Source organism: Rhamphochromis longiceps, linkage group LG6 (assembly GCF_057381845.1).
Source record: "Rhamphochromis longiceps isolate RC_006_pf linkage group LG6, R_longiceps_female_GT1.1, whole genome shotgun sequence".
NCBI classification, from domain to species: domain Eukaryota; kingdom Metazoa; phylum Chordata; class Actinopteri; order Cichliformes; family Cichlidae; genus Rhamphochromis; species Rhamphochromis longiceps.
In genome coordinates this window covers 24089529-24161617 of record NC_140562.1, presented here as the reverse complement: position 1 = coordinate 24161617, position 72089 = coordinate 24089529, and the positions used below count along the sequence as shown (strand labels likewise).

Genomic DNA, 72089 nt, shown 5'->3' with positions numbered 1-72089 from the left:
CCTTTCCATTACATAGAAAACAAAATAGGGGTCAAGAACAGTCACAGCTGCTTATGCATTTCTCCTTCAAACAATAGAATACAATTATTTTGAGCTCTTTCTAAAAAAACCTTTTTAAGAATAGATGACAGACAGTCATGGCCCCTGCTCTGACAGGTGAGCGAACCAATGGGAAGATCCAATCTCATTAGGTTGGGACTGACAAACAACTTCTGTCAAAATGTTAGTCAAATTGTCACACAGGCATGCAGGTTAAACTGTAGCCTGACACAGCCGCACCATCTACCAGGGCTTAGGGCATTAATCTCCTTTATGACATTCCCCAGTCCCAGACTGGTCCGGGTTTATTGCACGGTACATGGCAGGTAGGTATGACCAAGGAAAGTCTATCTGCCACCCTATGTTTGCAATATATCATGTCATATTATATCTTATATCAAGCTTCCAATTCAGTTTTACACTTAAACATTAATTTCCAATCAAATGTGTCGAGTACAGTTAGCAGCTACATAGCTGTACATCTCATTACAAGATGATAAACACCAGCAGGCGCAACAGTGATTTATAAGGTAATTAATATTGTTACAACCAAGCACATAGTGTGAAGTACACGAGGTCAATCTCATAAGAACTAACGCCTCACAGTATAACCCTTTTTCAATATTAACATCCCAGCTACTGTCTAGTGTGCATCACATTCACATCGGGTGCTTCTGTAACTCTCAGTTTGTGTTCAGACAACATTCAATGCTGACGCAGGAAATTGGATATGATGGTCAGGATAGAAAGCCAAGTTGAGAGATCATTTTTCTTTCTTAACAAAACAGCAAGCCAAAACATTTATTGCAAGGTCATGCTTTTATTAGTTATATCTGCTATCCTTCTATTTTGTTTGCCTTCCTCACAGCCAGTGCATTAGTGGAGGGAATTCAGAATGAGGAAGTACTATTTGCCGTGTACAATACAGCCCTTGTGCTAAATGGACCACAGGGATATTTTCACTTGGTGGCTTGGCTGGCTGGTTGTGTAATTGCAGGATGGATATACGCCATGCTCTTACTGCATTTGACTATGTGCCATGGTTTATCCCTAAGAGTTTTTTGTTGTTGTTGTTGTTTTGGGAGGTTTTTTGGTGCACTTCTGCTCCTGTTGTCATGCAAATGATTTATTTTAGAAAATTGGAACAATTTCCTTTTAAAGCTGTATTTAAAAGGTTACAGAAGACAGAGTGAGAGAGAGGAGTGTAACTGCACCGAGTAAGATGTAGTTTATGACAGGAAGTCAGACTGGCAGTTGTAAGAATGGCACTGCAATCTAAGCTGGAAGATTTGTGATCACTCCGTGGTAAGTGTTTAGTGAAGGCGCTTGCCAATAGCTTGCAGAAATAACATTGCCAAATTCTTATTCATAGAGATGTGTAAGGATTTATATGACAAATGTGTTTCACTTGTTTAGCCGGATTGGAATCAGAGGAAGTGAGCAGGTCTCTATATCAAAGCTAACCCTCCCTTTTTTTCTGGAGGCACATTGTTGTGATTCCATTTCAGAAAAAGTGAAATATAAGGAAAACGGATGTTACAAGTGTTTTCCTTCTAGTTTGCTTAGTGGAGTTATTTGTTTTTAAGTATAGAATTGTCTAAAAGTCTTGAGCCACCTCACAAAGTGAATCAGGCAGGTTGTGTCTACACATAACTTCATGCCTAATGGCACAAGCCACAAATGTAGATACCAACTACTCACCAAGACACAGCAGCTGAAAGCAATCATATTAAAGTTGGACTCATTAGCAAAACTGGGTATGAGCAATAGCGCTTTTAAGAGGAATGTTTATTTGTTTGTTAAGCCACATTACACCGACCTGTGAATGACAGAAACTTAAACTAGTGTGTCTACATATAATAGACAACTTCAAAAAGAACCGGTTGTTTAGACACTTTGCTAACATGATTTGTCCTCGTTTCTTTAGATGAATATATTTTTAAAATCCCAGAGAGAACAGAGTTTGAGGGGGCATAAAATAATATTTTTTCACCAACAAGGTGATTCCCAAAGAGCAAACTTGACCTGTCTCAGCACAGCCTGCAGTGTGTGCTTAAAAAAAATCAGGAAACTGGAGAACTGAAGTTCAAAAGAATAAGAAGAAGGCTTAAAAAGATGAACACTATCTGGTAGACACATCCTTAAGAAATGGGGAAATAAAATCAGCAAAAACTTGAGATGCATCTGGACCTTCAGCTGATCCGTCTCTGTTGAAGCCTCATCAAAAATGGTCTGAGTGGAAGAGTGGCTGTTAAGAAGCATTTCTTAAGAGAGAGAAACAGGGAGAAAAGGCTGAGGTGTACCAAATTACGCAAAAACTAAACTAAAAATCAGCGACGAGTAATAATTCTCTGTATGACTTCATCAGTCTCTCACGTCATGCTGGAGGAATTACGCTGAAGGCTTTGGTTTATACACAATTCTCTTAAGGACCCGCTTCAACATTTTCTTGGAACATTATGTTACTGATAGCAGAAAGATCTAATTTTGTATCCACGCCATTCTAGGAGGTCCAGGTCCCTGTTCTGGAAGGATCTGGCTCGAATATAAGAATGAATTAATGAAGTAGGTCTTTATGTAAAAGCCAATGCAGAGAAGCAATCTTTGATCCGAAATCATAACAACCTGCATTTCTACTGTTCTCATAAACAATGCTCTTGTGTCTCCTGAGGAAAAATTGAGGCCTTTGAACAGAATGTGTCAGGAAGCACGTGTGCCTTTGTGCGTGTCTGTTCCAAATATCAAGAAGTGCCCCTCAGGTTAATATGGAGATGAGATCAAAGCTGACCGAGAGCCATTCAAACACAGAGGCCACTGACAATGGACCGCTTTCAGCGCCTGTCCTGAGGCTGGAACTCAGCTGACATTTAAAAGGAAGGACCTGGATTACGTTTTCCTCTCCCTTTTCATAGCTCTGCAAGAAGTCCACTTGGAAGACACAGCTGTCCGATCAACTCTCACTTGCTTTTCTGCCGGGACGCTTTACATTTGTTGCCCCTGCATCACGTGACTCCTTGGGTTCTGGAGATTTCATCATATCCCTCAGAATTATATCACAGTGTGTGTGAAGTGTACAAATAAATGTTTTAGCATGATGGACAGCCTGTGCCCACAAAAGTGTACATACATTGTATGTGCACTTCTTGGCTTCAGATCAAGCTGAAAGTGATTTCAGACATTCACAAGAAAACCTGCTCCATTCACGTCAAAGAGAAAGGTGGAGGTGGGTCAGGATGACCTCAGCCTACCCCTGCTCCTATTGAGAGCTGAGAACCGATGTGGTGAACAGACGAGAGCTGAGTAGAAGGAGCCAAGTAGGAGTAGAGAAGTGGAGAGAAATGGGAGCACGAGGTGGGGAGGGTGTATGTGTGGCTGGTGTGAGGGTGAAAATTGATTTATTGCGGCGCTGATGAGGAGCGGCGTGCCAGGAGACAGTGGGTGCTCTCCAAGCCCTTGCTGCGGCAACATAAAACGAAACGGGGGCCCTCCCATCCGTTATAATTGCTGCGGAGATCTCAGCAAAGGCTTGAGGTCTGTGTGTAAAAATTTATGCAACCCTGACTGCTGGTACCCAGCTTGTTATTTATAATATCCATGTCTAGATGCCGCAAGTAGAGATATAAGGCACGCTGTTTCCGCTCTGCACTATTGGCAGCTTCAACCTACAATGTAGACACTAGCCCCGCCCACTCATAGATCAAAGAATACTGTAAACATAAACACAAACACACAAACATTCATGCGGGAAACGCATCGGTTGCTGCATTGAGCCGTCCTGGAGCAAAAAATAAAAAATAAAAAATTCTAGTTCTAAATATGTGAAAGAAAAATAAACAGCCCCGATCTGGTTAGCTGCTTAAAACCGAAAAAAACAAACAAAAAAAAACCCCACACACACATGAGATTTTGTAATGGCATTCATAGGGATTTGGTACTGGTTCAGTGTAAAAGGCATGACTATTTGAGTTCAAGTCAATTACCAAGCTATAAATCATTGTACCTCATGGCTGTTGTGGGAATAATTCTTTAAAATGAGGGCTGGCAGCCGCTGTTCAAGTGCAGACACGCACACTGGGAAAAGAAAGGCGGAGGAATAACATGACGTTTTGACCTTTTCATTGAAACGTTTAGCACTCGTTCTCCCCACACATTTTATTTCAATCAAATGAAATATCCCACAGTTTTAAAGAGGTTTAACTATTCATTTGTGGCTCATTTCTACAAGACATAGTTGCTAATCTTAGGATAAACACACATTAGTGCCCATGCTTGGTAAATACACAAATAACATAAAACGATCCGACAGCGCTTGGCTAATGGTGACTGTCTGCACCACACATGTTTAAGTACCATATAAACAACCTGCAGTTTCGCACAGGGAATTTTTATGGTGCCTGAAGCTTTGACAACAGAGGAATTTACTTGAGCACCTGAAAGAGCTTTGGAGCATGCTGCAGTGGTTTAAAGCGGACACAGCATGAGGGCGGGGGATGCGGGAGGGGAGTTAGCCAATACTGCTGACAAAGGTGCTGGTAAGCTTGTTTGTCTCTCTTCTGTATATGTGTGCTTGCGTGTGTGTGAGATCTGCCTACACATGTGGACGTCTAACTGGAACTGACTAATACAGACTGTGAATTCAGCACTGTGAGAGGCTGTTTTTTTTCTTTCTTCACATTCAAATGCCACTTCCTGTAATCACGGGTAAATCTTCCATCAAAATGTCTCAAACAAATCAAAGCAAACTCATTAATAATCTATGTTGGTGTTATCACTGCGCCATCACTAATGACATTTTGGATGACAATTACAAATGGCACACTGCGATGAAAAGCACAGAAGAAAGCCGACTGATCCGAGGTGAGTTTAAGAGAGGTCAGCAGTCGATCCCTTGCCTCTTCAGACGCCTCACTCCAGCAGTGCGAGCAAGAATCTTAAAATATTCATCACAGCTCTTTAAAATTGAAATGATTGGCTCATTAAAGGATGGCGTTCAGCACAAAAGAATCAGAAACTATTGTTGCCTTGTTTTATACATCATGGGCAAAGCAGAAACATGTGATGGGCATTTATTAGTGAGATAAAGAGCAAGATTGTTAGCAAGTGAAAACTGATGTAAATGGTGAACAGTCCAAAATATGAAAACTAGAGATGGCACGATACCACTTTTTTATGTCCGATACTGATATCATAAATTTGGATATCTGCCGATACCGATATGAATCCGATATAGTGTTTTTTAATCAATAAAAATGTTTTTTTAATATCTTGCTGCTTTTTGTATAAGTTCATACTCAAGTTAAACAAAAAATCAAACAAACACTAAAGCTATTCTGTTATACCTGTATGTAAAAAATACACTGCACCCAAAATATTTCATAGTTCAGCAACACTGATCAATCTAATAAACTTAAACCTACTCCATCCTCCCTATTCTGGTATTTCAAAGAGTACTTAGCAGAAATATTAAGCAACCTAACTAATAGGGTTCTAAAACTCCCAGCAAAAAAATAAAAAATTAGGGAACCACCTCCCACCCTCCACCTCATGATGCTTAATCGACGTAATCAACTTTAATTTGATGCAGTGTGGAAAAAAATGCACAGAACTCAATTATTTTTCAAGAATAATTAAATAGATTCAACATCTTTCTTCAACAGAATTGCAGACTGCACAGACTAGGGTATATTAGACTTAATAGTTACTATATACAGTAATGGACTTCTATACATTTTTCATCAGATTAAAACTTTGGGTGTAAGATTCGGATAATTATTTATTAAAAGCTAGACATTTTAAATGAGAATAAGAAAGAAAAGTATGTCTTTGTGCCCCCTTTTCCCTGTTCATGCCCTATCGTCCCCCCTGGCTAAACTTTGCTAGATCCGCCCCTGCACATTTACCAGCCGTCAGCTGTGTAGAAAAGGATCCTGGTGTAAAAAGTAATCTTAAATAAATTCTAACAACAGCTTATCAAGGTTAAACGTGCTGCTGTTGTTCAGCCGCTGGTTTCCTCTTTCTGGCGTGAAGTGGGCCAAAAAGAAACAAGAGAGACGGACTCCCGACAGAAAAGCCGATCAGCTGATCATTAAGCAGTTTCATAATTGAAGTAGCAACAGGAGAGGGAGGGAGAGAGAAGAGGCAGTCGCTCCATTTATCGGTTGTTAAGCTTAATGTGGGAATGCTTTACAAACATTCAGAGATGGACTTACACACTTGCTTTACTTCTCTCGGGGATAACTTCGTCGGAGATGAAATGCCGGTTTGGTAGCAAAGCTCCAAATGCTCAACCAGACCACTGACAGGTGCCACAGCCGCTCTATCACGTGACGCATACTGCTCCAACGTGCTAAGGTTATGAGCCGAGTTACTGCGTGTTGCAAATTTTGTGAGGTGCTTTTTTGATATTTAACGGATCGGATTACATTTTCTATTTCTCTCCGATATCCGATCCAGTAATTTAGGTCAGTATTGGACTGATACCGATACTGATACGTAATATCGGATCGGTCCATCTCTAATGAAAACACAAACTTTGTTTTATAATATGATAAGGATATATTTGTTTGTTTACACAGTTTTGGACATGTGTCTACAAAACTGTGGTTGTTTACAAGAAAACTTCAAAGGGAACCTGTAATTTCTCAAGTCAAAATAACACCAATGCTACCTTTTTTTGGGGGGGGTTCAAATAACCTATCAAGATTTTATCGTCTTATATGACAGTAAACGAAATATTTTTGGTGGTTTGTACTGTTTTTAAAAGAAGCAATTTGAAAACCTTAACTTGTGCTTTTAGGAATTGTGATGTACAATTTTCATATTTGTCATCACCTTTTGGAGATAATTGATGCTGCTCTACAGTTGTTATATATTTCATTGGTTTGTCTCGCAGAGTAGGCTTTACCTTTCTGAAGAATACAAGACAAGATTTCAAAGGGTTTTGAAAAACAGCACGGACCTGCAGGACAAAATAAGTGGAGTGAGACTTCAGCAAGCCTGGCAAACATCACATGCATTATGATTACCCACATCAAGCCCTTCTCTAAATTCCTAATGCATTCTTTACCTGCTCATCAGCTAACATGAAATTAATTTCCAGACCAAGATGAAGAAAACAAACAGACAAATAGGAAACAAAAGCAAAGCACACAGGTGGAGAACGCACAAATTAAAAGAAAGGCAACTGAGGCTGCACAGATTTCTGCTGCAGAGCAATTCAAGAGCTGCCTGTGATGGCTGAGACTCAGAGGAACAGCAGACCCAGGAGGCCTGCAGCAGCACACAGTGATGGAAATGTAAAATGAGGTGAAGAGCTATGTCAATGAGATCTTATGGAAAACAAGCAGAAGCTTTTTCGTGGGATGGGGGGTCCATGCTTCATTAGGGCAGATTTAACCTCTACTTAACCTCTGCTGACAGAAACCACAAACCAGATGAGATGCATGAAGATTGTAACATTTCTTAAGTCTCAAGGCATCCATCTAACACAAGAGTCAGAAGTTTTGGTTGTAGCAGGCAAAGCAAGAGTGTCTGAGGCTCAAACTGGTAATTAACCTCAAAGCTTGCGAAAAACAGGACAAAAATCCTGCCAGGCTTTAATCTGCTTGTCTGTGGTCGGTAAATAAGAAGCCCTGGGTATACTACTTTATTGAAACACTCTCACAGGTTGGCCTGCCAGGTAGTGGGGCATTAATATTGGCTCCAGCGAGAAGCTGTCAGGATTTATTAGTCAGTATCACTGGTACTCAGCCAGCAGGTGTCAGCTCTGGCAGAGAAAGAGAGAGCGAGATATATTCACAGATAGTAAGAAAGAGAGAGAGAGAAAGCCAGCCGCCATCACACAGAGATAGGCAAAAAGACTAGAAAACAGAAAGCTGGCTTTTCTCTGCCCCTCTCTCCTTATTCTGCAGCAACATTTTAAAACTGTGTGTACAACTCCAAATCAGCAACATACTCTGCATTTCAACAAGTCACATGTTCATCATAATTTTGCTCCAGTCTTGGTTACATGCCTGCGTGCATGTAATGTATGCATGCTTAAGTTATGATAAACTTGAAGGAAAAGCCATTAGGATGAGCTTATTTGGTTATGCTAAGAGAGTTAATATTTAATTTGCACAGCAATACTGAGAAGCTGTCAATGTGTGTCTTAAAAGACGAATATGAAAGCTACATTGGGAGTATGTACATGTGCTCTGTGATTTATGTTTTGGCCTTCAAAAGTTCCGTTAGCTGTTTATCGTTTAGCTCTTCTTTGGACTGCCTTAACATCGCCAAGCACTCCAGAAGGGGTGCATTTTCCTCTGTTGCTAAGCAACAGGCACAGCCTAACTACCCTGCCAAAGAATACACAGCCAAGCAGTTAATGAGGATACAAAGGACTCGACGTGAATTGCTTGACGGTGCAACAGACAAGAATCAGTGCTCATGATTTGGACTGAATGGAGAATGCTAACTCGACATGAGACATTACTGGAAAATGCAGTTCATACATTGCAACCTAAAGCATGTAAGCTTCATGTCGAGATATGTGTGTGTCTTTTTAGATTAATGTCTCCATCTAGTGACAAGTCCCTTAGGCAAAGTAGGCTAAAGACACAGTATGTCTAGGAGAGATAACGGCCAGAAGGTGTGAATTTAAGATGAACCGAAATTCACTGTAATTATAATAAGATACAGATAAATACAGTAAGTACATACTGGGATACGGATACAGTGTAAAAGTTTAACAAACTGGCACAAAGGATGCAACTACATTTATTTTTATTATCAGTTAATACAGTTTTTTCCCAAATCAATAAAGAAAATGAAACTCATTGTACGTTTTCCGCTTTTTATCAACCTACCTCCTGTTCAAACGGGTGCCAATACGCTCAGTATGCCTCTACTTCATTCTGTGAACGATCAACCTGAAATTCAAAGGAGAAAAAAGTTGTTGGTTGTGTATTATGTAGGAACATTATTCCCAAGGCAATGTGCATTGTCACAGTAGCACAGAATGTGTTAAACACTCAGTTCTTTAGAGTTCCCTGGTTTTTAATGAATTTCAAATATTTGCATGTCTAGAAGCTAATTCCCTCTTTCTTTTCCATTCGTGGCAGGCACATACTCATTGAAATTTTCATTTCATTTTAAATTACTCAAAGAAAAAAACTATAAAGGTGGCCTCATTTAACTTGCCATAGACTTAACCCTTCTCATATTATCCTGTGATGTGTCTGTATTCATTGCTCAGGAGCGAGTGCGATTGAACAATAATGTATGGGATAATGTCTTACCAAAAAAATTGACTTTAAGCTCTGCTGGAAAAATTATGAATTCGTTTTCAAAAATGCATTGTCAGAAACAATCTTCTTTCCAAAAAAATATTTTTTTGTGCTTTTTATGAGAGTTCAGTCATAAAATACAGTAATTTAATACTGGTATTCTGCAATGTCAGATAACTTAACACTCAATTTTCACAGCAATGCATATAATTAAATCAGAATATTTTTTCCCATCATTTCTTAAAAATGATGGGCAGCTAACCTTGTTCCAGCCCTCTGGATCACTGGTTGTTCTTCTCTCTGCATTTTTCAGTTTGGTTCTTGAATTTGGTTAATGCGTTCCCTTTAAAGATCTGCTCTGCTCAATCAGTTTTTAACATCTGTCTGTCTCTCTTTGTAAGTTCATGTCTGTGTACACACTCACCAGCCACTTTGCAAAGTACACCTGTTCACCTGCTCATTAACACAAATATATAATCAACCATTCACAGGGCAGAAACCCAATGCCAAGGTATGTAGAGATGTTCTAGGCAACCTTATGGAGTTCAAACTGAACATCAGAATGAGGAAGAAAAGTGATTTAAGTTACACTGAATGTGGCATTGTTGTTGGTGATAGATAAACTGACATGAGTATTTCAGAAACGTTTGATCTTCTGACATATCTCTACACAAATGTCTATAGAATCTATAGAGAACTGTTGATACTAGAGAAGGCAACAGCTTCCAGCAGGATAATGTATGATGTATCAAACTGGGTTTTTTTAACATACCACTGAGTTCACTGTCCTCAGATGCCTTTGACAGCTGCAAAACTCAATCCAATAGAGCATCTTCGGACATACACGTATATTAAAAATACTAATAATTTGGTAGTTTCTGTTACTAAGACTCTCCAGGATCCCATTTTACTGTGATGAAACACACAGACTTACAAAGTTCAACTGGTAACGACAGGTCAAAAAAGTTACCTGTGGTGCAATTTGGTTTGGTTTATGCTAATTGCAGTGAAACCTTACTGAATACTAAACAAACAAATGGCACAGCTGCAGCCAACCTTAACATAAATACACCAAAATGCTGTATAAATTAAGACAGACTTAGTGTTTAATTTTAATAAGCCACACTGGTTACTATAGCTGTCCACTAGCAAAAAACAACAACTTTTTACTCCTTTTAAGCTATGAGAAGGCAAGGCCATTGCAGGGAAGAGCTTTTCCATTAATCTCTCTCCTCTAAGCTACCATTATTTTTCAAGGTTGAATGTCACCTACTTGTGATCTATTGATTTAGAGTCCACTTTAAACCTGAAAAGATGTTTAGCTTGAGTTTTGAATCAACTGCATGGTTATTCTTGAATTACCTTTGAGTTTACTTAATAATTAAATACATGAAAGATTTTGTTTGCAAAACATCCATTTAATGAATTTGTGTTCCTTAATTTCCTCACAAAACTCAACACCAAACTCTAATCCAGCATAGATCATCCATAAGAAGAGGCAAATATGTGACTTATAAAAGCAGCGTAATCAATAACTATACGAAAAAGGTACGTAGCCTCACAGTGGCCTTACAGTAATGCATTGCAATCAATAACAAATACACCAGATTCAGTGCAAGCTTCTTCTTTTTTTAAGTCAGCAGTAACATGACAGGCTTATAGTGGTGTGCAAGGGAAGCAGGGTGTGCAGGGCTTTTACAACTTTATAACCTATTTGCATGTATGAGGCTAATTAATATAATTGGATCAAGGAGGATTAGACAAGGCATCTACAACATGGAACTGTGAGAGGTGAAAGGCCAAATGGCAGATGGAAGGCTAAAAACTACTGGTGGAAAGCAGAAAATGTCATTTTATTTCATAAAATACATACCTATTCTCTTGCATACATCTGAAAAATTATTGTTCCTTGGTTCGGATTTGCCCTCAATCCCAAACTACTGTGGACAGTCTGCTTTCAAAATTAATAAAAAAATATATACAATAGAATAATACCATGCATACTTACTTTTTTTTTCGATATTTCTAAAATGAAGCTGAATACTGAATTCAATTTTCAGCTGAAACTGTGTAATTATGTAAAAGAAAAATGGCTGAGGTGTTGGATGTCCTCTAGATGGGTTGAATTGGCAAGAAATGACAACAATGTTCAAGATCACGGATATTTGATTGTAGCAATCTTTTATTGAGAAGCACAACAGTAATGTAATAAAAGGTAAAAATATACCTTTTTTCTAAAGATAAACAACAAAGAAAATTTTATTCATAGAGCTCTTTTCTTTCAATAGCCACAAGGTTCTTTTAAAAGTACCAAGCATAGAAATTTCAAAAAAAGTAACACAGATTTTACAAGAAAGATGAAAACAATAATAAAAATAAAATGCAAACTAAATGGTTGGCAGGTGTATAAAAGTGTTTGTGATGCAAAAATAATAAGTTACTTTGTGAGAAGTTTTTAAAATAATATATGAGAAAAGATTTTGAAATGTTTTCTCTTAAAAAAGAGATTCAGTGAGACAATGATTGGTACTCTGTGTAGCTTTCAGGTAACTTTTTGTCTTTATGTTTTTATGTATTGTCTTTTTTAATATTTATGTTGGTAGATGCAATATAAATACGATTTTACTTTTACTTTAGCAATAATGGCCCCAAACATCGCCCCTTCTTTTGTGGACCAAACTGCCAGAGAGATATGGGAGACTTCTTGAAGTACTTACCTACAGTGGTTTCCATTTAACACAAATTTGTCATGATCCTGGGTCTGCTGACCCAGCGTTTTGTGTTTAGTTTATGTAGCCTTCAGGTTTCCTAAGTTCATCGTTATCATGCCTAGTTGTTTTTTACCCCTCGTGTTCCCACTATGTTAAGTCTATCATGCCTAGGTGTTTCTAGTTATTTACCCCTCGTGTTCCCACTATGTTAAGTCTCTCCTGTTTTTCATGTATTTCATGTCTGTGGCTTATGTTGTCAAGTTCAGGTTGTCATGTCTATATCTCACTGTGTTTCCTGTTTTATTGTGAAGAGGTCTGGCGTGTCTGTGTTCATCATGTTCAGTTACTCTCCCCCTGTGACGTAATTATGTTCATGTGTCAGCTGGGTCCCCATGTGTTGCCACTTCCCTCATTATCCTCCTGTGTCCATTTAGTCTGTGTGCTCTCAGTCATTCTTGGTCAGGTCGTCCGTTGTACTGCTCCGTTGTTCCTATGTCTCTGCTCCAGGTATCCCTGTCAGTTCGTTATGTTTAGAGTTTTGTATGTTTCGTTTTAGTTCACCCAGTTTAGGTCATTGTTTAGTTTTCATCGATTCCCTATTATTTTGTACCCTCGTTTCTTGCCTTAATAAACGGCTTGTTTTGTTATTCATATCTCATTTCGGTCTGCGCTTGAGTCCTTCCCTGCAACATACGGTCGGCCCTAGCCAGACCGTGACAGTACGACCTGACCAAGATGGACTCAGCAGACCGCGAGCTTTACGAGCGTCGGGAGGCAGCCTTCGCCCAGCTGGAGGAGGAGCTCCGCTGGAAGCCGTGGCGCGCCCCCGACTATGAGCGGATTTTCCACGGGACTCGGCTGGCTCACAGAGGTCCCAAGAGCTGCCGTAAGTCCCCGCCTGTTTCCAAGCCTCGTCCGCTTCAAGTGGGAGTTTTTCGCGTGGCTACAGGCGCTCACGCTCCAGCCTCGTTGTCGCCGTGTTGTGCGCTGGGGGCTCAGTCGCTCGCTCCGCCGGCTTCCTCCGCTCGAAGGAAGCAGCGCGCCCGTCGCCATAAACTGGACAATGCCGAGCTCACGGTGGTGAGTAACAATGACTATTACCCTCACGTCCTGTCTGATGCTAACAATAATCAGCTCACTTCCGATCCATGGGAAATTTCCCTTATGGATGACGACGTGGACTGGGAGGATCCGTTTTGTTTTACCCCCTCTACACAGGGAGGGATGAAAGACAATTCCCGCTCGCCTAAGCGTGCACATACGGTTAAAGGAAAGACTGTTAATTACGCTACCAGGACAAACACACTCGGTTCCGCTTCCGTCTGTTCAGGTTCTGTCAGGTCCGTTTCAGTTATACCCGAGTCAACCCGCTTTGCTACCACTAACCCACGGATTTCGAAAGCTGTTAAACCTAGGACTGCAAATGCTAAGACTGCTAAGCATGAAGTGGACGGCGGGTTCATTTTTGATAGATCCGTTTTTGTCGACCCTGTATGTGTTGACCCTGAGCCTGCCGTTTCTACGACTGTTTTTTCTGAGCCTACTCCCGTTCCTGCTCGTGTTTCTCCCCCCGGGGCAGCTCGGGCCCAGCGTACCTCCGCACCCGTGTCTGTTCCTCGGGTGGGGGAGACTGAGGCCCAGTTGGCTCCCGCTCTGGTTTTCAGGCCGGCTGAGGCTCTGACCCTTTCTGCACCCGTACCTGCTCCTCGGGTGGGAAGGGCAGTTGCCCAGCCGTTGCCGGTACCTGTTCCGGTCCCCAGGGTGAGGGCAGCCAGGATGCAGCCCGTCTCCACACCCGTACCTACTCCTCGGGTGGGAGTGGCTAGTGTCCGGCATGCTCCTGAACCCGTCCCTGTCTCTACTGAGGGCTCAGGAGAATTCGGTCTGCAATCCACACCGCCATCGCTACTGCATGCCTTTTAGTCATTAGCTCAGTCGTTAGCTCTGTTAGCAGCCCAGTCCGTAGCTTACATTCCTGTGCTTCCGTTAGCCCAGCCTTTAACCTACTGTGCAGCTCAGTCATTTGCTCCATCACCTGCTCAGCCTTCTGTCCAGCCGGTGGTCTCTACACCTGCTGGTCATGCCTCGACAGCTGGAGGGTCCGAGGGGCCCACCCAGCCTCATGCCTCGTCAGCTGGAGGGTCCGAGGGGCCCGTTCAGCCTCCTGTCTCCGCTGGGGGGTCCGAGGGGCCCGTTCAGCCTCCTGTCTCCGCTGGAAGGTCCGAGGGGCCCGTTCAGCCTCCTGTCTCCGCTGGAGGGCCCGAGGAGCCTGTCCAGCCGCCACCTGCGGCCGCCTCGTCCTCGCCTGGTCCAGCTTCATCCGAGTCTTCATCCTTGTCTGGTCCGGCCTCCGCCTCTGCCACGCCTGGTCCGGCCTCCGCCTCTGCCACGCCTGGTCCGGCCTCCGCTTCTGCCTCGCCTGGTCCGGCCCCGCCATTGCCTGGTCCGGCCTCAGCCTCGGCTTCTGCTACGCCTGGTCCGGCCTCTGCGTCTGCCTGTGCTTCGCCTGGTCCTGCGTCTGCCTGTGCTTCGCCTGGTCCTGCTTCTGCCTGTGCTTCGCCTGGTCCTGCCACGCCTGGTCCGGCCACGCCTGGTCCGGCCTCTGCTTCTGCCTGTGCTTCGCCTGGTCCTGCTTCTGCCTGTGCTTCGCCTGGTCCAGCTTCATCAGAGTCTTCATCCTCGCCTGGTCCAGCTTCTGCCTGTGCTTCGCCTGGTCCTGCCACGCCTGGTGCAGCCTCTGCTTCTGCCTGTGCTTCGCCTGGTCCTGCTTCTGCCTGTGCTTCGCCTGGTCCTGCTTCATCAGAGTCTTCATCCTCGCCTGGTCCAGCTTCTGCCTGTGCTTCGCCTGGTCCTGCCTCGCCTGGTCCGTCTGGTCTTGCCTCGTCTGGTCCTGTGCCCTCCGGGCCTCGGCCGGTACGCTTGACACTGGAGCGCCGCCGCTGCCTTCTGCACGGTCGGCCCCCGGATCGCCGTCACCTGTGTCACCGCCATTGCCGCCCGCACGGCCGGCCCCCGGAACTGTTTGACTATTGTTCTCCTGTGCCGTCTGCCGCCGGGCCGGCCCCCTGAGAAGTTGCGAACTGTTTCCTGTGCTCTTGATGGACGTTTTGTGGCCTTGTTTCTGGCCCTCCGTCCTGGGCCCCCGCCGCCCGCCCTTGGTGGGTTGCCTTTTGGTTTTGTCTTTTCGGGGTTTTGGGCGTCTGGAATCCGCCCTTGAAGGGGGGGCTCTGTCATGATCCTGGGTCTGCTGACCCAGCGTTTTGTGTTTAGTTTATGTAGCCTTCAGGTTTCCTAAGTTCATCGTTATCATGCCTAGTTGTTTTTTATCCCTCGTGTTCCCACTATGTTAAGTCTATCATGCCTAGGTGTTTCTAGTTATTTACCCCTCGTGTTCCCACTATGTTAAGTCTCCCCTGCTTTTCATGTATTTCATGTCTGTGGCTTATGTTGTCAAGTTCAGGTTGTCATGTCTATATCTCACTGTGTTTCCTGTTTTATTGTGAAGAGGTCTGGCGTGTCTGTGTTCATCATGTTCAGTTACTCTCCCCCTGTGACGTAATTATGTTCATGTGTCAGCTGGGTCCCCATGTGTTGCCACTTCCCTCATTATCCTCCTGTGTCCATTTAGTCTGTGTGCTCTCAGTCATTCTTGGTCAGGTCGTCCGTTGTACTGCTCCGTTGTTCCTATGTCTCCGCTCCAGGTATCCCTGTCAGTTCGTTATGTTTAGAGTTTTGTATGTTTCGTTTTAGTTCACCCAGTTTAGGTCATTGTTTAGTTTTCATCGATTCCCTATTATTTTGTACCCTCGTTTCTTGCCTTAATAAACGGCTTGTTTTGTTATTCATATCTCATTTCGGTCTGCGCTTGAGTCCTTCCCTGCAACATACGGTCGGCCCTAGCCAGACCGTGACAAAATTTGTTGAAAGGTTTGATGGCAGACAGGTAATTTGTATAAGAACAAGAATCATTAGAAAAAAAAATACAGTGCAATACCAAAGTTTTTATTCATACCTTATTTCAAATGGGAAATCCAAGTTTGGAAGTCAGTATTTGGTCATCATTAGCCTGAACTCTCTTAGGCAACCTTTGATTTTTTTTTTTTTTTTTTTTTTATGTATTCATCAGGAATAGTTCTTTGGGCTCCTTAAAGGCCATTCAAAGCTCTTCTTTGGATCTTGGCTTATGTTCAATTCTCTGTCAGGATGATGCCAAACTGCTTCAACGTTGAGTTGCATTTCTCAATGCAAATGTGTCATACCTCAGAGACCATGTATGGTTACGTTTTAGCAAACAGATGGATCACCTGAAAATGCCAAATGCATCTCTCAGGTCCTGTATCAGGTCTTTGCTTGATTTTCCCCTATTTTCTATGGATTTGACTTTCAGATACAGTTTATCTGCTGTGGATAGTTTTTCTTCCTTTGGCTTCCAGTTGTCTAATTTTCTCACATCTTTTAAGAACACACCATGCTGAGATATGTCATTTTTGGCTAATAGCTCTTTGGGGATTACCTTGTTGGTGCATAAATACCAACAACTGTCAAACTCTGTTATCTTTAGCATTTTTTTTGTGTATTCAACTAAAGAATGGGGACAAATTATGTGTTTTTGTATCAGGCTAACTTTGCTAAGTTGCCTGTTATGTGCAGACAGAATACTGGTTGATGTCTGTTTTATGGTTAAACGATTTATTGGTCAGTGTTATGTGGTTTAACAAGCAAACAACAAAAAACAATCTTATGACTGTTCAAAGAAAACTTCAAAAGAACTTCAGAAATACTGGAGAACTATTGCTCAAAACATTTTTTTAAAATGATAAAGTCTGGGTCCTTGGAAGTGAAATAAGAAGAAACGAGGGGGGGGGCTAAAGACTTTTGCATAGTAAACGATATATCGTTTACTATGGTTTCAGTTGACACATCTTGATGTGTCAACTGAAACTTGAATCAAACACTGCGATGAAACTCTCACGACCGCCAGAGAAAAACTAAAGCAGAGGTGTCCAACTCCAGTCCTCGCGAGCTACTGTCCTGCAGCTTTTAGATGCATCCCTACTCCAACACAGATTAATCAAATGGTTGGATTACTTCTTCAGCATGCCATCAAGTTTGGCAAAGGCCTGACAGCAAGCCATTCATTTGATTCAGGTGTGTCGGAATAAGGACGCGTCTGAAAACTGCAGGACTGTAGCTCTCAAGGACTGGAGTTGGCCACCCCTGAGCTACAGTGTTACTTCTGCTGCAGAGGAAAGCACATTAGAGTTACCAACCTCCGAAATGACCAAAGATCAGTGAGATCAGAGCCCACTTCAATTCTTTCCAGAGTATAAGTCATCACATCAAATGTTCATGGACACTATGTAAATCAGGCCTCCATGGCTGAACAGTTGCATGGGAGCCCAATGAGAAGAAGACAACTGCTTTGGCCTAATGAGTCCAAATGCAATAGTTTTGGTTTCAGCTGTTCTGTCTTGGTGAGCAATTGGTATCTACAGCTGTGCCTTCTGCCATTAGGCATGAAGGGGCAGGTGTGATGGTGCACAAAGCTAGTATCTGCCTCACAAAGTATCACTTAAGCAATATTACAGACCCAAATACCTTGTCCAGCTCACGCTCACTGGAGAGTTCACCTCAGATGACTTTGAAGACACACGCCACTACAGAAGCATGAGATTATTATGTTTTTTCCTTTTTCATGGTGGCTCACCAGTTGATGGGCTGTGGATGAAAATCTATAAGCTGATTTAACAGAGACAATACGGACCCCAGATGTTAACTTGTTATTTGATACACTAAAAACTCCGTTTGATTTTGCCATGTGGAGCTTCTTTGTTACAGTGCTATCTTTTAAGTGAAAAATAGCACATTGGGGAGTTTGTATTACATTTGCATCACCAATTCTCAAGGAAAATATAAACTGAGCCACAATTCACTTAAAACAACGAAAAAAAAGTTGGCTGATTGAACTTTTCACGGCATGAGACCCTAAACTTAAATTTAGAGTTCCACCTAGTTATCACCCAGTTTATGATATGTCCAAGATGTCTTTATATGGATATGCAAAAACTGAAATCTAAGGGACAAGCTTTCTGGTATCTTCTAAATTGTTTTTAGTCTGTTTGTAGTCGTATTTAAATAGGAGGCTCCATAATATAGTGGTTAACACATATTATTGGCAAGCAAAAGGTTGCTGGTTTGATTCTAGCCATAGACACAAATCCTCCTTGAGGTTTGAATCAGGATGGGTATCCAGTATAAAACTCTTGCCAAATCAAAACATGTGAAACCACCTGCTGTGGTCGGTGGTGAGACAAGGGAGCAGCTGAAAGTAGCTTTTGTTGTCGTGTTTAAATGGGCTTTGTAGCCACATGCAGACAAAAAGTCCACGTGGAGAGGAAGTGTCTGAAATGCAATCTCAACACCATGTGCTACTGTCTGAAAACAAGTAGATTTTTAAATCTAACTTTAATTTATCTTCATGGACTTGACCCACATATGCTGAATTAAAGGAAGAATATATTTATATAAAACAATGGACTTCCATTTGAACAGAAAGGGTGAATGTCCATCAAAACACAATATATAACATTTTCACAGGCACTTTAGAAACTTTTATTTCAATTGTCATTTTAGTCTTGTTAGTGGACTGACCCGGGATTAAATTCTTGATATACTATATAGTGTGAAAAGCAAGTATTCATCCTCTTTATAAAAGTATAGAATGGGTGAGAAATAGAGAAACTTTGCTGTTAAAGCAGATTGAAAAGTAATGTTTCATGCTTTGTTTTCAAACCCCACTGGCAGCTGTCTTTTAGAAGTTGCTGAATTGATCTCTTATATAGTCATTTATCTGTTTATGCAGTACTAGAGGGTAGGATAAAGACACAGGCTGAAGAAAGACAAAATAAAAACTCACTGCACTCTTTGGTGGTTGAGAGGAGGGAAGTGTGCCTTGTTTCCATTCCCTCCCACTAAGTAACTGCAGCATAGCGAACAAGGCAAAGGTGCACAGAGGTTGAGAAGCAGAGCAGATTGAAATGCTGGCGCTGCATGCTACCTGTCCCTGTAAAAAATGTTTGTGTGCATGCTGGAAAGACAGTGAAATCGCCGGTCGGTGTAGCCTTCATGGCCCAACATATCCCAGACTTCATAGCGCGGCAGTGGTGTGGATAATTTTGCCGAAAAAAACGGCGGAAGCGGAGCCGCCGAAGAGTAAACTTTCAGAAGTAAGTACTGAATATTATGTCACTTATTTATGCGCAAATGTTTTTATAATGAAGAACATTAAAACATTACTGTTGGCCAAATGTCGGGAAAGTTAAGTGACATTAGCGACGTTTGTACTAACTTGGTTTTAAAGCCTTTACTTCAAAATATACTCCGTTCAGTAGTTGACTTTAATCTTACAGAGAATGTGATGATTTTATGCATAATTAAAGTCAGTCATATATCCACAAACACAACAAGCTGAAAGTCAGTGATGCTGCTCGGTTTGCAGTCCTGAATATCACGGCACAAGCAGGATTCACTGCACTGTTAATGTTAGTTATGTTATATTGCTGCCTCTGTTCGGTGGTGTCGAGCCAAACGGACTTTAACGTGTGTTTGAACGAGCTGACGGTTCACTCGTTAAGCTGAAAGAAAGATGCTTTAATCACAGGAGTCACACATGTGTCCACTGTACCATCTGGGAACTCTTCTTGTTTCGTAATAACACAAACACTAAATCCTCCTTCTTTTGTACTGTTTTGCAGCAGTGTCTACACCTGAGACTGTAACCTGTCTGTCTGTCCTGCACTCTCTCTCTGTTTCTTTCTCTCTGATTGTGTAATAAAAGTATGAACATGTGTTTATAAGTCACACTTGTGTTTGAATCCTGCAGCTTATCACACATTTGATTTCCATGTGTGACAACTGCAAGTGTCCAGAGTGAGGACAGACTGAGGGACCCACTGCTGCACATCATCTGTGAGGCTTTGCACCCCTGATGATCCACCAGGACAAACTCAGCAGTGTGTGAGGAAGAGGAGGAGGAAGAGCCAGTAGCAGCTGACAGATGGAGAGAATAGACAGACTGTTCCCTGTTTGTGAAGGACTGCTAGGAAAGTTTAAAATAACTAATTGTGTGTCCTGAATCAGTCGCATTAGGTAATGTTCAAATAATTTTATCATTCCAGTGTTTTCAGTGTGGGAGAAAGTACTCAGGGCCTTCAGGTTACACACTATGAAAGGCAGCAACAAGTTTAATATTCAGAAACCTAAAGTATGTATCAGCAGCAGAATGGAGCTAAAAATAAATGTTTGTTTTGCAAATCGAGCTCAACACTGTCCCTAGCGTCCTGGAGCACTTCCGTTGTGTTTTGGAATTTGCAAGTGTTTTGGAGTTTGCAAGTGTTTTGGAGTTTGTACGTGCTTTGTCTCTAGGGGCCACTGTATATAACTGATACCTTTCTATTCAGCATTTCACACGCCCATTTTCACAAACTTACGACCTGCACCCCAAAAGCTCCATACTGGAAACAAGTTACTTGCCATGCCATTGTTTACAAGCCAGTAACAAGATTGTTAGCAGTGACGTGCTTGATCTGAATTGGGGTATTTTTAGTTTCAAATTGTATTATTTAGATTTGAATATGTCAGTGGTCTTGGTCTCCAACTGATGCTCTTCACCTGTTCAGTGTTTCAGTTTTTTTTTTTTTTTTTTTGGGGGGGGGGGGCGTTCAGTGTACTGCATTGCAGGCAGCAGCTAGTAACTGGAGTGGAGACTGTAAAGTGTATACTTTAAACTGGCGTCTGCTTTTGCCAGCTTCACTTAGCCTCTTTCCTTTCTCCCAACCAGACTGCAGTGAGCTGTGATGTGAATACCATTTTCGAGTTATCAGACTGACCTCGTCTTGTATGTTGTAAATGCCCTCTAAAAGAGTCATCCAGCTAGCCGTAGGGCCTGGTTTCATAAAATTATGTATGACTAACACACCAAGTCATTTTAGATGTTTTTATTATTATTATTATTGCTTTTTGCTTTATTTCATGCCTTGGAAACTTCAATGCTGACTCTAACCATAACCTCCTCATGTGCCATTTGAAGTACCAAAATGAAACCTGAAAAGATTAAGTTGCATTGACATGGCATCCAAAATAAGTTTGAAATGGCATGGAGCTTGAGGGTTCTGCGCAGTATCTTTGCTGTTCCCAGTACTGCGCTCTTCTGGACAGAGATCTCGGATGTTGTTTCTGGGATCTGCTGGAGTCACTCGCCCAGTTTGGGCACACTTCCCTGAGCACTCCAATCTCTCTCAGCCCTTGGTATTTCTCAAGGATGAAAGAACAATTAGTATTGCTACATCTATCAGTACGGCCATCTTCCTCTGCTTGCCCACCGTGTTATGTCTGGCTGGTTAGCCATCACCAGTTTGCCCATCTGTGTCTGGAATCTTAGCTCGGCCTTTCTTGACCACCCTATGGGGCGAATCCTATTTTGACCTTGGGACTTCCAGGTTGCATTCAACACAGATGTTCCTGCATGCTATGCCAGCTACTTGGTTACGGTGTTCCATGTATGCCCTACCTGCTAACATTTTGCAGCCTGCTGTTTTGGGCTGGATTGTCTCATGGGCAACTTTGCTTCTTATGCTTAGAGTTTTACATCTACATTTCCTTCACTGGCCATCTTTAGTCACTATGTTTCCTAAAAAGGATTCTACAAAAGCAACTAAACTTTTTAATTTTACTCCATATCAGCTTAATGATCAGTCATGTCTGCTGGCATGGTTAAATATAAACAGATTCTCTAATGTCCCTGCTCCAGATGGTACCTATAAATAACTGTTGCCATATTAGAGCCAAATTCCATTGATATTGTAGGGTGCCTTGGCATTCAGTAAGGAATAACTGCCACAGATCCTTCTTGGAGTTGTACCAGTTCAATCAGGGCTTTGAGAGAAAAAACATGAGAGAGGGGGAATTTTAGAGTTATCACTTGGTCAACAACATATCAATCACTCAAAGCAAAATGCTATATTCTCTTTTGTATTTGATGACCCCAATTTACCTCTGTCACCTCTTGTCCCTGCTGACTCAAACCAGGCTAAAAGAAAGCCATGTTTTTCTATTTTTTATTTTGTCCATCAGCACTATTCTATTGCTTGTGGGCGGAGGAGGAGGGGGCACTGTTTACGCCTCTTCCATCTTGATATTCTATCCAGCACAGCAGGTTTGGAAGCACTACAGTGAGCACATTAGCGTGTGGTGCTGAAGAAACCACATGGTATCTCGTCTTTGCTGACAGACACAGAGAGCAGAGGAATACATGTTGGCCTATTTTTTCTGGACACCTATCATCAAGAAGCTTTTTGTTAAATTATGAAAAATGTACAATACATTGCTCCATCTCTCAGTTGTAAAATTTTAACAGCACTCATTCCTTCTACAAAGACCAAAGCAACGAGGTGGGTTGGTCTGAAGATAGCATTTCTGTAGTTAAGGCTGCCTGTTTTGACAAGCCAGCTGCGTTGTAGAAAATCAATTTTTTGTCAGGGTGTGTGTGTGTGTGTGTGTGTGTGTGTGTGTGTGTGTGTGTGTGTGTGTGTGTGTGTGTGTGTGTGTGTGTGTGTGTGTGTGTGTGTGTAGGGCTATGTTCCCTTTCCTTTTTTGTGTAAAAATGTAAGAGCCAATGGCTAAATAGGAAATAGCACTGCCCATTCTAGTAATACATGGTAACATACTAAACATAAGCAGAACAAAAAATAAATTATTTAATTTAAAAACTGCAGGAACCACTTAAATAAAAGACAAGCCATATAGCACTTGTAAAGGGAAAGGAGGTAGCCATCACGATGATTCAAGTGTACATACTAATAAATATATATGTGCCAAACACAAGCCCAGTTTCAAAACTGTTACTATTTTTATGGAAGTGATTGAGCAAAAACTTCTGGGAAAGCTACACACTTTTTTTTCCAGGATGTCTAAAGCCACCACATACTTCGTTTTTTCAAGGGATTTCAAATCTGCCAAGATCCGATAGTTCATGAAGTGACTCAGAACTAAATGCAACCCACACAATCAGAATACCAATTGTCTACTTTATTCAAGGGCTTAAAAATCTATTGCAATTAATGAACAGAAACGTGTGGTGCCTTTTCCCAGCATGGCATGAAACATTAATCAGTTCATGTAAACTGAGTACTGCAAACTGACAATAACAAATCAATTTGCCATTTTAAATCAGCTCATCACTATCAGCCTGTTTGAGATAGCCTACAGTGGTCTCTCTGTGTTTTTACTAATGATCAAGATCTTGAAAATATGCATTTTTAGTGTCTTATTTCAATGTTTTTTTGTTGGAGGGGTTTTTTTTTCTTTGCTTGTTTGGGTTTTTGTTTTTTTGGAGGGGGGAGGGGCACAAAATAGATATTAGGTAAGTAGTATATTATGGTCATAGTTAGAAAGAAAAACATTCAAACAATTACACTTCAGTTACCAACAAGTGAGGTGTATCATTAGGTAAGGATTTGAAGTAGTAGCAGCATTTTTTGGTAGCTTGTATAGGTTAGGTGGTAATGGTGAATTTGCTATTGTAATTACATATTTCTTTACAGTTAAAAGTTCTAATGACTATTTGTTCTCTTTTCTCTGTGCTGTGGAGTTGTGTGTAAAGTTACAGCTGTGTGCAACAATTGTAACTTTAAAATAATATGTTTTAACCTCGCCAGTTATAAATCTTAAGAAAAAAAACTATTAAAATAAAAAAAACTATAAAGAAAATATAGAAGAACAGTTGTTCGTGGGAAAAGAAATAAAAGAAAACAATTCAAACAAAAGACCAATACATAAAGTTAGCTAGAACGAGCGGATTTAACAGATGCTGATTTTGCCTGCCAAAATCCCTGGTTATATTTATCAAACAAAGACTAAATGCTTTGCTTGGTTAACCTTAGTATCAAATGTTGATAATCTGTGAAATGGATTCAAGGCTTATGGTTGTTCACACGAGCTCTGCGATGCACTGATATGGTTGTGTTTTAGTTGAGTGTGCTCTCATTGCTGCCTGTCTCTTTTCAGATAGTGTAAACATTTTCCAAATCTCTCCAAGTACAGCTTTTCAAAGAGGGTACTCTACCATGCTATAGAACCTTCTGGGCTTTAAATACATGTCACTAAAATGACTTAACTGAGGGGTGGTTTGGAGGGAGGGTGAAGGAGGGGGATGTCTGTGGCTGATGTGGTGCGCATTCATAAATACACCTAATGGCTTGTTTTATGAAAAGCAGCGATTCATCCTTCTTTTTTCTGTTGTTTTCTTGAGACTGATTGGTTTTGAAAGATTGAGACGATAATGCTGTGAGATACAAATAAGGAGGCTGCGAAAAATCTCATTTGAAAAAGCAAGGAGAAGCGTAGCCTTGTAAACAAAATTCTATTTCACATTGTTAAAAGGTAATTTGTCTCCATTGTGCCTGGCAGAGCCTTCATAAATAAAACAGGAGTGCACACTGCAGGTGAGCACTCCTCATCTTTAGTTTTTTCTCCACTTTTTGTTTTGTTTGCTCCAATGTCCACATTTAAATTACAGATAAAGTAAAATAGATAAGAAGGAACAGAATAAATATAGGTAGCTCAAGCAGCTGTGCTATATGTTGACATTTTGCATGTGAGTAATTTGTGTTGTAATTTTTTCTGTTCAGTGAAATACTTTGTGACACTTTTAAAATAAAGGACAATGTTTCAAAGTCATTTGATGTAGGAAACAGCATTATAGGCAAATTAATGGCTAAAAGTAAAAACAATTAAAAAAAGCCACTTAGACACTTTACCTAAACAGCCAAGATAAAAAAAGAAAAGGCAACCCAGAGCACTTTCCTACAACATCTACATTTAAGTACAAGAGTGTCATACTACAGCAAAAAATAGATTTATTAAATAACACCCCAAATGTTGATTCTGTGCATTTGGACGTAGCGTTTTCAGTGGGGGAAACGTTTCATCACTCATCCAAGTGACTTCTTCAGCCTCGTCTGACTGCAAGTTTCTCCAATCTTATGAACAGTACATTTGCATAATGACTGAAACCAGCCCACTGAAGGAACAATGAACAATGGGCTGGCAGGTCATTTCCTTGACCATTAATATGCAAATTCTCATGACCATTGATCAACAACCACTGATCAAAGCCCACTGATCAATGGCCATGAGTATCATTGAAGGCCCTGAAGGCTTCGCTCCCCCGTCTCGTTAGCCCTAATCTCTCCCAGCTGTGTCTCCCTCCTGTGTATATTAACCCTGTGTTTTCCTGTGCTCAGTGTCGCGTCGTACCATCAGATTATGCCTGTGTGGTTCTGTTCTCAGTATTCAGTGTTCACTTCATGTTTTGTTTTTGTGCCAGCAATAAAGCTGAGGTTTTGAGTTGCATTCAGTGTCCGAGTCTCGTATTTGGATCCTCCTCTCCATCCGCCTGCACACAGAGCCCTGACAGATCCAGGAGAGAAGGACAACCGCTGACTAAACGAAAACCCGTAATGATCCCATATGTGTCAGGAGTATCGAAACAGTTGAGACACACTTATTCTAAACACTGTGTCTCTGTGGCTTTTCAAGCCCAAAACAAGCTACGCCAAAAATTGGTCCACCTCGAGCATCAGGTCCCCCGACACAGAGTAACATAGTGTACGCTGATTGCCAGGATTTATACATCAGGGAAACAAAATAACCTCTAGCGAAGCGGATGTCACAACACAGACGAGCCACCTCGTCAGGCCAGGACTCTGCAGTCTATACATCCTGGACTGGGAGGAACGCTGGTTTGAGCGCAGAGTCAAGGAGGCCATTTACGTGAAAAGGGAAAGACCATCTCTGAACTGATGAGGGGGCCTAAGGGTACATTTGTCACCATCTTACAATGCTGTGATTGCAGCCATTCCCCAACTCACTGCGAATGGTACTCATGGCCATTGATCAGTGGTTGTTAATCAATGGTTATAAGAATTTGCATATTAATGGTCAAGGAAATGACCTCCCAGCCCATCGTTCCTTCAGTGGAGCTAGTTTCATTGTGTAAATGTACTGTTTATAAGATTGGGGAAACCTTCAGTCAGCTGAGACTGAAGAAGTCACTTTGATTATGATTATGATGATGTGACAATAAAAGTGATTTGATTTGATTTGATTTGTGACGAAAGGTTTCTCCCACTGAAAACGGATCGTCCAGATGAATAGAATCAACATTTGGGGAGCTACTTACCTGGATGATTGAGCATGCATCAAGACATTATTGATTAACACTTTTCAAATATAAAATAGCAATTTTCCCTTTGCAAAGTACTGTTGTTTGTGATGGTCTTGGACCAAACAAGGCCGTCACTTTCAGACTAAGAGAAAATAAATAGTAAGACTAATTTTCCGGGTTTTAGAATAACTAGGCCTTGACAAGACTGTAATTCATTTTGGATAAAAAAAAATTGCGTTTGCCTGTCTGATAAAACTTATTTTTGGGGGAATTGAAACATAATATACCAACTACACCAAAACCCTACCCTGAAAAAATATCTTGCGTCATAAAGTAAATCCTAACATCTTTTGTGCTCTACAAACAAAAGGAGATGTTACTTCAATAATGCCTGAATAGACCTGGTATAGCCAATAAATGGGTAAACTCTCCTCCACAACTGTTAACAAATGGCTTAATAATTTGAATTTAGCCACTCAAAATGCCTAAATGTTACTTTTTTAAATGTTTAAAATAAATTGTTTTCTATTGCTGCACATATAATCTTCTGATTCATCTCTCTTTGTGAAGAGAACTAAATGTTTCTTATTTTTGAGATGAAGTATGAGTTTTAACTTGTTGTTTTACATGAGCATTTCTAGATGAAGTAAACGCCTAAAATTCCCCCAAAAAAGAAATTACATTTTACACATCTGACAGTCTGACAAGCATCTCAAACAAACAAAATACTTTGCAAACACTGATAGCACTAAATGGTAATCACCCACACACCTCAGAGACACTGGAAGAGACGAACAAAGCTGGTGAAAGGGAGCTGGACTTATGCCAGCAAACATACCTTCAAGGAGGAACATCTCACATAATAAGAGCTCGTGTTCTTCAGTTTCTTGAAAACAAAATCTGAATCTGTATTTTAGAGCAACATAAAAAATATACAGAAGCAGGAGGCATGTTCCACTTACATCCGAGCTGTTTAAAGCACGTTTTTTATATTCACATGGCCTTTTTTTTGCCAAACCACTAACCAAATGTTAAGTATCAATATTTCATTATTCAAATATTCATGTCATATATGATACATTTTTGTTTAAATTGGAAAGAAGGGATCTTGAAACTGCAAGATACTAAGCGTTCTCTAGCATATCGAGACTATCACTCCACACCGTTACATATTCCATATGTACGGGGTACGACCCCGATTGGTCGTGGCGTGTGGATATTTCTTTAAGACACTCCGGCACGCCCGGCTACGCCACACAGCTTACATATAAAACAGCTGTGCGGACGTGACACCGGTTATAGTTTGATCTCCACTTGTGTTGTGTATGTGTGTGCGTGTGTGAGTGCCTTGAGAGTGCTGTATGAATGTGCGTCCATCAGGAGCGTGTTTCAGCATCCTCCGTGGGCGCTGCCTCTCCCCTGGTAGCCCCGGTATTCCCCCTGTATGCCCTGGTGTTCCCCGGTATTCCCCTGGTATCCCTTAGCTTTGTTCCCCCTAGCTGGCCCTTGCTTCCCCTTGGTTGGTCCCCCTTCCCCGGCATATCGCCTCGAAAAAAAACAGGCTTATGCGCTGGTCGGACCACGCTGTGCGGACCACGCTGTGCGGCTGCCGGCTAGCGAGTAGCTCGGCTGCAGTGAGGAAACACAGCAGGGACACGGCTTCAGCGTTCAAGCATACGCTGTCGCCTTGGCACTGTGCAGCTCGGCTGCTATGTGCGTTAACACAGAGGGGATACGGCTTCAGCATTCCAAGCGTTCGCTGTTGGCCTGCTTAACACTGTGGGGAATAAACAGTGGGGAATTATGCTACGGTTCGTGCCAGCTAATCGTTAGCCGGCCTGCGAGTAGCATTTCAGCCGTTTAGCCTGTCTGGTGTGTCGCCTGCAGCTCGCGGGTTAACACGGCCAGCAGGGCTCCGCTCGTAGCTCGGCTACATTGGGGAAATGTGTCAGAGTTCCAAGCATATGCTTTTACCTGTCAGCACTGTTACGCAGGGGCTAATAAACAGTGAAAGGTGAAAGAATTCAGGTTGCGGCTAGCACCGGCTACCTGTTAGCACTTCCTGGTTAGCGTGTGGCCCCGGCCCCTTGCTTGGTAGCAGAAGTATGGCAGCCCACATGTCCCAAACATGTCTGTGTATGACATTTTTGCCTTTTTACGATAGGCACGAGCAGTGTGGCTGTGCCTGGGTGAAAAAGGGCAAATATATAACTAACATGAAAGCAGCCTAGAAATTGCTGTGCTGGCTGAAGTAGCTGATGCTTGCATGCACTGCTTGTTGCCAGCACGAACTAGGCAGATTGTGCTTGGTTTTTGAAAGCATTAAATGGCCCGCCCCTCTCCGTTCTCCTGCCTCCAAAAATGAGAGAGCACGCTCCTATGGGGAACATGGCTGCCCCTGCTGTGACTCCAGTTAGGCAGGCCATGGGCTGGGTCCTCCCCCACACCTGTTGCTGATTTACTGCTGGCCCCTCCCACAGCGTCCCTCTCATGGCTCCGCCTCTGTGAGGCCTGGGCTTGTGGAGGTTGACTGTCGGGTGGCGGATGTCGAAGAAGCTTCCATCCTCTCCTCTGGTGTTGCCAACCTGTCCCTGGTCTGCCCCCTGCTGGTCCCTGGGTACAGTGTTCGGCGAGATGGGTCCCCTCAGCTCTTGATTGGAGCATGCCGGGTGGACCTCAAGGTTGTTGCTATCACGCAGCCTTGGCGCCTACTGCCTAAGGTGCCACTGCTGCCTGGTTGGCCTGGTTGCAGGCCGTGTGTGCCCCGCCTCCTGGCGTTTATGTTCCCCTGCCCGTAGTTGGATGATGCCGTGCATGGCGGGAGTAGTTGCCTTTGCCCCCCCTCCAGTCCCTGGTTGCCCCTTCAGGCCCTCCCTGGGCAGGGCGGCGTACCCTACAGGGATGTGAGGGTTACTTATGCTCTGCTGGTGGCCATTTTGTCGCTCCCTCTATGGGATGGAGCTTAACATGACAGCTGCAGAAGGGCTGGGCAAGGGGGTCCGCCCCAAACCTGTGCCTCTCAGGCTATATGAGGATGATGGCTGCAGCGTTCCCTCCTATGGCCTGGGCCGGTGGAGGTTGGTTATCGTGAGGTGGATGTTGAAGAAGCTTCTGTCCCCTCCGGCTGCCACTGGAGTTGGGTCCGGACGGGTGTACCCATGTTTGGCTTCCCTGGTACTGGGGCCCTCCCACATCATTCCCTCCCATGGCCCCGCCTCTGTTAGGCCTGGGCTGGTGGGGGTTGATTATTGTGAGGTGGATGTTGAAGAAGCTTCCATCCCCTCTGGCTACCACTGGAGTGGGGCCAGACGGGTGGACCCATGTGTGGGTCGCCTGATTCTGGGCCCTCCCACAGCGTTCCCTCCCATGGGCCCGCCTTCTTGAGGCCTGGGCTGGTGGAGGTTTGATTGTCAGAAGGTTGATGCTTATGTCGCTTGGCGCCGGTCAGCCGACCAGGGTTACCTGATGGAACTGTCTGTCTACTCGCTATGAGGCCGTGTTCAGTTGAGGCAGGGAGGACTCTGCGCCTAGGCTCAGCTGTCCTCCTTCCTCGTGACATCCTTTGAGTTGGGCCTAGTGGCCAGCACTGCTGCAGGCTGTGTTCCCCTGGCCTGTTGCCCATGCTTCGCCGGCTTCATACGCCAGTCGGACCTTGCGGTTGACAGTTCTCCGGCCTGCGGCTCTGGCTCACTGTCTGGCCCAAATGCTGCGGGTCCACGTGGCCAGAGGGGCCCGCTCAGTGAGCTGCCACTCCCGGCGAGTCACGTCCCTGGCTGCACTGCAGCTCCGGGCTGTCTCCCCCTGGCGTGTTGCCCGCATTCGCCTGCTTACGCGCCAGTTGGGCCTCGCTTCAGCGAGTGAGCATTCTCCAGCCTTTTTTAGCTGGGTTCTCTCTGGCATATCAGCTGCTGCAGCTCCTGGCTGTGTTCCCCTGGCGTATTGCCCGCGCTTTGAGCCACCAGCACCTCCCCTATCATGGGTGGTGCAGGTCAGCTGCTCTACTCCTGGGACAGGCCCTGGGCCTCATCCTACCTCGGCCAATCCACTGAGTGGCCGAGATGCTTCGACAGGCTCTTTCTCCCTGGCACTGTGTCACTGCCTAGTGCCAGGCAGGGCTCTGTTGTGGCTTCACTTCTCCAGCTGGCGGCTCCGCCTTCCCTTCTGGGGTCATCCGCATATCGTGGGCTTCTGTCACAGCGATAGCCAGCTGCTGTGCTCGAGTGGCTTGGTAGGCTGTGTTGCCCTGGCGTTTTGCCCGCGTTCGCTGGCGTACACGCCAGTCGCACCTCGCTGCGGCGAGTGGCATTCTCCAGCCTAGTGTAGCCATTTCTGTCTGGCGTGTTGCCCACAGTGTGCGGTTCACACGGCCAGCAGGGCTCCTGTTGTTGATCGAGTGGGGTGGCTTCTCGGCTCTGACCGCAGCTTAAGCAGCCGCCGCTGCTGCTCCTGTTGCTGCTGCTGCCCACTGCCCGCCTTTGTTTCACGGACTTAGATGGCCAGCACGGGGACTTTGTGTCTGACCTCGAATGTCTCATTGCAAGTTCACTCTTGAGGCTCCTCTGTCTACAGACAAGCACGTGGTGACGGTGCTGGGGGTAGACCTTCGGATCATCGCCTTGCTCAGCCCTCCACTTACGCAGGCTAGGCCTCTCCACCGTCATGCCGCTCGGAGACGCTTTCCGATCAAACTATAACCGGTGTCATGTCCGCACAGCTGTTTTATACGTAAACTGTGGGGTGTAGCCGGGCGTGCCGGAGTGTCTTAAAGAAATATCCACATGCCACGACCAAGGGGGGGTCGTACCCCGTACATATGGAATACGTAACGGTGTGGAGAGATAGTTTCTCACTAAGAGAACCAAGGTTACACCATAACCGACCAGTTTTGCCCAATTGGAAAAATTCCAATGGATTCTACATAAGCCATACATTTAATTATGTAAGTACCTAAGTACCCAGTACTTAGGCAGATATAGAATGCCAGGAGCAAAACCCAACTACTCCTTTTCAACAAAAATGTACACATCTTCACACAGAGCACAGACACGTGTAGAAAGACCAAGAACAAAAAACACCACTCAAGTCCTTCAACGACATCCATACTTTATGTCAGTCTGCCCCAGGGCAGCTGTGGCTACAACTGTAGCTTGCCTCCACCAGTGTGTGAATGTGAGAGTGAATGAATAATGGAATTGTAAAGCGCTTTGGGTGCCTTGAAAAGCGCTATATAAATCCAATCCATTATTATTATAAACAGTATTGCAATATTTAGGAGATATGGCCAATTATTGCAAATCTAGAATAGCAACACCCAGCAGCAACAAATTGATCTGCAGGTACCAGTTGGGTGTTCTGTTGTTCCGTCTTACTCACATATATTTGGAAAAAAAAATGCATGTAGTTGTGACAACCAGCTTACTTGTATGCAGTACCATACCATTACTGGTCAAATTACCAGTAAAATTTCGGACAAATGGCACAACAAAAATAAAGAGAAAATTCTTCTAACCTTAAGTTCAGTTGACAATATAAAACAGCTACTAAAAGACTGGTTAATTTAAATTAAAATGCTTTTAATTACAGTGTTTACGTGCTTTTAGTTGTTTATCAGTTGGTGTCAAGGCTCTGTGTGCGGGCAGGCAGAGATGAGGATCCAAATGCAGGACTCGGAAAATGGAATGTAACTCAAAAAACCTCAGCTTTATTGCTGGCAGGAAAACAAACATAAAGTGAGGACGGAACACTGAGACCAAGAACACACAGGCATAAACTGATGGTACGACGCGACACTGAGCATGGGAAAACACAGGGCTTATATACACAGGGTAGTAACGGGGAAATCGGCAACAGGAGGGAGACACAGCTGGGAGAGATCAGGGCTAACGAGACAGGGGGAACAAAGCTGCACATACTAACATCAGACAGGAACAAGAACCTTCAAAGTAAAACAGGAAACAAAACACACTTTACTAAGACACAGACTAGACAGAGACAGACTTGACACTGACCAAAGGCTACTAAATGATAATCATAATCACAACAGTATCAGATCATAAATCATAATATAGAAAAACACCAAGATAACTGAAACACCAAGTACCAGAGAAACATAAAGGAAAATCCATGATGCAAAAGTACCAAAACATAATGAACTCAAAATACTGGGTCCAACGGACCCAGAACCGTGACAGTTGGAATATTTTAGCTTTTGCTCTACTATTTTAGATATATCATTGGTTGTAAAATGTTAAAGATTAATGTCAAAAATTATTCCTATTACCTTATATAATAAGAAGTGGTAAATTAGCTGTTGTCAGTACACAAGTTAGCATCATATAGAGTTAATTATAATGAATAGTTATGTATTTCCATATAATGCCGAACATGAATATGATATTTACAGTACAGTCCATTCCAGTGCACTAACAAAGGAACATCCAGCCTTAAAATTACCATGAAAAAGTACTGAACACTACTTTTTCATGGTAATTGTAAGGCTCTCTGATATAAGATGAAGATTCTGAACTTACATGCTTCACAAATATAGCATGCACTTTATGAGCATTATTATTGGACTGCATTACATACTTGAAGCAGAGTGCATTAGTGTAGTTGCTCCATGGTTTTAGTGTTTGGTATCAGTGGAGTGTTGGCATTTTTAAAAGCGGGAGGTCAGTTTCAGCTCAGTTTACTGTAGTGATTGTAATTTGTCAGTCATTTAATAACAATCAACAATACAAAACCTAACAACTAAGAAGAAAGCTTGCTAGTGTTTGAAGACTGTCACATCAGATAAACACGGCATATAGCAACATCCAATCATTTGTAAAACAAATCATCCTAGCAAGATTAGCACTATCATTGCTCATATAAGTGATGAAGAGTGATGAAAAGCAACACATTTTGCTGTTACCTTTGTGACGGAGGTTTGTGTCTGGGTTTGAACTGGTAGAAACAAGATAAGAAACAGATAACAGAACTCTTGTTACTGTTGGCTCCTGCCCTAATCAGTTCTGTTGCAGTTAGACAGCTGTATCTAGCAGAATCTTTCTATTAAAAATGTAGTACCAACATAAAGAAGCATGGTTCTGTTCGTAGTCACTTTTCTATTCACTGTAAACACAACAAAGGAAGAGAGGTCAGCAGTGAAGTGCTTCCAGCTACTCTGTTATTAGTCTTTAGAAAGGCTTCCAAGAGAGGCTGGCATTCAACCATGAGCTCCCGACCATTATTTCAATCCATTACTCTAAATCATTTGGTGATCCTTTATGCAACATTATTTCTGTTACATTAAGGCACAATGTGAAATACTGAAGTTCTCAAAGACAGTTTAGACCAAAGTATCAAATACAGACTTAAACATGCGTCAGGTTTGCTTCATTGCTTGGCAACATATGGCTAAATAATTGCATACATACATACAACTTTAAAAAAAAAAAAAAAAAAAAGACATCCATCCAACATATATATATATATATTTTTTTTGCCTTGTAATGAGTTGTTAAGAGAGGTACGAAAGAGATAACTTATACACTTGTCAGGTTACTTCTATCAAATTATCCACCATTTCACAAATATGCAAATATATGTATCAGGACACAGTTTTTACTTATTTCCCTTTTAAATAGAAAATTACAGTTTGGACCAAGGGATCTTGAGATCATTTAAATTGTTAATCTTGTGAAACTTTGGTTGGGTCAGCTAGGTTTGGGAGCCAGTGAGCTAATTAGTTTCACTTGAACTAACTGCGAAAGTGAAAATACTTACTGATGACTCATGAATATTAACTATCTGATAAGATATCATTTATTAGTAAAATTCAGTCTTTGTGCTTAATCTTTTGTATTAGCAACAGCTGAAAGCCAATGTACTGCAGCAGAATTAACCCAACATATTTTTGGTGGAGGGACAAATTAGAGCCCCAGAAAGAAACATGCCTAGGTTTTGACCCGGGGACCCTCTTACTGTGAAGTAACGGTTCTTAGCATTATGAGCGACTGCGATTTTTTTTCAGTGTTCATATACCTGTGGGTGTCTGCCATGGACCAAGCATGATTATTTCTCTCCATTGAAATCTCTAGGCATTCTTATAACACTCAAATTTTTCATGAGAGTCTAAAGATGCTATAGATTTCCACCCCCAGCACTCATAAGAATTCACATAAAAGATATAGGGAGGCATTGCACTACTTCTTTATAGTGGGAGAGCTGAAGAAATGGGCAAATGTGGTTATCTCCCCATAAGATTCAATCAGAAACACCAGAGCCTGCACAGCTCATCTCACCTTCATTTTACTCATGTGGAGTCAGTTAGAGATATTAGTCCTCTTGGCATACATTCAGAAAAAGCAGCAATCCCTGTGAAGAGGATATTATAATCAGATTGGCCAAAACATGCAGAAACATCGTGGCTGCCCATTAAATCCAAACCAGATAAATTTTGCTCCATTCTATCGTACACGTTTATGAGAAAATCTTCTTCTGTTACTACATATATTGCCTTTTCATATGATATAGTTGTAGCTGGGTTGCAGTTGCATCCTGTACAAACACAATAACAGGATTTTGTGATCATTTATCTCATCACTGATTAGATTCTCTTGTCTCAAAGCAAGACAAAAATAGATAGATAAATAAATAAATACATTTTTTCATAAAAGCTCATCTATGTCGGAACCCAGATTGTCAAAGATATGAATGTTAATAATGTAGCATACCCCACTGCTCTTGTCACTGTTAATATTCATGGTTACAAATGCAGCCTTCAAAAGGACATTGTGTTTTATTAGATATTTGGATATGTTTGTGCTTAAAATATTTTGGGATCATAAAAACAACAATATTAATTACAAAGTGCTTCACACATGCTGTAAATATCACTTCACATTTATTTTAAATACTCCATGTAAATAGTGGACTTGCATTATTATATGTTTTTCATTTGCATTTTAACAGATGCTTTATGTTAAAATAAAAGGTATTTGCCCTGGAATAAAATTAAATTACCAAACAATACAGTTATGCACCACTGTACTACAATTAAAATAAAATTACACAACAGTATTGTTATTATTTTGGTCTCATTGTGTCATTCTATTTGAAAAATAAATTTATATATAACGTGATAAAATTTACATTCAATATAATTTAATATATGTTTAATGTTCTAATATGAAATGAAATGGTAGTAGCTTTATTTAAATGATAGACAGTGTGGTTGAATAACACGAATTATAGAATGATGGAATTTAGTTTTATAATCACGTCTCTTAAATAGAAAACGGCCGCTCCTTTAGAACCAAAACTAACAAACAAACAAACAAACAAAAGAACATTTAGCAATTAAACTAAAACCTAAACTAAGAATCATATTGAATCCTTCTGTTGCTGCAAACACCTCGAACAATTTGGCCACAGGAAATCTGTGTGACAATCCAGGCAAAAAGGGTCAGGTTAATAGTGAAACTACTACCCAGGAAAAGGGATGGTACCTGCAGCCTACTCAGGTTACACAGGTGGTCCAGCTCCTCCAGGATGGCACATCTGTGCATAAAATTGCAGCTACACTATGGAGGCACTCACTGAACCTGAAACTGAGGTTGCATTTGGCACTAGCTCAACAAAATTGGACAACAGAAGAACAGGAAAATGTTCTGTGGTTTGATGAATCTCAGCTGTACAGCAGCATGTAACATGTAATTTTGTAGGGGATATTTTCCTTACACACTTTTAACCAACTGAGCATCGTTTAAGCACCACAGCCTTCCTTTGCTGATGACATCCATCCATCCTTTATTACCACAGTGTACTAATGGTCTAATGGCTGCTTCCAACATGATAATGCATCATGTTATAAACCTGCACTTATGAACTTAAACACCATTATGAAACATCAAAATTGGCCACGCCGCCAAAGACCTCACTTTTAACAAAAACTCAAATCTACCATTACAAAGGTCTTTAGATTTGAATGCTGTCAACCTGGTGATAGGTTTGTAGCTTGAACCCATCCGCTGGAACGTTGAAGGCAATATAATTACACTGCAAAGCAAGACACAAGTAGGCAAGCTTCTTCATGTTTCTCGTGCACGGGAGAGAACCGGACAGGCACCGTTCCTTCACTTGACCCCAGTTGCTCTCGTCCGTTCTCCCGTACCACTGTTCTTTTATTGAGGTTACATGAATATGCATAAGTTCATTAACATATGACGTCTACATACACACAAAGAGTACCTTGCCTGTGTGTGTGTGTGTGTGTGTGTGTGTGTGTGTGTGTGTGTGTGTGTGTGTGTGTGTGTGTGTGTGGACTGCTGATCAAAGGGTCAAACATCCTTGGTCAGGAAGAGGGTAGCCTCCCCCTCACCCTAGATGGTTCATCCTAGATAACACGGTGAGGAAGTCCTGCAGTTCATCTAAACAAAGAGCACTTAGACTAGAACAGACGCAACTACGTTAATCCTACCATAAAACAATAAGACACGGTATGACCTCTCATGCTCCCAAAGTGCTGTCTAATACACACAAAGTTTGCAGACTATCAAGGATCAAAACCTCTACCAATCTACAACTAATTACAAAACTCTAAGCATATATAAGTAAATATTTCTAAGCATAAATGACAATCAACAATACAAATCTAACATTTCCCCCCTTTTTGACCTTTATGCTTGAAAAGTTCCCAGGTATGAATACCTCATGTCTGACAGTTTCAATGCAAACATTTTTATACTCAGCATACGTCAAATCACCCTAAATTACTGAAAAGGTACACAGTTCAACAAATGTATTAGCAGTTATCCCATTCCTCATTGATCTCATCTCATGGCAAACTGCATCCTATGAGCAAACAAAGAAATTGTTAATTTAATAGTGAAAATAAGAAGATAACATTTTCAAAAACATCCCAGCTTGGTGATGCTTCCTCCGGGTGTGCACATCACATGTCTCTCTGCAGAGTGGTTTAAGCTCTGCAGGGCGTCATGAATGTCTCTTCCAGTTGTTTCCATCACTGTCCATAGGACCAGAGTCCAAATGTATGTAGAATAAACATTCAAACATACCAGTTGGTTTTGTTATTCGTCAACATGGGTCTCAGCTATTTCCAAGCTGCAGACCTCTCAGCACTCCAGTTTTATGGCCTCTTACCAGCCCCCATCACCTGACTTCAGACCTTCGTCTTGTGAGGGGGATATTTATGACTCTGCCATTGTCCACGCTCTGCAGAAAAAGCTCTCTGTGGAAAGGGTGCTGGGTTCCGTCATCTTACTGCTGTTATGATCCCAGCAGCCTTCAGAGTGTCATCGTATGCACAGTACAGTGGCACAGCATTAGATGATGTTCATAGGAAATTGCTGTCATCACCACCATAGCTTCTGGTTCCTGTGCTTTTCACAGAATCATGATGTCATCCTCGAACTCCTTCTGCGCTGTCGATGGAGCCCTCATCCCTCGAGTTTTCATATCCCAACGCTGCTGAAGATTTAAGGCAGAGCACGTCGTACACCTTAATTGTCTTTCTCAGCGTCAATATTGAATCTTTCATTTTATTTAAAATCTTGCTGTGGGAAGTCTCCTCTTGATCTCCTGGAAGCTCAGTAGCACAGCTCTCTGTGTGATGTCTGCTGTGCTGAAGATGATCTCTGATCCTCCTGAAGCCTCTCTCCTGGCCTCAGCTCCCATCCTGTGGACGATCCTCTCAGGCACTCCTTCTCGTAATGCATAGTCCTGATTTTGGGCCTGCTGGATCTGTCTCTCTTAGGTGAGAGTTGTCATGTGTCCATCTCCTCTGCCTTCCTCCTGGTTCAGCTGTTTCCGGCACCAGCTGGGGTCCTATAAGGATGAGCGTCGTAGTCAAGGTAACCAAGAGGGTCCTGGTCGCACACAGGTCCGTCACGCCTCGCACTTGGTTGCCCTAGAGTTGATCAGAGGCTGGAGGTTGAAGTGCGAGCTTACCCTACGGGGGCTCAATCAGCACTCCCCCCTCACCACTGAAACAACCAAGTGTGAGATTTCTCTATTGTGCTGTCTTGAGGGTGCCGGGGTTTCCTGGGCCCTCGACCTCTTGCAGTGGCTCTGATAAATCCAGGAGGGTCTCTTGCTATTTTGCAGGCAGTTAAAATGGTCCTTGCTGTGGCTCCAAGGTCTGATCTCATGATGGGCCCCAACCAGCTTGACCTTTGACCTCAACCACTGCCTGGTCCTGTCAGCTATGCGCTTCTCACTGGGCCTCTGAAGATTTCTCAGGAGATTACTGCTGCACCTGTATTTCCTTGCTAGGAAGACAAACTATTTGGAGAGTATGTCAACAATCATCAAACCACATTCTTTAGTTCAGTGAACTTCACTTATAGGCCATCAAAGCCTCATCTGAACATGGGTGCACCACTTGCATAGGTTTAATATTTGTAAATAAAACGGCTAATCACACAAATCACTGCAACAATAATAAAAAACATTGTTTAATGTTAATCCTTGGACCCCTCCTCTTGACGCATGGACACACCCATGCGTCAACTCACCAAACCTGGATTCCTGTCTTAAAGAAAAAGATTAGCTAGATCATATCCCAGGCAACATCAGGGCATCTCCTCCCCTGGAGCAGCACCACCCTGGACCTATAATCCTGCAATAAAAATGTTAGTGTGTTTTGCATAACACCTGGCTCTGCCAGGAGCCTGCATACACACCATCATGGCCTGGAAAGCAAAATCTGGAAGTGAAATCAAACGTCATACCTGTAAACAATTATATCATAAAAGTAATAAGCATTCAGCACTAGCAAGACAAGTGTCATGTGCAGGTTTTCTCAAATCAGTAAACTACAATTATTACCATAATTTGCCTCAGACATGGATCATCCCATGTACTCAGTCAACAGTAATGTAATCAGTGACTTCTCGTAAGCAAAGTCACTCCACTCATATATTATTTATGGGCTCAAGAGTGGCCAGCAAATGAGCCCATATTAACTATTCCATAACACCGCATCTCTTATTTGTTTGTCTCATGTCACTTGTCCGCTTCTGCTGAATCTTGTACATGCAGTCTCAAAAAACAAACATTAGCAACACACATTGATTATCCTGGTGGGCAGGCGTCGGCCATCCACATTCCAGAGGTGCCATAAAAACACCATAAAGTTAGCCATCCCTAGCTGTAGAAAGAATGTCATACACATATAAACCCAGAAATCCTATAGTAAAAAAAACATTAACTAATCCTCTTATAAATCACATGATCAAACACATGAAAAACTGCAATGCTGTAGAAAAGAAAATGCAAATGTTAGCGCTTGCGCAGGCGTATTGCATACTTTGTCACCATTACCTCTGTAAGCAACACAAGGTAGTGAATAACACACACATAGTAAATTCACAGACAGAGAAAATGGCATTTAAAAGATTAAATCATCATGCACCCTCGAATGTTGCTGTCATCTTTCTGCTCCTGTAACAAAAACACATAAAATCATCCACCCTTTTGTCCTGTCTAGGTGGAGGTTAAACTTGAGTCGTGGTCAAGTCCTGTCAGCTTTTACCAGTCAGTCAGTTTGTTTTTATTCTATTTCCATTCATTCATTCATTCATTCTTTCTTTCTTTGCTGATAGTGGAACCTATCGTCGCATTTAGTTTCCACTCTCAGCAAAATGACGTCATTTCAAAAAGAAAAAGAAGTTTAGATAGGATTACATCGCTGAATCCTTTTTAGGACAGGGACTCTCATTTAATATTGTCCCAATAAGTAGCTTTCTCCTGAGCCCATTTCAATGTGGAGAAAACTCACTTGTAACAGCTTTCTCGACAGGTCGTATAGCACTTTTAATTCCCGACGTGCAGATCTGCTTAAAGAAAAGAAATAGACAAACAAAATCAGTGCCTGTTCAAAAAATAAAAATGAAAAATAACAGAGATTATCAAACCAAACTTTCAGTGCACTGTGAAAGTATCAAAATAAAAAGGCCTTGCTAAGTCATGACACAAACTCCTCATCAACTTCACAACAGGAGAAGAATCATCAGCTAGATTCACTCCAAACCAACCATCAGCTGCACAACTCACAACATAAGCCTAATGTCTTCTTTAACTTATGAGTTTAATCACCAGGTCTGTGCTCTTCACTCATTTAGGCCACAGATCTATTTTATTCAGTTTTCCTTTTTTCCCTTCATCATAAAACATGTGACATGCTGTCATGCACTTCACAAAAGAAGTTTGTTCTGACGTATTCAGAGTTGTGTATCTAAATACAGGATTCACTCGCACATCAAAACAGGAAACTCAGTGTTTTAGAGTCTCCACTCAACACACAACAAACTCCAACACATCTCATTCACTCGTGCTAGAATTCAATCACCTTTCATTAATCTAAAACCGATCAACTAATTTGCATATCAGCTATTAACCCACTAAGTTGACAGGACGACAGAAAAGCATGTTCAAAATAGTATCACAAAAGACAATTTCCCTCATACAGTAAATTACATGTGCTGCCTCAATCAAGCAGGAAGCTTCTCCCAATTTACCATTTTAACAACTAAATTTATTGTCTGATCACTGGTTGGTCAAACCAGGATCTTTTTTCCCACAAAAGTTAAACTGTTGTCCTGCAACCTGGAGAGTCAATTTTTTGCATTGGATAAATTCAGTATTTAATAACAAGTGTCTGCTAAATTGACACTATTTTAACACTGATGAAAGATAACAAGCTAATTTTCATTGCATGGGTGTTTGTGCCTTTCCTACACATTTCTCTGCTATTATTTAATCATTTCTTAACTAATGTGCTATGAGTCCACTGGTCTTTGCATCACACTAAGTGACTTGGACAAGATGATAAACAGACTCACATGCTGAAGATGTTGTCTAATCTTCATGAGCTCTCTTGTGTTTGTGTTAGTAGGGTTAATGCATGTTCTGCTTGTGTGTGTGATTTTGTATATGATGTATTGTCATGGTCTACGGTGGGTGGCTGGAGTTTCCATTAGGCTCCTGAACTGACCTGGGATCCGCCCCTGGGCAGGGCCAACTCCAGCTCCTGCACACCTGGAGCCTATTGCAGGCTATCAAGCCAGAGGGATTTAAACCACACATCGATGTTCACTCACTGCCAGTTCGTCATCAACCCATGTTGGTAACAGGTCTTGTGTTTCAAGTTCTTGCTGTAATTCATCTTACTAACTAAGACTCTTTTGTGCTACAGTCGCTGTACCCACCCTGGCTCACTCCACCTCCGGACTCGGAATACCTAGTGATCATTTTGGAAATCCCTCTGTGCCTCACCTGCCTGCCCTCCTGCCATCACACTCCATCTGGAGCCCCGGATCTCAGGTCAGCCTTTCCACGCCACTCAGCCTCCCCTGGATCTTCATCATCCCCCTCTCAAACACTCCAGGTCCCTAACTGCAAAGTAAGAATTGCTGCTCTTATACTGGCCACTTCTGAGCTGCCTTCACTACCTGCCTAACTTCTATATCCTCTCCCCTCAGTGTGACTGTTCCCCACTCAGCTCCGTTCCACTTCTCAGGCCTCGTTCCCTCGCCCTAGCCACGTTCCCCTGGGCACGCCACACCAAGGCTCCACGTCTCGTCATTTTCTGTCTTTGCCACGTTTCCCTTTTTTTTGTTCCCCTTGCACTTAACTGTAATAAACTATTAAATCATCTACCGTCTCCGTTCTGGGTTCCTGCACCTGGGTCCTATTCAGTACCGGCCATCCGTCGCCGTGACAGTACGAACTGGCCAACAAATGGACTCAGCAGACCCAGTACGTGCAGCAGTCTCCAAGCAGGGAGCCATTTTAGGGGCTCATGAGCAAGCATTGCAGGTTCTCGACACCCGGTGTCAAGCCATAGGCGAGACCCAGGCTAGGATCTTAGCTTCCCTGCAGGAGATTCAGTCGGCTCTTTCCCCTCCTCCAGGCCCATCCTCCGCGTCCCCTGCGCCCGTGGCAGAACCTCCCCAGTCCTCCCCAGCTCCGACCCCTTCGGGCTCCGTGTTTCGCGATGCTGCATTCCCAGAACCCGAGCCGTACTCTGGGGAGCGGGGCCGCTGTACGGCCTTTCTACTGAAATGTTCTCTCGCGTTCACGCATTCACCCCGTTCATTTACTAGCGAATCAGCTCGGGTAGCATATCTGGTGGCTAAGCTACAGGGCAAGGCGCTGTTATGGGCCGAGGCGTACCTGTCGGCTCACCCGCTCCCAACCTGCTCGTTTGATGATTTTCTGTGCGAGTTTAAAAAGACCTTTACTCACCCAGTATCGGAGGGTAGTTCTGATGAAAGGTTGCTCGGGTTGCAACAGGGGAGCCGGAGTGTCGCGGAGTTCATTATCGACTTCCGTACTGCAGCCGCCGAGGCCAATTGGCCCGATCATGCCCTTCGGGGAGTGTTCCGTCGCGCCTTAAACGACGAGCTCAAAGACCAGCTCGCTTCCCGCGATGAGCCCAAATCCTTTGAAGACTTGGTCTCCCTTTCCCTTCGGATAGATAATCGCCTGAGGGAAAGGGAGGCAGAAAAGAACCAGAAACATCGTAAACCTGCGCCTCGTACGTTTTCACTTCCTCCACCGTCACGTCCGGTGTCAACATCCGCTCCCGTTTCCGTGGAAACGGACGCCGCTCCGGAGCCTATGTTAATCGGCCGCTCTCGTCTCACACCAGAGGAGCGAGAACGACGGCTTCGGTCGGGCGCGTGTTTTTACTGTGGCTCAGTGGAGCATAGGTTAGCGCAGTGTTCGGTTCGGCCAAAAGGCTACGCCCGCCGGTAATTTCGGGGATACAGGTGGGCGGATCCTCTTTCAGTTCCAAACCCCGGTTAATTCTACCAGTCACCCTGTGTCTAAATAAGGTTTCTCACCCCCTCCATGCTCTCGTTGATTCCGGAGCAGAGCAAAATTTAATAGATTTAGCTCTCGCTAGACGCCTTCATTTGCCACTCAAGACTCTCGATCCTCCCATCCCTGTTACCGCATTAAACGATCAAATATTCTCTCAGATAACCCATCAGGCTGGCCCCGTAACCCTCGTCACCTCTGGAAACCACCATGAAGCCATTACCTTATTCACCTTCTCTTCTCCTGATTCACCACTCATCCTAGGCTACCCCTGGCTACAGAAACATAACCCTCATATAGACTGGTCTGGAAGTAAAATCGCTAGTTGGAGCCCCTTTTGTCTAGCCCACTGCCTCAAGTCTGCCCTACCGCCGGGGGCCCCTGACACTAACACCTCGGGCGTTGATCCGGTTGACCTCACACTCGTCCCACCTGAGTACCATGACCTCCAGGAAGTTTTCAGTAAAGACAGAGCGTCGTCCTTACCACCCCACAGGCCTTATGACTGCGCTATCGACCTTCTACCTGGTGCTCCGCTTCCCTCTAGCCGGCTATTCAACATCTCCAGACCAGAAAGAGAGTCCATGGAAAAGTACATCCACGAGTCATTAGCTGCAGGTATCATCCGCCCATCCTCCTCTCCAGTGGCCGCCGGCTTCTTTTTTGTGGAAAAGAAGGATAAATCACTCCGTCCATGCATAGACTACAGAGGGTTAAACGACATCACCATTAAAAACAAATATCCTTTACCCCTTATCAGCTCAGCCTTCGAACCCCTCCATGAAGTCACCGTATTCACCAAACTGGATCTCCGCAATGCCTACCACCTTGTCCGCATCAGGGAAGGGGACGAATGGAAAACGGCTTTTAATACGCCCCTAGGTCATTTTGAGTATTTGGTCATGCCGTTTGGGTTAACCAATGCCCCCGCTGTCTTTCAGAACCTGGTCAACGACGTGCTCCGTGATTTCCTGAACCAGTTTGTCTTTGTTTATCTTGATGACATACTCATTTTCTCCAAGACCCCCCAGGAACACCATGTCCACGTCCGAGCAGTCCTCCAACGCCTCCTGGAAAACCGACTTTACGTCAAAGCCGAGAAATGTGAGTTTCATGCACAATCTGTCACTTTTCTTGGCTATATACTCGCAGGAGGGCAGGTGAAGACTGATCCAGCCAAGATCCGCACGATCCTAGAGTGGCCCACGCCCACGTCACGTAAGCACTTACAACGTTTCCTCGGCTTTGCCAATTTCTACCGGAGGTTTATTCGCAACTACAGCCAGGTAGCCACTCCTCTCACTACACTCACATCCACCAAAAGACAGTTCATCTGGACACCTGAAGCTGAGGTAGCATTCAGTAGGCTCAAGTGCCTATTTACTTCAGCTCCAGTATTGTGTCACCCAGATCACTCCAAGCCATTTGTTCTAGAGGTAGACGCGTCCGACGTCGGCGTCGGAGCAGTCCTTTCACAGCATTCAGGTTCCAAGGCCAAGTTACACCCATGTGCCTTTTTTTCACGTCGACTCTCGTCAGCTGAACACAACTATGATGTAGGAGACAGAGAGTTGCTGGCTATTAAGTTAGCCCTGGAAGAGTGGCGTCACCTATTGGAAGGAGCTGAACACCCATTCACCATCTTCACAGATCATAAAAACCTTACTTACCTCAAAACAGCTAAGCGTCTAAACGCCCGCCAGGCCCGTTGGTCTCTGTTCTTTGATCGCTTCAAGTTTGCCATCTCTTTCCGTCCAGGTTCCAAGAACGCCAAGGCTGATGCCCTGTCTCGTCTTTACGACCCAGACGCTGAACCCACCGAACCAGCTCCTGTGCTTCCTGCCTCCTGCCGCGTAGCGTTTTTATCCTGGGACATAGAGGAATCCATCCAGCGTGCTTTACTGGATGAACCAGACCCTGGCACAGGTCCTCCGGGCCGCCGCTTCGTTCCCACAGCAACCCGTTCGGCTGTAATTAAGTGGGCTCATACCTCCCGGTTTTCCTGCCATCCTGGAATCGGCCGCACCATCGCACTACTACGTCGTCACTTCTGGTGGGCAACTCTGGAACATGATGTGCGGGACTACGTCTCTGCCTGTGACGTGTGCGCCAGGAACAAGACCCGAAATCAGCGACCATCCGGTCTTCTGCAACCTCTAGCCGTACCTTCTCGTCCTTGGTCCCACATTTCCCTGGACTTTGTCACTGGACTGCCTAGGTCAGCAGGTAAAACAGTGATACTCTCCGTGATCGACAGGTTTTCAAAAGCAGCTCACTTCGTTGCCCTGGAGAAACTACCCACTGCCACGGAAACTGCAAGACTGATGGTTGACCACGTCTTCAAACTCCACGGGATTCCTGCCGAGGTCACTTCTGACAGGGGACCTCAGTTTACATCCCAGGTTTGGAAATCTTTCTGCTCTGCCCTGGGTGCTCGAGCCAACCTCAGTTCTGGTTACCACCCTCAAACCAACGGGCAGACTGAGAGGCTCAACCAAGAGCTGGAGTCCATGCTCCGCTGCATGGTTTCCCATAACCCGGCTACCTGGTCAGCACATCTCCCATGGGTGGAGTATGCGCACAATTCTCATGTTTCCGCATCCACTGGTCTCTCTCCATTTGAAGCGTCCCTGGGCTATCAGCCTCCCCTCTTCCCTGAGGAAGAGGCTGATTTGGCTGTGCCTTCCGTCCAGCACCATCTCCAGCGCTGCCGCCGCGTCTGGACTCGGACCCAGGAGGCACTGAAGAAAGCTGCTGCCCGCCACTGCCGCTATGCAGATCGTCTACGGTCGCCAGCTCCTCGGTACGCTCCAGGGCAGAAGGTGTGGCTGTCGGCTAAGGATGTTCCCCTTAAAGTTTCCTCCCGCAAGCTGGCTCCTCGGTTTATTGGGCCGTATGTCATCCACTCGGTCATCTCGCCCTCTGCTGTGAAGCTCGAGCTTCCTCCCAGTCTGCGGATTCACCCGGTTTTTCATGTTTCCCAAGTCAGGCCTGTGCTGTCCAGCGTGCTGTGCCCGCCTTCCGACCCCCCTCCACCCGCCCGGCTCATCGATGGTCATCCGGCCTATACGGTTCGGCGGATCGTTGACGTCCGTCGCCGTGGTCGGGGTCGCCAGTTTTTGGTGGACTGGGAGGGGTATGGGCCTGAGGAACGTGCCTGGGTTCCTCGCTCGTTTATCCTTGATCCTGCTCTTGTCTCTGATTTTTTTTTCAGGTCACGTCGCGGGCTGGGGACCGGTCGGCCGCCGGGTGGCGTCCCTTGAGGGGGGGGTACTGTCATGGTCTACGGTGGGTGGCTGGAGTTTCCATTAGGCTCCTGAACTGACCTGGGATCCGCCCCTGGGCAGGGCCAACTCCAGCTCCTGCACACCTGGAGCCTATTGCAGGCTATCAAGCCAGAGGGATTTAAACCACACATCGATGTTCACTCACTGCCAGTTCGTCATCAACCCATGTTGGTAACAGGTCTTGTGTTTCAAGTTCTTGCTGTAATTCATCTTACTAACTAAGACTCTTTTGTGCTACAGTCGCTGTACCCACCCTGGCTCACTCCACCTCCGGACTCGGAATACCTAGTGATCATTTTGGAAATCCCTCTGTGCCTCACCTGCCTGCCCTCCTGCCATCACACTCCATCTGGAGCCCCGGATCTCAGGTCAGCCTTTCCACGCCACTCAGCCTCCCCTGGATCTTCATCATCCCCCTCTCAAACACTCCAGGTCCCTAACTGCAAAGTAAGAATTGCTGCTCTTATACTGGCCACTTCTGAGCTGCCTTCACTACCTGCCTAACTTCTATATCCTCTCCCCTCAGTGTGACTGTTCCCCACTCAGCTCCGTTCCACTTCTCAGGCCTCGTTCCCTCGCCCTAGCCACGTTCCCCTGGGCACGCCACACCAAGGCTCCACGTCTCGTCATTTTCTGTCTTTGCCACGTTTCCCTTTTTTTTTTTTGTTCCCCTTGCACTTAACTGTAATAAACTATTAAATCATCTACCGTCTCCGTTCTGGGTTCCTGCACCTGGGTCCTATTCAGTACCGGCCATCCGTCGCCGTGACATGTATATGTTTTTTATATTTGCATATATCCAGACTCCTTCTCAATTTTCCAACTTAAGCAGTCAGTTTTCTTTTCCCCAGGTTTGCTAACCCAAATTTTGATTTCCCACATTAAATAACAGCATTCCTCTGTGTTCTCACCTAGTCTTCTCACTCTGTTGTCCTCTCACTCTTTTGTCCTCTCCCACTTCAACAGTCCAAACAGCCGGCAGTTCTCCTTCAGCTTTGTCCTGTGTTCCACTGTCTCTTCTTGCCATTTTACTCCACAGGTGGCAAATGTCAAACTCCAACTGTTCAGTTCTCCTCAAACGTTTTCTTCACATGCACAGTGAAGTCACAGCCTGTTGTAAACACAGTGCCATCCATCCGATCAGTCAGGATGATGGGTTTGCTTTCTTCTTCTGCTGCTGTTTATCCACATTGCTGCTGCTTGTTGGGACTCTTTGCTCAGGACTTGCTGCTGTCTCTTTATCATGTTATTGCTTTGGAGCTGCATTCCTTGTCTTCAGGGAGGAGTGAGCACTTGCTTGTGAGGTTGAGAGACACATGGCGCTGTAAATAAGTCAGCCAGAAACTTGGCCTGCATGTTTCCAATGATGTTAAACTATAACTTTCTTCCGACTGCTGCATGTGGAAAATTGATTCAGGTCTGCTTTTCACCTGAAAGTGACAAACTAAGACATTTCATTATTATCATCACTGCTTAATCAACACACATCTCTCTCTCTGTGTGTGTTTTTGTGAACAGTCTTTTCTTAAAAGCAGAAAATGAAATTGTAGTTGTTTTTGGCTGATCAACACAAAACCTTTTTCCTATGATTTTTCTTTTTCACTCTTTTTTTTTTTCTTTTTTTTCGTTACAATAGCTGGTGACCTGCAGAATCACCGCTCTCACTCACAATCAAAGGCAATTACTTTTACACAGCGCACAACAACACTGTGACGTCAGACACATTCACACTCACTTTGTCATCTGCAAAAATAAATCACATGGCTGATGATATGTGCCATGGTGATCCGTAAATATGATCACCAGTTTATTTAACTATTTTTCAACCCAACAAACAAATAAACAAAAACATGATGCTGATGTTATGAACACTCTACACACAAGTCAAGATGCAGGAAAACTGCTCATGGAAACGCTGCACACTCCAGTTATCACAGTTATCCTAGCTCTGTTTCCCTCTCTTTGAGTAGTTCTCAGACAGCTCTTGATCTGATAATGTGTAGCTTGCTCATCAGCTCAGAAGAAAAAGAAAAAAACGCAACGCAACATCACACAGTAGTTGCATGCTCTTCCCACAGCGGCAAAGTCTTACACTTTCATATTCAATACAGCTTCTCCATCACGTACTTTTAGATGTTTCATACAGGGTTCAGCATATTAGTTGTTTTCACAGGTGTGCTGTATATCTCAACAATGGCTCATAATAAGACGACAGTCTTTCACACAGGTCAAGTGCCTCTATGCACTTCATTAGCTTAAATATTTATCTATAACACTTCACCTCATATGTCATTGTACTGAATTTGAGCAACCACAAGCTTAATGTAGATTACTTTTAACAACTATCCACCTAAATTAAATCTATGGTCTGGCACACAGGCTGTTGTCGATCAGGGCAAGCTAAAGAATAAACATTGTGTCAGCAAGGGGTGGGGGGAAAGCCATTCACCAGAGCATATCTTAAGTGCTGTGGACTGGCCTTCTCCACACGCTCTTCAAGGCTAGTGTGTTTTCTGAAAACTTCTAACATTTGAATCTCTTCCATTTATAAGCCTGCGATTAACCGCACGGCTCAGGTCCGCGTGACCGCGCTCGCGTGAACCCGCGCAGCTAAGGAGCCATCGCTCTCTCTCTTTTTTACATAAATACTTTGTGCTGCCAGGAGCAAAGTCCAGCACAAACGTCTGTCTCCCTCCGACTCACTCTTGGTTGCTTAGAAACCCATGATAACAACAGCAGTCGGTGTCACAGACCACATGTTCTGCTCCGCACACACTCACACAACAACAACAACAACAACGACGACGACAATGACAACAACACAAAATAGGCCTACTGTCCAGCACAATCTGGACCCCGCGGTACCTCTCAACGCCTCACAAAGTGGCGGAGAACTCACCTCTCGCTGCACAAAGTAGCGAGGAACCTCTTACCCCACAAAGCGGTAAGGAACCTCTTACCCCACAAAGCGGTAAGGAACCTCTTGCTGCACACAGTAGCAAGGAACCCGGGTTTCGCTCCACAAAGCAGCGAACTTCTCAACGCCTCACAAAGTGGCGGAGACTGCACAACGACACGGTTATAGAGTCGGCCTCTGTAAACTTACTTGGTGTTGCTTAGCGTGTAATATCAGCATCGAATCCCGCCGATCGCCATTCATCGAGGAGAAAAGACAGACAGCGAATCCACAGGAACTTCCTGGCTGACGTCAGTCTTTCAGCGTGTCCCTCCTCCCCTCGGTGAATGCGATTCCAGGGCTCCGGCTCTCGAAGGACCAATTAATGATAGGTTTGTAGCTTGAACCCATCCGCTGGAACGTTGAAGGCAATATAATTACACTGCAAAGCAAGACACAAGTAGGCAAGCTTCTTCATGTTTCTCGTGCACGGGAGAGAACCGGACAGGCACCGTTCCTTCGCTTGACCCCAGTTGCTCTCGTCCGTTCTCCCGTACCACTGTTCTTTTATTGAGGTTACATGAATATGCATAAGTTCATTAACATATGACGTCTACATACACACAAAGAGTACCTTGCCTGTGTGTGTGTGTGTGTGTGTGTGTGTGTGTGTGTGTGTGTGTGTGTGTGTGTGTGTGGACTGCTGATCAAAGGGTCAAACATCCTTGGTCAGGAAGAGGGTAGCCTCCCCCTCCCCCTAGATGGTTCATCCTAGATAACACGGTGAGGAAGTCCTGCAGTTCATCTAAACAAAGAGCACTTAGACTAGAACAGACGCAACTACGTTAATCCTACCATAAAACAATAAGACACGGTATGACCTCTCATGCTCCCAAAGTGCTGTCTAATACACACAAAGTTTGCAGACTATCAAGGATCAAAACCTCTACCAATCTACAACTAATTACAAAACTCTAAGCATATATAAGTAAATATTTCTAAGCATAAATGACAATCAACAATACAAATCTAACACCTGGCTTTGTGACTCTGTAGGAGTTTTTAAAGTGTAATGCCCAAAGATAATGGAAAATGCTTTTCCCTTTTTTTCCCCATTGTTTTTTTTTTCAGCTCTGCAATATTGTTTGACACTTCACTAAGACAGTCTGTGGCCACAAAGTCTCCTTCAAGTGCAAATACTTCATTCCTCTGTCCTCTGATTTTCCATTGAGCAGTCAAACAATATTGCAAAGCTTTTAGAATTCAGTACATTGAACTGGTTGACACAAGACCGCCCACTGCAGCACAAACAGCTCTCCAGCCAAGAGCGCAGAAGTCATTAGAAATGCTGTGTATTATTCATGCACACACTCCCAGCATCTGCCCAAATACACATTTTCTGGGGAGTGTGTGGAAAACCCGTCTTGCGACATAGATACTTGACACAGAGCCTGATTTTAGTTAGCATTGAGACTTTATTTAACATTCACACTGAGGCTCACAGCATCATCTAGGAACACTTACTGTAGGATTAAATGATCATTCAGGGCTCTCTATGCACATTCACTTAACAGGATTTACATTGATAAAACAGCAGTGAGGGTGATAGATGACAAAACAAATTCCAAACAAACTCAAACCAACTTTAAGTAAATGTAATCCATTACTGTAAATTTTGTTCAAAGATCCTATTAACTCAGAAAGATTCACATGTACCTCCAGATAAAAAAAAACCGTAAAAAAAAAGGGAGACTGAAACTAGCAATCGAGCAATCACAGGCATAACAATAAAGCATATTATAGTTATAGTTGTGTAATGTAAATGTCAAGGTGATTACATTTTTTAACCTATTTAAGGTTCCAAACTTGATCCACGTCCATATTGAAAATGTAAAAATTGTTAACAACTAAATTTAAAATTGATGACCTCTTCATTCCCAGACTACACACTTGGGGTTTTTTCATATAACTTTATTTATGAACAAAACAGGACGGCAACATAAAAAAAAACGTATCCAGAACGAGAATATAAACTACTTTAAACACCGACAGGAAAACAATCATTGACACAAGGGAATATAGGAGTGAGTGTGGTGTGTATAATGTGTAAGGAACCTCCACGTAAGAGTTTTAACTCAGTGATTAAGCAAATCATAACAACAGACTAAACACTGTCAAGTGCTGGTCACCCATCCAAAGGAAAATAAATGAATAACCTGACTACTATAGAAACAAAAATTATAAAAGTCTAGCTTTAAAGGTTCTGTCTAACTAAAAGGACAAAGTTATCATTTTGAGAGCTCAGAATAAAAGTCAGACTATAGTTGTGAACGTAATTTCAAGAAGCAAACAAAAAAGATGTTTGCAGTTGGAAAAGAGTAGTGGGGGCATAAGAATGGAAACAGCAGGAACTAAAAAATAAATAAATAACAGTTTTAGAAGTTCTAACTTCAATGTGCTGATAGTCTAATAATATCCTTTGTCACTGGAAACCTGCAGCATCTTTTTTGGGTGTTATCAGCAATGCCACGTGTCTTCACTGCAGTACTCGTCTGTTGTGGTCCTGTTGGAATTGCATTTCTTTGCTATAACTGGTACAGACATCTCTTTGCATTTCTACTAAGAATGTATTCAAGTTGTAAGTTGTAGTTATGCAAATAGTTTTTATATAGTATCTATGTTATACATATCAAAAATGCCACTACAAAAAAAGTTAAATAGCTAATGCAACTACATAATGACTATATTACTAATATGTAATATTTATTTAATATTAGATACATTTTGTTAAAGCTCATTTATTACAACATTGTCAAGTCAGGCAGCTGTCAGTAGAGAAACAAAGAAGGTCTCATTCTCTAAGGTGATAAGTCACAAGCAGCGGACTGTTTACCCTGGCTTTGGAAGGATCATCCGGGTGAGTGGAGAGGATCTGGAAGCTGAAGGAAAAGAACTCTTTCTGTCAAGCATGTCTTGAAACATAAACAAAGAGCACTGAATGCGAAGTTTCAAAGAAGAAAGGGTGGTCCCACGATGTGATACAAACTGGATAATACGCAATGAGTGGTGTCATTTTTTTTAAGTATGCGACAGTTATGTAAATGGCAAATCAGCTTTGCAGCTTTGTCTTTATGTAATATGGCACCTTGCAAGTACACAGTCTAGTTCTTCAATCAAGAACATCTGTCAAAGTCATCTAGAACAAAGAAAGTTTGATGCTCCAACTGACAGACCTGAGTGCAGAAAAAAAGGGGAAAAAAGCTGTTGCTGCACAGTGTCTGTCAGGTGTTGAAAGTCTCTGATGTCCCACTGATAGGGGACATGGTAGAGTGGTTTCAGGATTTTCCAGTTTCATTTGTTATTTTAAATAGAACAATGTGTACTTTAGGTTGTGGCTATCTTATGATTGACAAGTCACTGATGTGTGATGGACATTGTAGCAAACAAACATGGGTAAATTTTACTCTGCAGTGGTTGACTGTAGAAGAGGCAAGCCCAGAGGAGTTTACACAGTCTGGGATTACTGCTTCACCTCGTGTACCTGCACAGAGGCATACAGTAGTACATGCAGAATTAATGGGCAAAAGAAGAAATAATAAAAAACTTTGTCTGTAGAGCAACACCAAGACTGAGATTCTTTATGTAAACTCATGCATAATTATTTATTTATTTTACATTTATTGCATTTGATGTTTAAAATAAATCTTTTATTTTTATCTTGGAATTAGTTGGTAGGAACTGTACTATTAAGATCAAGAAGAAATACATGCCATATGTGAAAGACATGAGTCTGACATTTGCATTTTCTCTTTAATATTAACAGAAGACTACCTTGTGTGCTTTACTTTCACTGAATGTTAAGTATGTTGTTGTATGCAACAACTGTCTATTTCACATCCCAGTAGTTTAGCTTTGCTTATAAAGTGATACCCTCAGGCTACATGTCCCACTTATTTTTGTAGAGAAGCTGTTGTTGACTTGGCTTTTTCATACACCATGTCGCCAGTGACACCTTCTTGGGCAATCAAGGCTTTTGGAAACATTTTGTCACAAAAGGGGGAAAAAAAAAGAAAGGGAAAGAAAAGAATAAAAGACAACACGAATTTAAAAAAAAAAAAAAAAAGAGGACAACAAGAGATTTGCAAGCTGAGTTCAAATGCAATCAGCAAGGAAGAACTTGCTAGTATTTCAGACATGACATGCAGTTGTATTCTCTAAGTAGGCATGGGGCACAAAGTAAACCCCCTTTGTACTTTTTTTGTGTGCGTCCACTGACTTTCGTACCTGTGTGTCACACAAATGTTGCACATTAGATTAGATCTTACCAGACATCAATCACAGGGGTGTAACTGAAAGCGGCAACAGTATTCTCCTCAGGATTAAGCTGCTTTTAAATTGGCTGCAGTGAACAAGATGAGCTGTGGACCAGAAACGTAAAGTAAGCCAGAGGATGAGGGAAACAAAGGGAGGAGGAGAAAGCAGTGGATAATGAGCTTTGTGAGAGGAAGGGGGAAAAAAATGTGATGCTGTGTTCAGCTTTAAGAATTATGGGCCTGGCTGTCTGAAATGAGAAGAACTTGAGGAAATTATTCACTGAGTGGTAATTAAATTCACTATGAAACTTTAAATCAGCTACATAAATTGGTTTTCTCAATTAGCTTTCCTTGATTCTTCCTTAGAGCAGCTTCCAGGTTCTAGTTATGTGTTTATTTTACCCAATATTTGCAAGATGAAATGCGTTAAGACACTTTTATAAACTATTTTCTCAACTCATTGACTCTTTCTTGGAACACTGATTTGCCTAACAAATAATTTCATCAAATAATAGATAATGTCACTTTTCATTTTAATATATGTTCTAACCTAGGTGTTATTATTTTAATCCACACAATGTATAAAGGTGTTGACACCCCTTGTATATTGTTGCTATATTTATTTCTATATATTTTCCTTAAAACATATCAAACTCTTTACATTTAAACTAAAATGAAACAGCATTGCCAGAATTTGTCTACCCTAAAAGATGTAAATATTAAGTGGACAATAATCAGAATTGGCCATTCATTTTCACATATGTCCAATTATGAAAACAATCACAGCAGCACAAAAATCGCACGGATACTCATAGACACTTGCTAATATGTGTGGATGTTATTGGAGACAACATTTGCCAAAGTAAACTGTGAGAAGAAAACCACCAAATGCCTAAATCACATTTACCCAGCTGAACATGGATATTTTAAAACGCTAACAGCGGCAAAGCTAAAGCTATCCAGAGCTCAGAGCCAGCAACAAGCTAGCAGCCTCAGTATGAGCAAACAGCCAAAGCAGTTAAGAGAAATTATAAGAAATCAAGAAGAAATAAAAAAGAAAATCGATGTTCGATTATCTGGTGAATTTATAAACATACTTTAAAATGATATAAGTGACCGAAATTTGATTTATTATATTAATCTATTACACCTGATTTTCTTTGGTAACAAAAATTGTCAGTTAAAGGTGTTTGTTCACAATTCATTTTCAGTGAATTATTTGAACCTCTTTCCACTTAATTTTCAGTTGTTTAAGTGAGAGAAGTTTGCAAAAACTGTACATTTGAATCACGTCTTTTATTATGAAAATTTGAAAATGCAAAAAGCTGCATCGGCAGGTCCCAGTTAGAAAAAAACCCTGAAATTTGAATCGTCAAGAACATTGCAATCACTGCCTCGATGTCTGTTTCAAATATGAATTTTAAACTATCTTCAGTTTTCTTACAAATGTTGTCTCTTATACTTGTTATTGATTAGAAGTGTAATGTGTCTTGTGTTTCACCCCCTAAAGAGTAGAGGTGGGGGAAAAAATCGATACTGCGTAGTATCGCGATATTTTGTTTGCTAATAATGTATCGATACAGGGACAGCAGATATCGATATTTTGTTCCAAAAACTTCCAGTCCACCAGATGGTGCGGTTGAGCTTTTTCTCTAGTGAGGTCAGCAGAGGTTAGGTCAGCACATGGGAAAATAGATCAAACAAAGATGGAGGAAGAAAAAGAGATCAGGAAAGCGCCATCTGCGTTTAAATCAAATGTCTGGACGTACTTTGGATTTTTTAACAAGGATGGAACAAATGAGATGGATATGACACACGGGATTTGCAAGGTGTGTCGTATGAAAATAAAGTACTCTGGGAATACTACGAACATGAGGGCCCATCTTACACGGCACCATCCAAAAATAGCATTAACCGCGGATGGGAAAGCTAGCTCTGAATCAGCTCCACTGAAAAATCAACCAACGCTGGACACTCTTAGCTTAGCAAAGCTATCTCCCAATTCAGAGCGAGCTAAGAAAATAACACAATCTATCACGTACTTCATTATACTTCATCTGCAAAGACCTGCGTCCTTACAACATTGTGGAAAACGAGGGCTTTTCTTATATGATCAAGACGCTGGAACCCAGGTATGTGATACCATCACGACGTTTTTTCGCGGACACAGCCGTACCCAATCTCTACATAGATGTGAAGCGTAAAGTTGAGGAAAGTTTGAGCACAGCAGAAAGGGTTGCATTAACTTGCGACGCATGGACCTCGCGGGCTGTGGATTCATAACAGCTCATTATCTCACAGCAGACTGGCAACTGCTGTCTTACGTTCTCCAAACTCGAACATTACATGAAAGTCACACCGGAGCGAACATTGCAAATCTCCTGCAAAATGCAGCACAGGAATGGGGGATTGCCGACAAAAATCTGGTGGTTGTCACCGACAATGCTTCTAATATGACAATTGCCACTCAGCTAGCGGGATACCTGCATGTGAAGTGTTTCGCCCATACGCTCAATCTGGCATCACAACGAGCCTTAAACCTGCCTGCAGTAGCCAGGGTCTTGGGAAGAGTGCGGCGCATAACTGGGTTTTTCAATAGAAGCACAGTGGCAAACCACGCTCTGGAGCAAAAACAGAAAATGTTACAGCTCCCGACTCACAAGCTCAAGACCGACGTCTGCACGAGATGGAACAGTGCTTATGACATGCTCCAGCGTTTCCTTGAACAACAACCTGCGATTTTTGCAGCGCTGCTGTCTCCCGAAGTCAGAAAGAGTAGCACAGATATCTTTACTCTAAACGAGACGGATATTGGGAACACTGAAGAAATTGTCCGGGCCTTGAAGTCAATGCAAGTCGCGACTACTGTGATGTCTGAGGAAAAGAATCCTACTCTGTCTCTCGTAGCACCGCTGCTAGCACAGCTGTTGCACGACACCCAAGACAACATTGGTGACACAGCGCTGGTCAGAAACATCAAGCAAAGTATCAGTCAAGATCTTAAGAAGAGATATGCCAGCACAGTCGAGAGGAACACCCTCTACACAGCATCAGCTCTCGACCCACGCTTTAAAACCCTGCCGTTCCTGTCACTGGAGGAAAGACAGGAAACCTATGCCAGAGTGGTTGCTGAGGCTATAACCCTTCAGGTAAGCAAACATTCTGGTGTTATAATTTAAATAACTTACTTACAATATTAGTAGATCGGTGATATTTTTGTCATATTGGTAATATTCTATTTAACAATTAAATACATTAATTATAATTTGCTAACATATTACTGCATACTAAAAGATATGAAATATTTATTTTCTCCCTCTCTCTGTATGTGTGTGGGTTTTCTACAGGAAGAAAAGAGGCAGCAGCCCATCTGTGAGCCAGAAGCCCATGAACATCATGAGAAACCTGACGAGACTGAACAAAATCCCAGACCCCCTCTCATACCAGCCAAGATGAGGAAGTCTTGTGGGTTAACAGACTTGCTTGGTCAGACTTATGGTGATGTTAGAGCCCCACCAAAATCATTATCTGCCACAGCTGAGGAGGAGGTGAAAAGATACCAGGAGGTCACGTCACTGGCACTCACAGAAGACCCACTAAGCTGGTGGAAATCCCATGAGGAAGTCTATCCTTTCCTGGCCACACTGGCAAAAAGATACCTTTGTATCCCAGGTACTAGTGTCTCGGCTGAAAGAGTCTTCTCAACCGCTGGAGACATCGTCACAGCAAAACGGAGCACTCTGACTTCAGAGCATGTTGATCAGCTCCTTTTTCTGAGCAAGAATGCTGACATTGCTTCACTGTCCAAATGTGTTTAACTTTTTAGGGCAGCAACAAACAGGACAGTTTACTTATTTTAATTTAAGAAATGTTTTATTTTATTTAAATTTAAAACTTTTTTATTTAATGTAAAATTATATTTTGTTTTAAGCTATAATTGTACCAGATAGTTACGTTCAGTTAAGTTGGTTACTAGACTGTTATACAAACCGTTCACTTTGTCAGCAATAAAACTGACTGACATGAGAGAAAGACTGAGTGTGAGACTTTATTATTAGATCAAATGAATATTGATAAAGTTTACCTTTATGGACAAAATCTGCAGTAGAAAAAATATGTGATAAATCACAAAATATCGTATTGCAATACCCAGAATATTGCAAATATATATATATATATATTAAAAAAAATCGCAATAATATCGTATCGTGAGTTAAGTATTGTGATAATATCGTATCGTGGGGTGTATGGTGATTCCCACCTCTACTAAAGAGTCAAATGAATGTGCCACAAGAAGCATTTTTGGTAACCTTTGAGTATTTCTTACCAAAACAATGTATGCACATCTTTATTTTTGCATTCAGCAAACCTGAGAGCATTTTCCTCCCCTCAAATTACTTTTAGTTTTTTAAGTATTTACAATTGTCCATTGTTTATCTCCTGTCTTCTCCAGAGTTCTTAAGGTCTTTGAATACTAGCTGCCTGAGGTGGTGCTTCATATTTTCTGAGAGTTTCTCTTCTTTTTATGCGAGATCCTAACCATTACAGAGTAGAAGCTCTTACATGAAACCTAATGAAGGCTCTAGAGAGGTTTTCCTCGGTCACATCATACTCTGGGTGAGCTCCTCTGTGCAGTTCGCCATCATATACCTAGTGTGCAGTTCCCTGTATCATCTTGAAGAACAATATGAAAAAGTTGTTTTCCATGCTTTTTACTCTACACTGCCAGGCTTGCATACAGGAAAGACTGAGATGGTGGATGCGGATGAAACAGACACTATTTTGTTGCATTGCATGACTGTGTTTTTTTCTGTATATTTTTTAGAGTTTGTCATAATGATTACTTTGTTACTGTTAGATGTACAAAATAGCAGCAACTGGCACTTTCAGAAAATCTGTGGTGATGAAACCACTATCCCAGGATTTCACCAAATGCTAAAAACAGAACTGATGTAATGTGAACAAGCTTAAGAGGAGTGTAATGAACTTTCACAGGAAACAAGCCCATTCACTGGTAATCTAATACTTTTATGGAATGGACATTTGGATTGCTGGGACATACAAATACAGTGCATCTGGAAAGTATTCACAAAGTTTCACTTGTTCCCCATTTTGTCAAGCTTCCAGCCTTATTTAAAAAATTGATTGAATTCATTTATGACATCAAAATTCTACACATGATACAAAAATATTTTCTTTAAATTCTTGCTATTTTTTTACACAATAAAAAACATTATAAAATATACATAAGTATTCATAGCCTGTGCTCAATACTTTGTTGAAACACCTTTTACTATTACAGCCTCAAGTCTCGAATATGATGCTGCAAGCTTGGAACTATTTTGGGGCAATTTCCCCCATTCTTTTTTGTAGAACCTCTTGACTTCCATTAGGTTGGATAGGGAACATTGGTGCAGAGTCGTTTTCAGATCTCTCCAGAGATATTCAGTCCACTCAGGAACATCACAGATTGGTCTTAAAACTACTCCTTTCACCCCAGTCTGAGATCTAGAAAGGTCTGGAGTAAGTTATCATCAAGTATGTCTTTGTACATTGCTGCATTCATCTTTCCCTCGACTCTGACTAGTATCCTAGTGCTGCTGCTGCCAAAAAAGATCCCCCGAGCATGATGCTGCCACCACCATGCTTCACTGTATAGGTGGTACTGGCCAGGTAATGAGCAGTGCCTTTTCTCCAGACATGACACTTTGCATTCAGGGCAAAGAGTTCAATCTTTCATTAGACCAGAGAATTTTGTTTGTAACGGTCTATGAGTCCTTCAGGTGCATTTTGGCAAACTCCAGATGGGCTGTCATGGGCTTCTTAATGAGGAGTGGCTTCAGTCTGGCCACTCTACTAAACAGGCCTGATTGGTGGAGTGCTGCAGAAATGGTTGTCTTTCTGGAACGTTCTGCTCTCTCCACAGGGCAATGCTGGAGCTCTGTCAGAATGAGCTTGGTCACCTCCCTCACTCAGGCCCTTTCACTCTATTCACATAGATTAGCTGGGCACCCAACTCTAGGAAGAGTCCTGGTGGTTCCAAATGTCTTACATTTAAAAATGATGGAAGCCACTGTGGTCATTGGGACCTGCAGTGTTGCAAACGTTTTTCTGTACCTTTCTGTAGATATTTGCCTCTATACAATCCTGTCTTGGAAGTCTGCAATTCCTTGGAACTTTTGGCTTGGATTGCTCTCTAACATGACCTGTAACTATGGGGCCTTATGTAGACTCATATGAACATCTGACAGATGATCAGTGATCAATATGATGCACTTGAGCCCAGTTTTGGGTATCATGCACTCAAAAAAATGAATGAGGTGGATTGTTCAGTGTATATTAATTATTTATTTTCATTTTACTTAAAATATATGTTTTTGTTAAGTTAACATATGTTTTTCTAATCAAGTCTACGTAATTGTGTCTATTATTCAACGTACATAATACTAATGTGTTACTTGATCGCATAACATTTAAGTTAAGTCAATTAGGATCGATATACCTTGTATATCCACAAGGTGGCAGTAATGCAAAAACAGTTGTAATGAAACCGCGCAGAACAAGAAGGTTTCACGGCTTGTGCCTGCTCATGCGCAAGACTTCAAATTTAACTGAAAAAGGCTGTTTTGGCGCCAAGCTGCTGTTTCTTTGAGAGGTAAGACCACTTTTTTCTTTGACTATGTTGTGTAGTATCTATATGTCCAGCATGGTTATATTTTGCGTTTGTCTTACAAGACATGTTATATCGTTTGCGTGTGCTTGTTTTACATTAGTTTTACTGGGTCCTGGACATGCTTATTTTGTGGACTGTGTAAGAAACATTTTTATTGTTTTTTGTTTTATTAAGGGATTAGCTACAGGGGTTCATGGGGTTATTCTTTCAAGGGGTTATTTTTCCATTTGCTTTCTTGGGATTCCTTTTCTGTAATCCGAGAGTCGGAAATATCGAATAGGATAGCAAGGATAGCATAAAGTGACATTTAAAATCCAAAAAGTCAAGGGCGAAAGCCACTGTGACACCATTGTTCTGCTCTATCAGTAATCTGTATTATGTAAAAATGGTCTGTAAATACAGCATGTTTCCTAGCGGAGTTATACATATCAATGTAGTTATAAATTACAGTTTGTGAAAGTACACACTTAATTTTTTTAATAAAATTATTCAAGACATATGAGTGGACAGACAATGGAGGTCGACAGACCTGGTGATAATTGCTTCTATAGAAAGTTAGCACATGGCAGTGTCAATCTCTTGCTTTTCTTCTGAGTAGTATTTTATTTAGTTGTAATTCAAACAATAATTTGCTTCTTGAAATTAAGGAATTAATTATTTTTTTTCTTTATAAATCTCAGATCCTGCCTTTACCTGCTCCCTCCTATACTGATGTGGTGTATGTGGTACTGCTGAGCTTGTATGTGGTATGTGAACTGTTATACTTTTAAAAACAAAACTGTTTTATAAGTTAAGTTTTCTTTTGTGACCCATCCCATGCCCCTGTTATTTCTTCTCCACATCTGAACCATGGTAAAGGTTGCAGTTCAAGGGCCTGAGGCATGAAATTCTTTTCAGATCAGCTGTGATCAATATTTTTTGGAACTTGATAAATAACAATAAAAGCTGTAATGGCTCCATTAGCATTTTGTGTAAATGTTTGTGTTAAAATTATAGCTTTAATGAGGTCTTACTACATTAGTTTTAGTTTGTATATGTGTACATATAGTATGTATATTTACAGTACAGTATGTTGTGTTTGTTGACATATTTTCAGGTGGAAGCAGAATATGTGAGGATTACTACTGCTGCACATGTTCCAAGGCTTTTTACACAACTTGACCAATACACTGACCAGCTCATAAAAGTCTTCAAGAAAAAAGGAGGCGTTGCAGGGAAGAAAATTAGACAAACTTTGGCCCCAGCCACACAGGTGCGTTATTCTGTTGGTAGCAAAATATTATGGCTAATAAGATCATTTTCAAATTTAAACAGCTAGTGTATGGTAGCTGCACAGTGCACTTACATTTATATTAAGCAAGACAAAGTTTGGTACTCAAAACGTTGGAAAATTTAAATTACCTAAACATATGTAAAATCTGATCCCTTGATTTAGGTTAAACCAGAAGTGAATGTTTTTATGTTATGTTTTGAATGCAAAAAAGATGATGTATTAGTTTGTCTTTACCTCCATTATGGACATATATAATGTGGTGGAAACCCTGCCCAACAGGTTAACTATTCATGTCCATGTGATGATTAGTTGGTCTTGTGTACATGTCTATCTGTGCAGTGGCTATGTCATTCATTTTGCGTATAATGTGAGTTTCTGTCATCCTAAAGTATATCTGTTTTCTCTTCCTGTATCTCTGCCACTCTCTACAGAAGGAAACCATTGAAAAGGGGAGGGAGTGTGTCCTCAGGGCACTACCTTTTTACCTGAATGAAGACCCAAGCATCCTCTTCAAAGAATAATTGGTTGGTAATTTTAGTTTAGTTTTTTATCTGTATTAAACCAAATTTTGAATAACTAATGTTGTTGCATGTTGTAATGTTGTTGTTGTTGTAATTTGCATGGAACCTGTTTAAATGTTTTGGGAAATCTTCTTGTATACCCAAACTATTTATATTTATCGTTGAATCTGTAGTCTGAAATAGTGGCGCACTGGGGTGCATGTTCCTAATATTGTGTTTACGTCATTAAAGGGTAGCTTTGGCCCTTTTTCTTTCTTTTTTTAAAACTGGATGCCATTTTTCTATGTTTTTGTGTCTAAGCTACAGCTGTTCAGAGGGAGCTGGAACAAATTACCCTTGCTATCTTTACCATCGAAAGAGCTGATGCCAGCACTCCTCCAGCCGATGTGGGTGTAAGCGCCAGACGTCTGCTTTATATTTTTATTTACGATTGAGTTCATGTTTGTTTTATAATTCATAGATTCATTACATAAGTCATCTTTTCAGGATTAATAAATGTGAAAATATATGTGTTTACATAAAGTAATTTTAAGTCACTGTTTTGGGATTGGAACCTAAAAGGGGGTACCTCTCACTTTAATTATGTAAGTGCAATAGTAGCATGAAACCCTGTGTGAGAGGGAAGGGGAGGAGCATGGACAGAGAGGTTAGGAGTCTCACGGTTTTCTGACCGTGTGCACAGCTAGTTCTGGATAACTGCTATTTTTTGGAACTTTCATGCTTTTTAGGAAGGAGTTCATTGTTACATCTTCCGTTTGTAATAAATAAACAGTCTTCAAATCATAATGCAACTGGAAGCATTTCTTTTGGAAACCAGGAACACGCGTCAGCCATAGACTCTTCTTTTTTGAACTTGGTTTATTGGAAATTACCCTACAGTGGGTATAACCATCTAGTGTGTCCTGCATGACCTGGAAGACCTGGCCTCTGCATGTGCACTCTTAATGGGTGGGATATATGCACTGAATCTCAGTTAACCTCAAGACTGAAAGCTAAGAGACAATCAAAAGTATTGAGATTTAAAGGATTTAATTGAGAGATGATACTGCACCAGAAATGTTGAAGGGTGGTGTGTATATTAGCGTTCAAGGCATATTGTTATGAGGTGGAAATATGTTCATATTCAGTTTGTGTTACATTGTGTGCATTGTAAAGGTAATTGCAATACATACTAAAATTAAGGGTAAGTTAGGAGGTTGATCTGATATCCTCGTGTTGGTGTTGTTCCCAGATCATCATACTAAATGTTGTTCCAGGATCAACATTGCAAGTGACCAATCAGAATGTTGTGACGTCATACTTTTGCGACTTCGGGAAAAACCGGCGTAAAACAAAAAACTGTACTTAAGCTGCGTGAAACCGCCTCTGTCCGCCGATCAACTGACCCTAACCCTAACCGTAACCCTTTAATAAACAGTAAGCAGAATTGATATTGTCCTTGCAACATTGGAATTTCATAAATGCACGAATGGCTTGGAATAGAATAACGTCACAACAATGTGATTGGTCACTTGCAATGTTGAACCTGGAACAACATTTTCATGATGGTCTGGGAACAACACCAACACGAGGATATCAGATCATCCAAGTTGGGAATGCAGGATGAATGTATATTTTGTGGACTTTTAAAGACGAACAATTGTTTCCATGTTAAAATGTTTCCATCTGAAGTTTTTTGCCCAAACACTGGTAAAATAAATGTTGACAGTGGCGAGTGTTAAATGGTTACTGCTGTGCTGTTGCAAAAAAACTGAACGCTGACAAGCTGTTTTATTGTTAGACCATAATGTTGGCATGTTTTGTTAAAGTTTTATTTGGGATGGTGATGTAATTTTCTTTGATTGCTAATATCAGTGGACTATTTATTATTGTTGTTGTTGTTGTTGTTGTTGTTGTTGTTGTTGTTGTTGTTGTTGTTGTTGTTGTTGTTGTTGTTGTTGTTGTTGTTGTTGTTGTTGTTGTTGTTGTTGTTGTTGTTGTTGTTGTTGTTGTTGTTGTTGTTGTTACATAATTTTTTTTTTTTTTAATTGTGGCTGTTGAGGTGGACACTTCACTTTGCATTGTTAAAGGAAAGCACTTCATTGGCATTGTGTTACTGGACTGACCCTAAGAAATCATTGCAAATAGCAACTTTGCTATCCATTTTAGACACTAAAAGAAAAAAAACACTCACAGACCTTACTAGCATCACATGTGCATAACTCAAGTGTCATCTTATCAATGTGTTATGTGATCTTCAATGCGTTTTTTTTCCTTCTATTTCTGGTAGATACAGACATTTAATTTAAAGTCTTGATGTTGCATCTGTCTACATACTGTTAATTACTAACCCTAATGAGCTGTTGTGTTTTATTTTGGACTGGGTTTACACAAATGCTCACTGAATGTGTTGGCAATAAAATAAATTTAAAAAAATAAGTTGGATGTACTTAATTCATTTGTGTGGAACCTGTTGACAAAATAGATTTATGTAAAACTAATTAATAAAGCACAAGGTGGCTGAAAATATAATATTTGAATTAATCTAACTTAAATTTAACATTTTACTGCCACAAATAAGAAATGTGTTGAAGTAACTAATCTAAACTATCTAACCTGAAAATATATCATCTATGTTCATACAACATAACTTGATTTAGTTAGTCTTAAATATGTCTTGTTAATCTTAAGTAGTTTTTTTAAATTAGATGAACTAAAGATTTTTGCTTTAAACTAACATAATTCAATTTCGTGGAACCTGTTGACAAAATAATTTTAATTAAAGTCAACGTTTCATTTTTTTGAGTGTGACAAAGGTAGTGAATACTTATGTACATGTTTTTAATTTTAAGAAATTTGCAAGCTTTCCAAACATTTTTTTGTTATTCTGGCATATTGTGTGAAGAGTTCTGAAGTGATCCATTTTAGAATAAGACTGTAGCAGACTCCAGAAGCACTGTACCTGTTTATTTATCTTAAGAACCTGCCTTAGTGGAAAAAATGTATAAGAATGGCCAAAGTGGCCATTATCTGCCAAGGAGACGGTGCCATAGACAGTTAAAAATCATTTTGTATCACTGTGCTGGCATTAGTTCTTAATTTGTGTTTGTGCAGTAGTTTGCTGGGAAGCAGAAATAATCACAGAGAGGGATAAAAAGCAAGAGACTGAATAAACTAATTATGAATGTCAGCGCTGTCCTTGTGTGCCCCTTGGACACAGTGGAAACACTGGGGAGAAGAGCGTCATTGCTAAGCAGTCATCTCTCTTTAATAACACTCACTACCCTATCTATGATGCAGTGGGTGTTCCGAAAAGCCCCTTCAGTGACAGGCTCATGAAACCATAATCTACAAATCTATGTTCTGTGCCTTTGTTGGTGCATTGATATGTATTTTGGAATAGCATGAGACTATAGTAATTTAATTCCCCCTCATCGTGTAGTGATATAAAAGTGAACAGGCAGAGAGAAATGCATCACTACACTCTCACATTATTGATGTAGTGTGTGTCTGTAAGTGCACAAGAACACACTTTTGACTACCTTAAACTGAAACCAATGAAGTAATCACTGACTAAACATATTTTATGTGTATATGCACGTGCATTGTATTATTGCCTACACATTTTTCCTGTTATTTCCACAACTGTCATAATAATAGGTACGCCTCTGTAATCCTGCTTTTATTTTACTTGAACATTAACTGCTGGGAGTTTGGGAGTCAAGATATGCTGTTGCAAAGCAATAAAGTAAGTCATCTGTCTTAAAGGGTACAATAGCTAGATATAGTATTTATTAAGTTTGAGATTCTGATTCAACCAAAGGGATTTTGCTTGACTGAAATATCATTAAAAAACATTAAAGGAAGACTGATTACCCTCCAGCAAATGCGTGAATAAGGATCACCGAGCATTGTCTTTGAGATGTAGCAGCATGTGCAGTGTTTTCATTCCTTTCTTTTCATAATTATTTTAAAGGAACCGCCAACTTCAAAGGCGTCGTTGTCAGAAGATGCCTCTCCCTACTGTTGTGTTTCCAGTCCCATACCCAAACATTTCTTCAACACAAATGGAATTAAATTAATTGCAAAGGAGACTGGCAGCAGGGAGGAAGTGACTCAGGTAAGAAAAGTCTCACATTAATATGGAACAGATCATTTACATACGAGGACTGACTTGCACAGAGAGAAGTTATCCTGAAGTTCAGTAACTTTACACTATAATTTATACATGTTCTTGTATGCATGCACATTTCCCTGGATATATATCTTTGTCTTCTTTGTCGCATTAAAACTATTGTGTTGCTGTAATCTGATTACTTTTTTACTATTGCAAAATAGTAATTAGATTACTGTTACTTTCCCATAAGCAGGCTGCATTACTGCATTACTAAACCATTATTTGGTTTGTGAGGGTGTCTCGTGACAATGACGTAAGCATGTGCAACAGCAACAGACGCATGTAGATCAACAATGGATAATATGGAGTGCTGGGACGGGAATGTAAAATTCACAGAGAAACCCCCGGATCCCCCCACTGACATGAACGCTTTGGCACCAGGCAAACCTCCGACGGCTCCACTTCTGCTAAACAGGTGAAAACAGATTTAAGAGTGACAGGACTTAGTGCAGCTAAATCTTTGATTTTAGTTATTTTTTGCTGTGTTTTACTTTCATCTATTTGAAAGAGTGAGTGTAAACACAAAAAATAATTATAGTTTATATTCTGGAATATTCAGAAAATAGGTTTAAATGTTAAACAAATTACTTCAAGTCAAAGTCTGTTGCATATAATTTCATTTTTGCTTGATGCAATGTGCATAAAATTAAAAGATTGAAATTAATAAAACAAGTTTTAAAAAGAGATTCAGTTTTATATGATGGATGATGCAGAAAAAATAGAATTGGGCTGAAAGGTCTATTACTTTATTAACATATTCAGGTTGTGTATCATGTTTTTAAAAAGTAACTAAGTTATAAAGTAACTAATTACTTTTGAAAATAAGTAATCAGTGAAGTAACTGGATTACTTTCTTGGAGAAGTAATTAGTAACTTATTACTATTTTCAAGTAACTTGACCAACACTGGTGCCAGTTACTTAAACTCATCCACCTTAACTACCTCTGTCTCACCAGTCTAGTTGCTTCACTCTCACATACACACACGTATTTTGTCTTGCTTCTACTGAATTTCATTCTTCGTCTCTCCCAAGCATACCCCCACCTCTCCAGGCTATCTTAGACCCGCTCCCTACTCTCACTACAGATCATAGTATCATCTGCAAACATCATAGTTAACAGAGACTCGTGCTTAACCTCATCTATTAATCTGTCCATCACCACTGCAAACAAGAAGGGACTCCACTAAAGGGCTCGATTAAAGATGCAGTTGCTTCTATTCACAAAACCACATGATCGGCCTTATATATCGACAATAAATCCAAAATGTTTGGGGTTTTTTTCCTGCTTTATTCATCAAACCTTTATTTTTTTGTGATTTAATGGTTTTCTAGATTGCACACATTTCATCTGATTGATTATTTAGCTACAACGCTATTATCTTTTGACAATAACCTTTAAAAAGGGCAGTGTGATATTACTTTAAGTGTCCCACACTCCCTATATTTTTTTACTTTTTCCTTTTAACCACTAATGCACCACACACATACAGTGTCTCATAGCCTCCCTTCTCTGTATGTGCATGCTGTCTTGCAATTTAATGAATGGAAATAGTCTCTTACTACACTTAGTGCTGTGCCATGTGGCAGCCACAACAAAGCGATCACAAACCACAAGGGCGAAAATAAATTGCTAGAGGAAGGGGAAAAAAACGCCATTTCTAGAATAGTGGGAGATATTGCCTCCTGTGCACCATCCTATGCTATGATACGTTACAGGCACATGTAAGATAGTGTGATTGTTACATAGTTCTTATTCTCTAACAAAAGTAAGATGAAGGTCAGAGGCATGTCCAAAGTCAAAGGCAACTGAATCAATATCTGAAGCTGTGCATTTTTCCATTTATTATATTTTCTTATTATTAGTTTAGAATATATTTAGCACTCTAGAGCTATGAATCTGTGATTAATAATTTTACCCCTTTTGCAAGCTGTTAATAGAGTTCCTCACTTTTTAATCATTTTACTGTCACAACAAGTCATGCTGCTAATTTTTATATCAACCGTCCACCCACTACCACCACTGATAAATCCCTTCTTTCAGTTTTAAAATAGGGTTTATCTGTTATTCTGTGGTTATGGCGAATAGAGAAAGGGGAAATAAATGTGCTCATTACTGGGAAACACTACTGTTCCACATGCACCTGAAAAAAATCCACAGAAGTAAAAAATTGGAGGTAATGTCTTATAAATATACCATCCACATAGCTAGTCGATTTCATGCAACTTATTTGATGTGATTAAACAGCTGCGATGTTTTTAAATGTGTCAAATTAAATTATGTGTTATTGTAAAACGGTCTCCAATACTAATACTGTTTTAATACTGTCATTATATCACCTGAATATTCTCTGTGAATTAAATTTAATGAAACATACAGCAGGTATCAAGTTTGGTTTAATTCTCTTCATATGTGACCCTAACCCTCTAACAACTATTTAAAACAAAAATGGGTTAAAGTGGGGTTTAGTATTTGAAATTACTTGCCATTTTAAAAAAAGACTACTCAATTTATGCTCACTTCTTTTTACTTATTATCTGGGTAGATGAAACATGAACACAACATGAACTGAAACATTTACATTTGCTTCATGAGCACATCACACAGATGAGAAGGAAAAGGGATTTGGTAAAGGTTTAAGTGGGTCATTGGATGTCTGTATTTTCTTATTACTGAGCACTGACTGCACCATCACTGGAAGCGAAGCCAGACTGCAGGATGTGAAAAATGAACCAATTCATTAGTAATATTATTATTACATGTATTAACCTACCAATGTTCCAGCACCTTCAGTAACCCACTTTAACCCTTGCGTTTAAAGCAAAAGAATAATAGGGTCATGCTCTGGTTACCATGAACATTGGGATAACTGCTTATGCTGAGTCCCATATTAAAAAGCAGAAAATAAGTTCTAATTTTTTCTTATTTGTGGTTTATCACTTGCTGAACTCCACTGCAGTTAATACCAGGTTTTTTAGGTGCGCCTTGTTTGTGCCACCTTGGACCCCTTGCCTCAGAACTACCTTCAAACATGCCTCAGAGATTGTGGTCCATATTAACATGATAGCATGATTGTTGCTAATCTGTTGGATCAGTGCAGAGAATCTACTATCACCATCCCAAAGGTGCTCTAGAACTGGTGACTGTAGAGGCCATATGAGTAACGAGAACTTGTAATTTCAAGAAACCAATTTGAGATCATTTGAGCTTTGTGACATGGTGGGTTATCCTGCTTGAAGGGATGAACATAGCAAGCAGCAATACTATTCTTGTGATGTAGCCAACTTCCGTCAAGGTTTGATGTGTTGTTCCTTCAGAGATGCTCTTCTGTAGACTCTAGTTGGTAATGAGTGGTTATTCAAGTGTCTGTTGTCTTCTTATCAGCTCAAAGCAGTCTGGCCATTCTCCTCTGACCTCTAGCAGCAACTGCCACTCAATCAATAGTTTAGATTTTTCAGCCCATTCTTTGTAAACCCTTTGTAAATACTTAGATACTGATACTTAGAAATACTCAGAAAACCCGTCTGGCATCATCCAATGTTGCATCTGGGGTATGATGGAAGTCCCAAAGAGCCACAGAAAGAACTTCTCAATAAAGAATGGATGTTGTATTTATTATTCAACAGATTTACAAACACACCAGTATGAAATAATCTTGGGGTGAGCTAAGGCCAAAATAACAAACAAATGGAGCTGCCTACCAATGCAAACTGAGATAACCTACAGAGAAGAAACAAATGTGTTACCTCCCCATGATGATATAAACAAGAGAAAAAAGTCAAACTTCACAAGTTAGAGCAAACACTAGTGTAGCTGGTTTGATGATGGGGAAAATAAAATGAAATATGCAGTGTGATAGGCTGAATAGATATTTGCATCAACAAAGAGTTGATGCAAATATCAACAAAGCTAACATATATCTACAGGGTTATAAATGATGAATCGTGATTAAAACACACATTACCTTACATATTTTCCCCCTCACAAAACCGATCGATGCTCTGCTTCTTTTCTTTTTGCCTCAGTGCAGTACTTGTTTTGGTTCTTTTTCTAACTTCGCTCAGTGTTTCACTATGGGAATTGCCTCGGCGTGACCAACTAAGGAAGTTCCAATGACACCACGTCTGTCTATGACAGACCTGTCGAGCCACGCTCAGGGCTCCACCCCCACATTCTAACATGGCCGACCAGTCCCTCCTAACTCATTCTTGCTTTTGTCCTGTGAGAAACTACTTTGAGCTCCCTCAGCGCATCCGGGCTAACTTGATTAGCTGCTTAACAGTTCTCAGGTGTCCCGTGTAGGAGTATGTCACCAAACACAGTTTTTCTGGTTCCAGTTTGGATCATGCTGAGTAAGTCCTACGAAAGAAGTGTACTTATAGCTACATTGTGGAACAGCAATCGCATCAGGCGAGCCGTTCCAGCGGTTCCTGGTTTTAGTTATCGAGGTGGTGGACGTTGTGTAACTCGGGCTAACGCGTTATGGCGAGCTGTTCTTTCAGTGTCCGGCTAGCATTAACTTGTTAGCAGGCCACAAACCATTTTAGTGTCTCGTTAGCTTGTAGTCGACCAAGGGTTCAGTTAGCATTAAGTTGCTAACAATATTGGCTAGTGGAGTGCAGCTAACGTGTCACGACGAGCTGACTCCCGTGGTGACTAGCTCGGATTTAACCCCCGCTGCTAGTCCTAGCTACGTACAGGCTAACGTGTCGCGACGAGCCTGGTGTAGCCTAGTCTCACGCCTTTCCTCTAACCATGTCTTTGGCTCCTACTCCTGCCAAATGGTCGGAACCGAAGGCCAAAGAGGCTGTATCCCGCCCGTGCCTCACATCATGCGGTCATCTCGGGCAGGGAACCTCATCCAAAGTGCGTCTTCTGTATGGGTGCCAAGCATGCTCAGGCTTCACTGGCGAACCCTCAGGGATGCCCACACTGCATGTTGATGCCAGAGAAAGTCCTGGAAAGGAGGCTGAGAGTAGCAGTAACGAACAGTCAGGACATCTGCCTGTCGGCCGCTACTGCTACAAGTGATATCCGTCATCCGCGAGCCTCCACAAGCTGGGCGGACATGAAAGAAGAGTCCCCGCTCATGCCCCCATCGTTCAAAGACCTCCTCGATCAAAACGTGGGTGAGCCGGGTGGCGAGGACACGGAGGGCGATGCCAACTCTGACCTCCTCGAACTAGAGGACATGGATGAGGAGGAGGATGACTCTACCTTTCCTCCCCAGCAGTCCAGGCCACCAAGTGGGGCTGAAGTTGCACCCCCGGTGGACAGCAATTTGTACGAGGTCTGCAAACGGGCTGCTACCAAGCTAGGCATGCCATGGCCAGCCGCCCAGGATGCCAAAGGGGCAGAACGGGACCTGTATGACAGCAAGAGGCTCCCACCAGCCTTGCCACCATTGAAACAGCTTCTGCCAGCAGTCCCGGCCTTCGTGAAAGAAATTAGTCACTATTGGTCAAGCCCTTTTAAAAGCAAGATTCTGACCAAGGGCTGCTCTAAGCTTGAGATCCAGGGGATGGGTGAACTGGGGATGATCGAACCCCCAGCTGTCAGTGGCGTATCACCTTCACCCTAACTGCAGGGCAATCTCAGCTTCTTCTAGCATTTCTTTGCCCAGCAAGATGGATCGCCTCACGGCATCTATTTATCAAAGGATGTACAAATATGCTGCACTGCTCTGGAAGACATGGGCTGTCAGCTTGACTCAGGTTCCCCAAACCCAGCCCTCTGGGATTAAATCTGTGTGGTTAATGATCTCATTCTTCGATCCTCCAGGGGAGCAGTCCAAGGGTGTGGCCATGTTATGTCCCTTGCAGTCTCGGGTGAGAGAGCCTTGTGGCTAAACCTGTCAAGCTTAGGTGATGCTCAGAAGGCTGAGGTCATGGATGCAGCCTG

At 42.0% G+C, this 72089-nt stretch overlaps 3 long non-coding RNA genes and 2 pseudogenes across 7 annotated transcripts; 3 read left to right on the top strand and 2 right to left on the bottom strand.

Moving 5' to 3' along the window:
- Positions 1–46395: 46395 nt before the first annotated feature.
- LOC146668041 (uncharacterized) lies at positions 46396–48226 on the top strand. Its single transcript, XR_014912115.1, has 3 exons — positions 46396–46524; positions 46598–46804; positions 46884–48226. It is a non-coding gene; the product is annotated as an uncharacterized LOC146668041 (long non-coding RNA).
- A 10831-nt stretch (positions 48227–59057) lies between these two features.
- LOC146668040 (uncharacterized) lies at positions 59058–59769 on the bottom strand (annotated as a pseudogene).
- Positions 59770–59885: 116 nt separating this feature from the next.
- Positions 59886–64451, top strand: LOC146668038 (uncharacterized). Of its 5 annotated transcripts, XR_014912110.1 has the most exons (6): positions 59886–60221; positions 60920–60985; positions 61336–61491; positions 61944–62036; positions 62334–63933; positions 64075–64451. It is a non-coding gene; the product is annotated as an uncharacterized LOC146668038 (long non-coding RNA). The 5 variants fall into 5 exon arrangements; XR_014912109.1 differs by having other exon boundaries at positions 59893–60221; positions 62334–64451; XR_014912111.1 differs by lacking the exon at positions 59886–60221 and adding an exon at positions 60237–60377 and having other exon boundaries at positions 62334–64451.
- On the bottom strand, positions 61340–63063 carry LOC146668039 (uncharacterized). The gene is made up of 2 exons (XR_014912114.1): positions 62945–63063; positions 61340–62443 (listed from the first exon to the last, which is right to left on the bottom strand). It is a non-coding gene; the product is annotated as an uncharacterized LOC146668039 (long non-coding RNA).
- A 6492-nt stretch (positions 64452–70943) lies between the features above and the next one.
- On the top strand, positions 70944–71769 carry LOC146668037 (uncharacterized; annotated as a pseudogene).
- Positions 71770–72089: the final 320 nt, after the last annotated feature.